The sequence below is a fragment of the Littorina saxatilis genome, unplaced genomic scaffold (assembly GCF_037325665.1).
Source record: "Littorina saxatilis isolate snail1 unplaced genomic scaffold, US_GU_Lsax_2.0 scaffold_864, whole genome shotgun sequence".
Lineage (NCBI taxonomy): Eukaryota > Metazoa > Mollusca > Gastropoda > Littorinimorpha > Littorinidae > Littorina > Littorina saxatilis.
Genome location: NW_027128940.1, coordinates 1 through 59,000, shown reverse-complemented (window position 1 = coordinate 59,000; position 59,000 = coordinate 1). Strand labels below are relative to the sequence as shown.

At 43.1% G+C, this 59,000-nt stretch overlaps 5 protein-coding genes and 1 long non-coding RNA gene across 7 annotated transcripts; 2 read left to right on the top strand and 4 right to left on the bottom strand.

Moving 5' to 3' along the window:
• Positions 1-545: 545 nt before the first annotated feature.
• Positions 546-3,426, bottom strand: LOC138957238 (ABC transporter F family member 4-like). Its single transcript, XM_070328384.1, has 3 exons — positions 3,283-3,426; positions 2,137-2,336; positions 546-1,344 (listed from the first exon to the last, which is right to left on the bottom strand). The coding sequence occupies exons 1-3, from the start codon at positions 3,348-3,350 to the stop codon at positions 602-604; spliced, it is 1,011 nt and encodes a 336-aa protein (XP_070184485.1). The 5' UTR covers positions 3,351-3,426; the 3' UTR covers positions 546-601.
• Positions 3,427-3,691: 265 nt separating this feature from the next.
• Positions 3,692-7,835, bottom strand: LOC138957241 (uncharacterized). 2 transcript variants are annotated; one of them, XM_070328389.1, is made up of 3 exons: positions 7,693-7,835; positions 6,804-6,982; positions 3,692-4,644 (listed from the first exon to the last, which is right to left on the bottom strand). In XM_070328389.1, the coding sequence occupies exons 1-3, from the start codon at positions 7,758-7,760 to the stop codon at positions 4,427-4,429; spliced, it is 465 nt and encodes a 154-aa protein (XP_070184490.1). In that variant the 5' UTR covers positions 7,761-7,835; the 3' UTR covers positions 3,692-4,426. The 2 variants fall into 2 exon arrangements, with proteins under 2 accessions (XP_070184490.1, XP_070184489.1); XM_070328388.1 differs by having other exon boundaries at positions 6,804-6,985; positions 7,693-7,834.
• Positions 3,784-4,419, bottom strand: LOC138957235 (disheveled-associated activator of morphogenesis 1-like). Its single transcript, XM_070328383.1, has one exon. The coding sequence runs from the start codon at positions 4,417-4,419 to the stop codon at positions 3,784-3,786; it is 636 nt and encodes a 211-aa protein (XP_070184484.1).
• A 12,018-nt stretch (positions 7,836-19,853) lies between the features above and the next one.
• Positions 19,854-27,413, top strand: LOC138957239 (uncharacterized). Its single transcript, XM_070328385.1, has 3 exons — positions 19,854-19,967; positions 25,026-25,873; positions 26,391-27,413. Exons 2-3 carry the CDS (start codon positions 25,061-25,063, stop codon positions 27,366-27,368), a joined length of 1,791 nt encoding a protein of 596 aa, XP_070184486.1. The 5' UTR covers positions 19,854-19,967; positions 25,026-25,060; the 3' UTR covers positions 27,369-27,413.
• A 16,130-nt stretch (positions 27,414-43,543) lies between these two features.
• LOC138957240 (acid-sensing ion channel 3-like) lies at positions 43,544-50,438 on the top strand. The gene is made up of 6 exons (XM_070328386.1): positions 43,544-44,278; positions 44,850-44,931; positions 45,607-45,725; positions 47,452-47,550; positions 48,522-48,743; positions 49,945-50,438. Exons 1-6 carry the CDS (start codon positions 43,544-43,546, stop codon positions 50,305-50,307), a joined length of 1,620 nt encoding a protein of 539 aa, XP_070184487.1. The 3' UTR covers positions 50,308-50,438.
• Positions 46,122-47,248, bottom strand: LOC138957237 (uncharacterized). Its single transcript, XR_011452971.1, has 2 exons — positions 46,844-47,248; positions 46,122-46,563 (listed from the first exon to the last, which is right to left on the bottom strand). It is a non-coding gene; the product is annotated as an uncharacterized lncRNA (long non-coding RNA).
• Positions 50,439-59,000: the final 8,562 nt, after the last annotated feature.

Sequence of the window (59,000 nt, the reverse complement as noted above, 5' to 3'; positions counted from 1 at the left end):
ATCACGTGACTTTCAGCGATATCAGCGAAACGCTACAGGAACTACACCCTGTGGTATTCCCTGTATACAGGGAATCATCCTACAGGAACTCCACCTACAGGGAATCCCAATCTTTTGGTCGACATAGACCCCATCAGCGTCACTGGCTCTTTAGATGGTGAATAAAAACGAGCGACTTTCAGTACCGACGAAATTAAGCAAATTTAGAAAGTTCCAAAGTAATAATAAGTTATGTAAATCAATTGATTTTGATAGCCAAAATGTGTATTGGTATGTATAGGTATGGTTCCCCTCTTGATATTTTATGCATTTTTGAGAGGGAATTGTTATATATATAGTTGTTGAAAGAAGAAACATTAGTACAACATTTGTTAAACAAAACAGAAAAGAAAAATACACCAATGAAGAAGGTTGCTCCCTGCAAAAAAAAAAAAAAAAAAAAAAAGTTTGAGTCATGAAAGTAAGGGTTGAAGTTGCCTGCATGCTACTGAGGTAAAAAAATAAAATAAATAAATAACTAAATAAAAAAAATCCAACAACAACCGAAACAAAAGTAGTAACTCACAATGCTCCACAGGCACCAAATACTGGCCGCACACCACTATCCCATCATCATGGGTGGTCTTCCCATACCCGGGGGCCCTCCAAAACCCGGGGGGCCTCCCATGGGCATACCTCCGGGGCCAAGGGGGCCTCCCGGGGGCGGCGTACTTTCTTTTATATCTTCCTTCCTCTCGACTTCGATAATCTGGATGGTGGGCCTGGGTTTCTCCTTGGCCTTCTTAACCTCGTGCATGGCCTCTAGGACGTCTGGGGGCAGCTGCAGGGTCTGCTGGCGATGGTGCTTCTTCCTCGGCCTCTTCCTGCGCTTCGGCATGGGCAGGAACACCTTGGACTTCTTCTTTTTTCTGGGCCTGGCCGAGTCTGTGTACTCCACGATCTCCATCTCTTCTTCTTCGTCTTCATCGTCGTCGTCGTCATCGTCGTCATCTTCCTGGACGATTTTCACCCCCTTTCGTTTCCTTCTGGCGCTGCGGCGATCAAGCGGCGGCTCGCTTTCGCCCCTACCTTTGGAAGATTCGCGGGTACCCCTTTTTCTGACTGAGAGAGCAACCTTCAACCCACTGTTTTTGTCGTCCTCGTCGGGTTCAGCAGGCTCATGTATTTCAGTTATGATTCGACGGATCTTGTGCTTCTTCGTCTCAAGCTTATCCCCCTGGTTTTTGTCCGAATACTGTTTGAGAATGTCGGTCAGCTTTCCAATCTCGGTGTCTGTGTTGGCATGTCCGCCCTGCAATTCCATGTCGCCTTTCTCCACGGCGTCCATAGCATCCTCCAGTTGCTCTGTGGAAGAAATACCAGCTTGTTATCGCAGCGTGGAAAGCTGGCTTTCTTCTATTCTATTCTATTCTGAAAACTCCGTCCGGCCAGCTTCGCGAAGTATACTTCGCGTAGTTGACTTCGCCAAGTTAAAGACAGGTTTAAAGCGGTCCTTAATTATTAAGCCCGAAGTCGACCTCGCGAAGTCTCTTTACCCAAAACTCGTGCTAAAGCTTCGTGCCAGGAACTACGCGAAGCATACTTTGCGTAGTCGACTTCGCCCAGTTAAGGACAGGCTTTAAAATAAGTGGATTGACATGTGTAAGATGTATTGAATCTCAACCGTTATGCTTAATGAGACGAATCTCGGTCGCTTCGCTCATTCGTCTAGGTCGCTTCGCTCCCTTTACAACAGAGAAATCCTCAATGTTTAGTTTTTCGGAACCGAACATGACCCCACTGTGACGAGGGTCAACCAAACTGGGGTCATGTCGGGAAATCATCTAACCCCAGAAGGGTGGAAAGTGTCAAAGCTCTAGCTTCAAAAACATCCGAGATAATCTCAACGTGAAGTTTTTTTGTCTACGGACGGTCGGCCTAACACTGCTCATTCCTAAGACTCTTCTGATTACTCAAGGGGAGTCAATTATGTAAGCTAGACACGCGTTTATGATGCACGAATGTGCTTACTTAATGCACACCCCCCCCCCCCCCCGAAAAAAGAGACCTTGTTTTGCTTGACTCCCTACCTTCCCTGCTTCCTCTTAGCATCATTTTAGCCCATACGAAAACGAAAAGTTCAAAGCGTTTCCATACCCAATTGTCTGATGGTCTGTAGAGCTTCGAGTTCGACCTTTTTTTGACTCGGACTGGGTTCGGAAACGGTCATTTTCTCCACGCCAGAGTCAGAGTCAGAGTCAGAGTCACGACGCAGTCTTCTGCCCCCCGAGAAGGCAATCATGTGGATAAACTCCTCTTCGGCATTCCTGTTATCGTGAAGTCGATGCTGGATGCGTCTGCGAACATGAGAATAAAAGGCTTCATTTTGTATTTTATCGTTTTGTTTAATTTTTTGTTTTTTGTTTTTTTGTTTTGTTTTATGTTTTGACGGTAGTGAAATGAGTAGCTAAAACAAAAGCTTTAATTTAAAAGAAACTCACAGAAATAAACTCAGCTAAAAAAAAAAGCTTTTCGACATGTTTCATACCCCAACAAATAACTTAATTCCGTTTTTCTATGCCGTTTAAGGCATTCAACTTGTCTCTGTTGCACACTTTTTGGATCAAAGGGGTCACGGTACCCCAAAAATCGAAATGAAAAGAACGGAAGGTACCAATGAAAAATTGGACGAAAACTCTGAATAGTCTGAACTTGACAACTACTACATACGGGGAAAAAATCCAATCTATTATTTATCCGGAACGGACTGTTTCATATGGCTATCTCGTGTAAAACTTCTATGTGGTACGCCATCCCAACTGCTGCATGTGTCGGCCCCATGAATGGTTAAAAAAAGAGGAAGGTGTGCCACCACAAGAAGAACTGTATATTAGCCAAGCCCAGGTGGTTTGCTTTGAAACATTCAGGATCGTATGCGTAAATGCAAAAGGTACTTCAATTTCAGAACATTGAAAGCAGTTATTCACATCTTTAATAATATGCTTACCCCCAGAAAGATTTTCACAGGTTTTTGGACTTGCATCCCCTCAAAAAAAGTATGCACACACACAGACAAATAATTGTCACTAAGTTCGTGCTTCACTAGTTTACAACAAATTATTTTGTATTTTTGTGAAGGGTAGAGCGAATAGAACAAGCCTATGGTACTTACTGAGTAGACAAAATTTTAGTAGAGCCTTTTGTTTACTGTTGAATCTTCATATTTGCAGTGTGTAGCTCGGTTATAGCAAATTAGCATGCTCAAAACTCTCTAAAGATTGAATATAAAAGTATGCAACATACCTAGCTTCCCGTTGCTCGACAAAGAAAGAACACATTATCGACGCAAGGATAAGCCGAGAAATAAGCATCTTCACATCGCTACAGATTTCAGGAAGCGCCTACATCTTCGCTTGGCGTCATTTTCGTTGCGTCAACTTCCCTATGACGTCATCCATTGCATGTCGTCATAGCGAGAAGGAACTTGCGGAACATGTATTGGTCTTGGCTGGAGATGACCGAGAAATCGCAGAAATCAAACAAACTTGAGCGCGCGTACACACACACACGTGCGCACACAGACAGACAGGCAGAAGCAAAAAAAAAACACACACACACACATATACGACACGGATTGTTGATTGCATGCTCTCAAGCACATGCTGAAGACAAGGTAAACATCCGCCCTCATAACATTTTCAACATCTTGAAATTGCATCCCGCATAAGTTTTTATTGCACATTTTAAAGTTGTCTAGTATAACCACAGGTTCCTTCTTCAGATACAAAGTCATGCTGCCATGTTTCACACAAAAAAATTGTGCTTTGTGCACTTTATCTCATTTCCTGGTGGAGGAAGTACACCTCCCGGTGGCGGCGACGGCGGAGCACCTCCGGCGGGCAGGGGTGGGGCGGCCGGAGGTGCGGCAGCTACACCACCACCACCACCATAGCTTTCTCCGCCGCCGCCTTCGACTTTTAGCGTTTTCTTTTCAACCTCGATGATCTGGATGGCTGGCTTCCGATTTCTCATCTCCTTCATCTGCACGTCGTGCATTGCTTTGATGACCTTTGGAGGAAACTCCAGAATTTGCTTGTTATGGTGATGCTTCTTCTTCTTCCTTTCTTTCTTCTTCTTCGAGGCAGGCGCTGGCTTTTTCTTAGTTGTCGTCTTCTTAATCTTCGCCTCCGGTCCGTAGTTTTCTATGTACTCCACGACGTTCACCTCCCCCTCGCTGAGGTCGCCCTCGCTGCGGTTGTTCGCGTCATTTTCCTCGTCATCCTCATCCTCGTCGTCGGTATCGTCTTCGTCATCGTAGTTGTCAGTTCCGACGATTCTCAAGCTTTCCCATTTCTTCCTGCTTTGACGCCGAAACGATCGTTGTGCGAAGTTGCGTGCACCGCGGCTGCTTCGTTTCGAAGCCGCTACTCTCAATTCCATGTTCGTGCTACCATGCTTCCTCCGCCCTTTGCGGGGCATCGACATGAGTGATGATCCGTCGGATCTTGTGTTTTTTCGTCTCAATCCTCGACTTGTCGGTCTCATCTTCCGAGTACTGCTTGAGAATGTCGGCCAGCTGTCCAAGCTCACTGTCCCTGTTGACTTGCCCGTCGGGGTGCTCCTTGTCTTTTTTTGCCACGATATCCACTGCGCCTTGGAGCGCCTCTGTTGACGGGAATGATGGCTTTTAACAACACCGACGGGCTAAATATCGTAAGGGATCTTAAGTAATAAGGTTTGTGTGTGTGTTTGTGTGTTTGTGTGTGTGTGTGTGTGTGTGTGTGTGTGTGTGTGTGTGTGTGTGTGTGTGTGTGTGTTAAATCCAGATTCACTTTTAAGCAACTTTTAACATTTATTAATTCCATGCGCCTACGAACCCCCGCGTCTGCTTGTGACGTAATGCAATTATGAATGGAGCGAGAGAGGAGGGAAGGGGGGGGGGGGGGGGGGGGGGGGAGAGAGAGAGAGAGAGAGCGCCGAGAGAGAGAGAGAGAGAGAGAGAGAGAGAGAGAGAGCCGAGAGAGAGAGAGAGCCGAGAGAGAGAGAGAGAGAGAGAGAGAGAGAGAGCGCGCCGAGAGAGAGAGAGAGAGAGAGAGAGCCGAGAGAGAGAGAGCCGAGAGAGAGAGAGGGAGAGAGAGAGAGAGAGAGCCGAGAGAGAGAGAGAGAGAGAGAGGGAGAGAGAGAGACTTGTTTTGACATTATTATATCCTATTCTTAATTATTATGAGTTGACTATTTGCGCCTCCATACGGTTTAAATAATGCTGTGCATGAAAGGGATATTACTGTTTTATGTTCTTATGTGATATGTTGTATGTTGTGGTACATCACACCCGAGTTTCTCGTCTTGAGACAATAACGTTTTCTATGTCTATGTGTGTGTGTGTGTGTGTGTCCCCTGCTTTTTGACATCATTTGCTTCATTTATACAAGGAGTGACTTCCCTGACTTTTTTTCTCCAATGACAAGAAATATGCTGAACTATTTGCCCTAAACGTGCCAGGAACAAATGATTTCTTCAAAACAATATAAAGTGGAACCTCCCATAACGACCCCTCCTAAAAACGACCACCTCCTTTTGCCGACCGATTTTCTGGGCACGGATTCCTGTTACATTGTAACTAACCTCCGAATGGCGATACCCTCCTTTTCCAGACGACCGACCTACCAACTAAGGGTCAATAACGACTTTTACCTTATTACCAGTGCGTGTCAAAGTTGACAATTACACAGCACACCCCCCCCCCCCCACCCCGTCATTAGTCACGCTGACCGTCATGAGCCAGGTGTGGTAGTCAGCAGTGAGTAGTGCGTACAAATCTAGTGGCCTTCCGCTGTCCCCATCTCACCTCTTGCTTTCACCATTGAAGCCGTTGTTGTAACTTTGATATATAAAAGTGTCAATACAGGTGCTGCGGCAGGGCTCCCCACGATCGCCCGTCCTAGAGTGTCCGAGGACCCCCACTTTAAAGGAAGGAACCTATGCACAGAATTTGAACTGAATTTGACCCGGGAATTAAATACACTAGTGTGTCCTTAATTGAAATCGTGTGTGTTATGTTTCAAGGCAATAGTTCATTCCCACCGGGCATGCTTTTTCACCTTTTTGTAACTTCTATCCCCTTCGCTAAAGCTCATCCTTAATTGAGCCCGAAGTCGACTTCGTGAAGACTACGCGAAGTCTGTTTAACGAAAACTCAGTGCTAAAGCTCCGTGCGGCCAGCTTCAATCAATCAATATCAATCAATATGAGGCTTATATCGCGCGTATTCCGTGGGTACAGTTCTAAGCGCAGGGATTTTTTTATTTTGTAATTTTTTTTATGCAATTTATATCGCGCACATATTCAAGGCGCAGGGATTTATTTATGCCGTGTGAGATGGAATTTTTTTTACACATCACGCATTCATGCACATCGGCCAGCAGATCGCAGCCATTTCGGCGCATATCCTACTTTTCACGGCCTATTATTCCAAGTCACACGGGTATTTTGGTGGACATTTTTATCTATGCCTATACAATTTTACCAGGAAAGACCCTTTTGTCAATCGTGGGATCTTTAACGTGCACACCCCAATGTAGTGTACAACGAAGGGACCTCGGTTTATCGTCTCATCCGAAAGACTAGCACTTGAACCCACCACCTAGGTTAGGAACGGGGGGAGAAAATTGCTAACGCCCTGACCCAGGGTCGAACTCGCAACCTCTCGCTTCCGAGCGCAAGTGCGTTACCACTCGGCCACCCAGTCCACAGTATACTTCCCGCAGTCGACTTCGCCCAATTAAGGACAGGATTAAGAGAGTCCAGCCGTGGTGCATACATACCCATTTGTCTGATGTCGTCCAGAGCTTCGAGCTCGATACTCTTCTCAGTTTCATCGGAATCATCGATTTTGATTCTCTGAACCTCCACTTCCCCGGGATTTTCTTTGCCCGGTTGGGTTGTCGTTGTCTGGACGTTCTTCTCTCGGCCATTACTGTAACCTCGATTCCTGTTCTCGATGCTGCTGCAAGTGAAAACATGTGTTGTTTCGATAACAAGAAAGCTAGCAACCAAACTACTACTACTACTACTGCTACTACACACATACAAACAAGCGACTAACCGACAGTCTTATCAACACATCAAGTAATTGAAGAAGGAAACCAAAATAAAGAGAGAAGCATGGGGGGCTGTTGATTTTAATTACTTGGGGTACGTCTTGCTGCTTTAACACAGACCGGGTGATGAAGCTCGTGAGTGCAATTAAAACAGCGGCTGAGTTCTATGATCGCCGCGTGTGCGGCTTGTATGATTGCGTCCGTGTAATCAACACATACATGCGCTGCGCCAACGCAAACACGCTCATATGCAGGCGTGCGCACACACGCCACACACACAGACGCACGCACGCACGCACGCACACACACACACACACAAACATACACACACAAATACACGCTGACACACACACATACACGCTGACACACACACACACACACACACACACACACACACACACACACACACACACACACACACACACACACACACACACACACACACACACACACACCCACACATGTATGTATGCGTGTCGAAACTAGAAGATTCGGCTTCACTTTCGGAGATGGAAACTCAGTTCAAAACTGGTTCTCGCTAACTTGCCAACTAAGTGCCAGATCAAAAGCTGGAACACATTTAAAGGAGGCAAAATTGTGGTTGGTTACGTACCTAGCTTCTTGTTGCTCGATAACGAGAAAACACATTATCAATGCAAGAAAAAAACAAGAAAAAAGCATCTTCACATTTCATCTAGCTACAGAGTTCAGGAAGCGCCCGTCATTTTGAAATATGATGTAAAAATGTTCATGACGTCAACAAAAGTCCACACGAGCAGATGGGACTTCGTGGTCTTGGTTTTGTTTCGACGGTGAGGAGATGTGTGTCAGATGTGAGATGACTGAGCCGTCGTCAGTACATTTTGTCGTTGTTGTAGTTGTTGTTTTGTATGTTTGTTCTCTTCGTCACATATACATTTGTAACAACAGCAACAAGTAACATCCTTTCCGTCAACAGTAAGCCACACAGTTATGTCCCTTGAACATAAAACAAGTCGCGTAAGGCGAAAATACAACATTTAGTCAAGTATAGCTGTCGAACTCACAGAATGAAACTGAACGCAATGCAACGCAGCAAGACCGTATACTCGTAGCATCGTCAGTCCACCGCTCACGGCATAGGCAGTGAAATTGACAAGAAGAGCGGGGTAGTAGTTGCGCTGGGAAGGATAGCACGCTTTTCTGTACCTCTCTTCGGTTTAACTTTCTGAGCGTGTTTTTAATCCAAACATATCATATCTATATGTTTTTGGAATCAGGAACCGACAAGGAATAAGATGAAAGTGTTTTTAAATTGATTTCGACAATGTAATTTTGATAATAATTTTTATATATTTAATTTTCAGAGCTTGTTTTTAATCCAAATATAACATATTTATATGTTTTTGGAATCAGAAAATGATGGAAAATAAGATGAACGTAAATTTTGATCGTTTTATAAAAAAAAATTTTTTGTACAATTTTCAGATTTTTAATGACCAAAGTCATTAATTAAATTTTAAGCCACCAAGCTGAAATGCAATACCGAAGTCCGGGCTTCGTCGAACATTACTTGACCAAAATTTCAACCAATTTGGTTGAAAAAATGAGGGCGTGACAGTGTCGCCTCAACTTTCACGAAAAGCCGGATATGACGTCATCAAAGACATTTATAAAAAAAAAATGAAAAAAACGTCTGGGGATATCATACCCAGGAACTCTCATGTCAAATTTCATAAAGATCGGTCCAGTAGTTTGGTCTGAATCGCTCTACACGCACGCACGCACACACACACCCCCATACACACACACACACACACACATACACCACGACCCTCGTCTCGATTCCCCCCTCTATGTTAAAACATTTAGTCATAACTTGACTAAATGTAAAAAGAGAGATTAGGATCGAATTTTAAAGTCAATATTATCGCTTTTCACCAGGATTTTGCGTCGGTTTAGACTCGACTATGAATTACCTTGCAACAGCTTTCTTCAATTTGTGACACTGGTATTACATTTTACCAGAAACACCGTCAACACAACCACGCTAAAGACGAGACAAAGACACTACAGCGTTCTACTACTACTACTGCTACTACACACATACACACACACTCACACACACACACACACACACACACACACACACACACACACACACACACACACACACACACACACACACACATTTGTAATCAAACCCACATTTAGCCTACACAAACACGAATCAAGACTCAGTCCCGACGGAAGTTTTTATGTATTTGTTTTTAATTCGATCAGCTCGATTTAGAGTCACTCTGAAGCTGTTCATCTTTCCCAACAGGCGCGGCAAGGACGACTAGCCGGTGTGTGGATTAAAATAAACAGTTAAGACAGAAACGATCACTGAGGCGAGAGAAAAAAACCTTTTCATCAGTCTGTCAGATGAGACGTACAAGCACTAACGTTATAGGCTAAAAGAAACCCTTTGTTTATACAAAGACTGCTAACCTCGAAGGAAAGTAAGGGGGTCAATCTATTATGCTTAATCTCACTAACCTCAATCTCATTCCAAGTCACATTATTTTGCTTACATGAATTGTTCTGCGAGAATAATTAGCAGAGCACTAGCAACAATAGGCGTACAAAATACAGGGAACTATTCATCCTCATACAAAACGTACGTCTGTATGTCAAAGATCAGATAGAACTGACACTTCGTGACGCAACCCTCTCGGCTCGCGAATGAAAATCAAGGGAAAAACAACAACTAGTGACGTCACAGCTAGAGCAAATAACACCTTTGTGACGCATGACCTAGTTTACGAACATGTGTGACAGTGCATAAGAAAAAGTGACATAGTGGCATTGTTTTCTTGTTTTTGTTTTTTGTTTTAGTTTTGTTTATTTACAAAATGAGTTCTTAATGTCATGAGCTAAAACAAAGGATGCAAAGACACAGGCAAAACATAGATTCATTAATACTTTCTCACTTTAGAAAGTTCAAGTTTTCGGCGTGCAACTCGGAAATGTGTCCAGCGACTTATGTCACCTTTTCCCTAACGCTGGCGGGTCATACGTCACGATAGGACACACGCCCCCCTGCCAACACTTTGTGGAGTGTCAAAACTGCAGAGGCGTAAGACAGAACAACCACTGTGTCGAATCGTAAGTGAGGAGGGATTGACACTTAACCTACGTCGTCTTGATGATTCATGATTATATAATTATATGATTGACGCTCACGCTTCTGAAATCAATGATTCATGACAAACCAACGTAAATGGATCGTCTAAAACCGGACACACAGCGTACAGTCTTCGACGATTTATCCATTCATGAATCTTGAAGTAAGACGTTGAAGAGGTTGGGATTTTAATTTTCTTTTGTGTCTTTTTTTTATATTTAGTCAAGTTTTGACTAAATATTTTAACATCGAGGGGGAATCGAAACGAGGGTCGTGGTGTATGTGCGTGCGTGCGTGTGTGTGTGTGTGTAGAGCGATTCAGACTAAACTACTGGACCGATCTGATTTGAAATACTCTGCTGGAAAATGTGTGTGTGTGTGTTAGTGTGTGTGTGTGTGTGTGTGTGTGTGTGTGTGTCCATCTGTGTGTGTGTGTGTGTGTGTGTGTGTGTGTGTGTGTGTGTCCATCTGTGTGTCCATCTGTGTGTGTGTGTGTGTGTGTGTGTGTGTGTGTGTGTGTGTGTGTGTGTGTGTGATTGAAATTTGATACTCAAAATTCATGTATATATTGATAATTTCACGTCATAATGTGTCAGCAAGACAAAATAATTATTTTCATGGAATACAACGAGCAACGAAAACAAGCAGTGTTTTACTCTATTTTTTTCCCTTCCTTTCTGTCTATGTCTTTATGTATCTGCTTAGAATTCAATCAATCAATCAATCAATGACGCTTATATCGCGCATATTCCGTGGGTACAGTTCTAGGCGCTCTGCAGTGATGCCGTGTGAGATGAAATTTTATACGGCCAGTAGATTGCAGCCATTTCGGCGCATATTTACCTTTCACGGCCTATTATTCCAAGTCACACGGGTATAGGTAGACAATTATTAACTGTGCCTAAGCAATTTTGCCAGGAAAGACCCTTTTGTCAATCGTGGGATCTTTAACGTGCACACCCAATGTAGTGTACACGGGGGGAGGGTTCGGACACCGAAGAGAGTCTGCACACAAAGTTGACTCTGAAATAAATTTCCGCCGAACCTGGGATCGAACTCACGCTGACAGCGGCCAACTGAATACAAATCCAGCGCGCTACCAACTGAGCTATATCCCCGCCCCGTGTTCCTCTTTGTGTTCAGGTGTTTTCGTAGGCCAACCTTGCACTTAACAGGAAGCTATCTATTTCCTTGTTCACATTTTCTCTTCTCTTTTAACACGTATCATGTGCGTTGGGGTGTCACACTTTCTATGGGACAGTAAACGACATATATACAGGCGTCTCAGGTCACCGTCGTTTGGCTTTCAATGGCCGTTTCTTTCATTTCTGTACCACAACACTTTTCCCTCTTTGGTTCGCGTTTAAGGACATCTGTACCGACATGTACCTAAATTACCTGGAGCGCGTTGCAACCGGATGAAAAGCCTGTCAGGATTGGAGTACACAACTTGTTTTGACATGATCACGGAAAGGCGAATTACAGCGCGTGAGAAGCATGAGACGATGTGTTTTGTGTGTATCTAACACCGTTTGTTAGCCATGTTAGGCCTATCTCTCGTCAGTGTTACACATTTTTGTTGTTTTTTGTTTGTTGGGAATCGGTTCAAAAGGTACCCGATTAAGTTAAAAGTTGCAAGAAGATTTTCCATACCTGTAACAAGGAATGTTTATTACTTTTTTTTCCCCACCTGATCAGCAGCATTACGATGTTGTGCTTGTTGAATGACAGAATCACAGACAGGCAAAGGAAATCTTTTTAGAAGCATGAGATATTGCGTTTTGGACATCCAACACCAATTGTTATCTCTTGTTTGTTTAACGAATTATTGCTGATAATCGTTTACTGAGTCGTGAATAAGGTGTTCTGTTTGTCGGGTGATAAAACCACACAGAGACGGAAGACAGCTTATGAAAAGCATGAGACATGTTTGTCTGTGATTTTAAATGTATTATTATTTCTTATTATTTCTTATTATTATTTCTTATCCCAAAAGGTCTCTGCAACAAATCACTTGTTGACACTCCAGTGCTCTATCAGGATTCAGTGGTAGGGGAAGGGCTCCTAATATGGACCGGCTCCTAATATGTCTGACAAACTAACGGCGCTAGAGCGCTCAAAAAAGTTTTATTCGCTGTATTCACCCTCTCTGGTTAACTTGCACATGCCAAAACAGTTGCAGAAACAGAAATCTCAAAACCGTTAGGCTTTTTCTTTTTTTTTCTCACTTTTGGCAGCGTTCACTCTAAATTTGCCGGCTAAAACGGACTCGTTTCTGTCCACAGCCAAAGCTTTTATCACATAAAAATTGCTATATGACAGATAAAACCGTATTTGTTACATTTTAGCAGTGTTGACCCCGAGTTTCTAAAGCTAAAGGCTATTTTCATTCATTCATTAAGAAGCTTGCTGGAAATAACCTATAACTAGCCCTCGAGATTTAAAAAAAATGCAACAAAAAGTCTTCTTTTCGTGGAAGTTGATAATTTCACTTATTTTCACTCTGTTTTTGATAAGCTTCTTTAGTTTCCTGGTGTGCTTCAAATAATGCTCTCATCAACCCGAAACAGATAAATCTAGAGCATATTTTAATTAGGCTGACTTGTACACTAAGTTGTATCATGTTATTTTAAAATATAGGGGGCTTTTTACAGTGATTCGTGAAGGCCGCTTCACTGGTCCATATTAGGCGCCCAGGCTCCTAATATGGACCCTTTGTGATTTTTTCTGTATTTATTTTTTGCTGAATGTCTATCAAAGCTATTTCACTCTAATTAGGCCTAACGGTTAACCTAAGAGAGAAGGACTACCAAACACAAAATGAAACTTCTTCGCAAGAAAACAAGCTAGTTATCAGCATGAAACAAAAAGTGGTCCATATTAGGAGCCCTTCCCCTACTATGTGTCTAATACGAGGATCAAAGATGGGAAGGGGAAAAGTTTATGATGCACATCATGGACGTTGTTGGTTGTGTTTGTAACACCTTTTGATTTCTCTTGTTCCTACAACAACAACAACAACAAGACAAAAATAACAAAAACAAATGAAGTTGCTTATCTTGTACGTTGTATCGAAATTAAGGTTTATATTTAGTGCGTGTCGAACAATATGATCTCATTTACCTGAAAGTGGAGAATGTGTGATTTGTGCCTGTAACATCTCGACTATAGTTATCTCTTATAGCCTCAAATCTTAATCCTTGTAAAATAAAGTTCAATTCAATTCAATTCAATTGTTTGTATAGCAAGTTATATGTTAATGTTCTGATGACTGGATCGGAATTTCACGCCCGTGAGACGCCGTAGGAAAACTTGTCATACCCACAGTGACACATTGTATACGGATGTTTTGTTCAGGTAATACATTACAGATGCTATTTACGTAAGTTCGATTGGATATATTGGATAAGTTTTCACGCCCCCCCGCGGGTTAGGGGGAAGAATTTACCCGATGCTCCCCAGCATGTCGTAAGAGGCGACTAACGGATTCTGTTTCTCCTTTTACCCTTGTTAAATGTTTCTTGTATAGAATATAGTCAATGTTTGTAAAGATTTCAGTCAAGCAGTATGTAAGAAATGTTAAGTCCTTTGTACTGGAAACTTGCCTCTCCCAGTAAGGTAATATATTGTACCACGTTGCAAGCCCCTGGAGCAATTTTTTGATTAATGCTTTTGTGAACAAGAAACAATTAACAAGTGGCTCTATCCCATCTCCCCCCCCCCCCCTTTCACCGTTGCGATATAACCTTCGTGGTTGAAAACGACGTTAAACACCAAATAAAGAAAAAGAAGTTTTCACGCATGTAAGACACTGTGAGAAACAACATCTAAAAGACACAAAACCTTGCCATTAGTGTCTGCTGAAATAATACCTATACCTCGGTAAGCTTACACGAGAAAGTTATTTTTCCAGGGTTATCTTGAGTCTACTATGGCTCCCACTATTTTTGCACGGCAACTCTCCATTGGTGTCTGCCTTTATTAGAATCGAGACACGATTTTCTGTGATGTTTTCTTATTCACCGATAATAACTTATTGCTTTATTCAGTATGCCATTACACAAAGTGGACCTTGGACCTATAGCCCTACAGGTCATTCACACATTTTGCCCAACAGTAAGACAGCTAAGAACGACATAATTATGTGCCAGGCTGGTATCGGGAATTCCCGAAGTTAGTAATGACAACGGTCACTGTTGGCTAAGTTGGGTCACGGGGTGCGATAGTCAGTTGACGGTGGTATAGGGATTTACCGATGTTCTTTAAAACTCGGGTCACCAATATTAGGCAAGACCCGGTGACTTGGGGCACACATAACAAGAAGGAAACTTCCGTGTTTTGGTATATATCTCTTCTGTTCCTTCCTGGGTCATTGTTTGTACTTTCAACGACCTTTCGACTAAGTCAAACACTGACACAGACACACAAACGGATGCTTGAAAATAGAGGGCATGTTGTAGTAGGGGAAGGGCTCCTAATATGGACCACTTTTTGTTTCATGCTGATAACTGGTTTGTTTTCTTGCGAAGAAGTTTCATTTTGTGTTTGGTAGTCCGTCTCTCTTTGGTTAACCGTTGGGCCTAATAAGAGTAAAATAGCTTTGATAGACATTCAGCAAAAATTAAATACAGAAAAAAATCACAAATGGTCCATATTTGGCGCCCAGGCTCCTAATATGGACCAGTAAAGCGGCCTTCACGAATCACTGTAAAAAGCCCCCTATACTTCAAAATAACATGATACAACTTAGTGTGCAAGTCAGACTAATTAAAAGATGCTTTAGATTTATCTGTTTCGGGTTGATGAGAGCATTATTTGGAGCACACCAGGAAACTAAAGAAGCTTTTCAAAAACAGAGTGAAAATAAGTGAAATTATCAACTTCCACGAAAAGAAAACTATTCGTTATATTTTTTTGAAATCTCGAGGGCTAGTTATAGGTTATTTCCAGCAAGCTTCTAAATGAATTAGGCCACACAAAAAAATAGGTGTGGTTACGGTAACATAGCCAAACAAAAATAGGGTAGGAAGGTAGGCAATCACTTTTTTTTCTTTAAACTTTTTTTTCTAATGTGTACAAATTAAATCTACTTGACAGTGAAATAAGTGTGCGACTCGGGCGCTTTCGCTTTCATTGCGTTTTCTGCACTCGTTTTCTTGGTTTTTGTGGGTTTTGTTTTTTTGACAATTGTAATAAAAAGTTATAGGGTCGGCCCCTAAAAATAGGGTAGGTCGGGTTACCGTAACCACACCTATTTTTTTTTTAGGCCTTAATGAAAATAGCCTTTAGCTTTTAATTTCTTCGATTTGTTGAAGGTGGTCCATATTAGGAGACTCATACATACTTTGAGATTTTGCTATTATTGGCTCACGTAAGTGTAGCCTATGCGATCGTAACTTTGTCTGTCTGTGCGTGCGTGCGTATGTGCGTGCGTGCGTGCGTGCGTGTGTATGTCTGTGGTAGAAACTCTAACATTTGAAGACGTCACATTACATTGACGTCACATTATGACGTAAGAGGGTTAGACGTCACGCGAAGGAAGTACTGAAAGTCTCGGTCATTATTATTTTGAGCGGGCCGAGACTAGTTGGCAGTCGTGTCCCTGTAAGTAGGCTACATGCAGACAGACAGATCTAGATCTAGTGTCTCGCTTTCTTGCACAGTTTCACCTATGCTCTTTCTGTGTGTGTGTGTGTGTGTGGTGTGTGTGTGTGTGTGTGTGTGTGTGTGTGTGTGTGTGTGTGTGTGTGTGTGTGTGTGTGTGTGTGTGTTACTGTTTGTCGATTTCTTACGTGAGCCTTGATGGCTTCGCCTCTTGTTTTTTGTTTGCAGTAGAAACTCGGGGTCAACACTGCTAAAATGTAACAAATACGGTCTTATTTGTCATATATAGCAAATTTTGTGTGGTAAAAGCTTTGGCTGTGGACAGAAACGAGTCTGTTTTAGGCGGCAAATTTGGAGTGAACGCTGCCAAAAGTGAAAAAAAAGAGAAACAGCCTAACGGTTTTGAGGTTTGTGTTTCTGCAACTGTTTTGACATGTGCGAGTTATCCAGTGAGGGTGAATACAGCGAATGAAATTGTTTTTAGCGCTCTAGCGCCTTTAGTTTGTCAGAACAGGAGGTGGTCCATAATAGGAGCCGGTCCATATTAGGAGCCCTTCCCCTATTGAAGCATCTCATGGGCCCAAAGTACTTTTTACGCAGATGTTCATCCCATTCTTTTCCTCAGGTAATCTAGTGATTTCCTCAGGTAATATATATAGTGTTTTTAGTAGGCCGAGCAGGGTCCATCAGTGTCAAGGGATGTTTGTTTTGTGCGAGGACAAACGTATAATGTTGTCATACGACAGAGAACCTCATACATTCAGAATCACTGTTGTTTGATAGAATAATACTTTTTTCCTTGCTCTGAATGATTAAGATCACTGTTGTAGGATATCATTATACTTTTATCCTTGCTCTGAATGATTAAGATCACTGTTCTAGGATATCATTATACTTTTTTCCTTGCTCTGAATGATTAAGATCACTGTTGTAGGATATCATTATACTTTTTTCCTTGCTCTGAATGTATAAAGTTCACTCTCGTATGATTACATTGTTCTTTTGCCTTGTTCTAAATATATCAAGTTGACTGTTGTATTATAAATTATACTTTTTCCGTGCAAGTAGTTGCCAGCATTTGGTTTGTTTCTTAAGACCACGTGTAATTACAAGTTTAACCAACCCTTAACTTTCTGGGAGAGAGAGAGAGAGAGAGAGAGAGAGAGAGAGAGAGAGAGAGAGAGAGAGAGAGAGAGAGAGAGAGAGAGAGAGAGAGAGAGAGAGAGAGAGAGAAACAACCCGTTGAGGCTACTTTTTGTGGGACTATTAGTAAGCACACTCATTTAGGTCTAAAAGCCAAAGTTTTGAAAGATCAGGTTCCAGTTCATGCCAGTCTGAGCTCTCCGATCATTAAACGATGATTACATTGTTTATAATTCACATTTGAAAATCATAATCGTTTCAAGAGGAAGAAAAGAAGCTTATATTATGAAAACGCGCCGGTGATGGCACGCATTTGTACGGAAGCGTTTGTTTCCTAGGGAAAGACACGTACACTTTTTGCCACAGTTAACATCATGGCGATGATCCTACTTTTGCAAGATATGTTGGAGCAAACACAAACAGACAGACAGACAGACAGACAGCCAGCCATACAGACAGACATGCAGGTAGACAGGCAGACAGTCAGGCAGACAGACAGACATACAAGCAGACAGGTAGGTAGACAGGACAGACAGACAGACATGCAGACATGTAGGTAGACAGGACAGACAGACAGACAGACAGACAGGAAGGCAGACAGACAGGCAGACAGGACAGACAGACAGCCAGCCATACAGACAGATATGCAGACAGACAGGCAGACAGACAGACAGGACAGACAGACAGACAGACAGACAGGCAGGCAGGAAGGCAGCCAGGCAGTAAGACAGGCACCCGTCAGACGTATCTGTTTGTGGCAAAACAACCCAGGGCCGGACTACCGGGGGGGTTATGGGGGTTGCGCAACCCCCCCCTAGCCTAAACATGTACCTTACTTATTTAATTTTTTTTTATTATTGCTTATTTTATGCCGTTTCATGCAAGGAGCGACCATTTTCCTATCTCAGAATATGACCTACCCATCAGCTTCAGGGGGCTTCGCCCCCTGACCCCCACAACCAGGAGGGGGGGGTGGGTTCTAGGGTTTCCGGACCACCCCCCCCCCCAGCCAAAAAATTAAAATATTGAATGAGGTATGCATTTCTTTATTTTACATTGAGTTTCAATTTTTGGGGTATTAATCAGTGACAAAATCTGCTGCCTGAAACTGGTAATGATCATCCTCAGAATGCACCAGATTGCACCATTTTGCATCCTTTTTTTCAAAATTTTCCGGGGGGGCATGCCCCCGGACCCCCCTAGCAAGCTAGGCGCTTCGCGCCGTCGGCTCGGCGCTTCGCGCCTTCACACCCATATCTTCACAATATACTTTTGAAAAAAACCAGTCATAAAATGAACTGATCCGCCCCTGCCGCCAGAGGGGACATCCCCCTGGGCCACAACAACCCCCCCCCCCCTCCTCTTCGCCTAGTCCGGCTCTGCAACCGAACTATTTTGAAGATAGTGTCTCGTTTACTCAGGCGGATCGGAACTCTCCGGTCATTTCACATCAAGAAAAACAAAAATTCACATTGCCCGCGGCTTGTTCGTGTAATTTGGCATGTATTGAAAATCATGATAGTTTCCGAACGGATAATAGAAGTTCGTGAAAGCAGGATGTGTGAGGTGTACATTCATATAGAAGCTTTTGTTCCAACAGGAAGACACGTTCACATTTGGCACAGTTTAATTCCTGACGACCTTCCGTTAGCAAAACATGTTACAGTAAACACAGACAGACAGACAGACAGACAGACAGCTGACAGTTTGTGGCCGAAGAAACAAATTGATTGAAAATAGTGTTTGGTTAAACTGAGACTAATTGGAACTTCTTCTTCTTCTTCTTCGTACGACGGTTGTGTCAGACTCGGAATCTGGAGGATGCCATGAACATGGACGTTCTTTCCAGGTCCTCCAGTGCTCCCCACATTTTGGTCCTCAGATCTGTTTGGTCAGGCCATGTCTGGATCCGCAGTTGGTCGAGGAGGGGACATGCTTGGAGACAAATCACACGGCTCGCCTCTTGATGAAAATTGATATTTTGAAATACATTGTATAACAGTGTCATTGGAATAGAAATAGACAACGAAAACGTGCTTGTTGCAGCACAGCATACATTTCTACAGGAGTATTTGTGACCCTCCACCACGAAATGAGTCACATGTCACCTTTGCATGATTTTCATATTTTTACATTTTCCTAAAGAGTTTTTTATGCTCTATCTAGTGGTGAAAACCGTTTTAGAAAAGAACGAAAACTGGTTGAGTTATAAGCCTGTGACTAAGGTGACCCTCACACTGTTACCATGCACTCCCCGGACTTATATTAAACCTAGCGCAGAACCGCGCGAGGTGACATGCGACTCATTTCGTGGTGGAGGGTCACATTTGTTTTTGTATTTTAGTAAGACCGCGTTTTCCCTACTTTCGAACGACATGTTACAGTGGACAAACAGACAGACCAACCGACAGAAAGACAGGCATGTATGTTTCTGACCGAAGAGAACCGACCATTAGAAATTATTGTTTCGGATCTCTCCGGTTGTTCAACTGCAGGTGATGGAAGAAATCACGTAGCCTCTTCATGAAAATTGACATTTAAAAAAAATAAAAATTATGAGTTTCAAAATTGTGAGCAACAAACAGCACGTTTTCACAATTTTTACGAAAGTTTCCGATTGTACCAACAGGAAGACACGTGCGCCTTTTGGCACAACGACATTCAACAGTACATTGCATTGACTTGCATGGCGCTTTCGGTACATGCAGACCGAACGTGTATTACTTCCGGACTCACAGAAGCGGAGCGTTACCCGCGTTTTGATTGGTCAGATGTTTAATTGTCACTTTGTCGTCTGCGTACTCCACAGCAAGATCCGAGTTTAACCACTTGACACGAAGGGATGATTAATAATGTGATCGTGATCGTGGAGAGGAAGGAATGTCAGTGGGTGGATCACAAGCATAAAAGGTGATGATGTAGACCTGTTTGAATCTTGTTTCGGAGATAAGACAGGAGAGCTCGGGTTGTGCTGTTAACAATATTACTACTAAGTAAGTATAAATGCCAGTTTCACGATTTTGTGTGTGTGTTTACAACGTTCAATAGAACTGGGAAATAGTACCAATAAGTGAAAAAGAAAATAGTACTTTTGAAAGTCGAGTGAAGGAGAAATTAACTAACAGTAATACAAAGTATGAATTACTTTTTTTAAAGGAAGATCTCTCATTAATTTAAGCCTGTTACCTTTGATTTGCCTAAATTGTGTGTGTGCGTGTGCACCTTTTTATGTGAAAAGCTGAACGTTTCATTGTGCGTTCCTTTGTTAGTGTTTTAAAAAAATGTGTCTGATGGCTGTCTGATCGATACGTCAGATTTTTTCTTGTTTGGATTGTTTGTGATTTAAAAGAACAGTTTTCCTTTTTTTTCTTTTTTCATCGGTTTTGTTGTGTACTTTCCTTTGTATTCTTATTTTTTTTCTGTTGATTTTTGTACGTTAACTTGTTTGTCTGCTTCGTTCTCTTGCTCTGTCAATTTCTTCTTGTTCGTTTTTGCCCATTTACTTGTTCTTTTCCTACGTTGCTTATTTTTTTTATTTCCTTTTTTTGTTTTGTTTGTAAGCACTTTTCGTTTAATCAGTCTTTCGTTTTTCTCTCCGTTTGTTGTTCTTTTGTATGATGCAGACACATGCTCACTGTTTCTGTACCTTTTTTAAATATCGGTTTAAAGTCTTGACAAGACAAGACAAGACAAGACCAAAGAGAACCGACCATTGGTAATCGTATCAGGCTACTGGCCTTTTTGAAGGGGGGTGGGGGGAGGGGCAATATTAAATGACAACGTTACTTGGTAAATAAGTAGAGCTTGAAAAAAAGCTTGACATGTTACGTGAGGTACTCAGCACCAGATACTATTGTTCTTCTTCTTCTTCAGCGTTCCAGAATTGTCTGGTTACGTGTGAGCTCGTTTTGCCCATTTGGGTTCCCCACACTATACTCTGAGAGCATAGTCAGCTTCACTCCGCTTTCGTTGAGTAGGCATGCTGGGTATTTTCGTGTTTCCATAACCCACCGAACTCTGACATGGATTACAGGATCTTTTCCGTGCGCACTTGGTCTTGTGCTTGCGTGTACACACGAAGGGGGTTAAGTCACTAGCAGGTCTGCACATAAGTTGACCTGGGAGATCGGAAAAATCTCCACTCTTAACCCACCAGGCGGCAGCGACCGGGATTCGAACTCACGACCTCCCGATTAGGAGGCCGACGTCTTACCACCACGCCACTGCGCCCGTCAGGTACCATTCACATACTCTTGTTGGTATCTTGATGTGTGCTCATTAGCAGCATCCTAACAGTGTCAACAGCCTTTGACACAGTCATACGTGGCAAACTTGCTGCTCATTTTTGGGGGCTTAAATTCAGAACAGATTTTAAAGCTTGACGAAACAATTAAACCAATAAAGAAAAAACTGAAAACAAGAGAGAATGTCAAAAAAGGATGAAAGGCTGTGCCAGTGCACATCAAACATGAGAAGAACGCTGACAGGCAAGTCGCTGCCCATTTCTCAGTGTCGTTTTTTTTCTTGGCAATTTATATTTAAACAAGATTTTAACAACTGCATGTATCACGCGAAAAAGCCCAAATTAATAAGACGACCACAAAGCACAAACCTCTTGTAACTGGGGCTGAGGAGTACGCTCCCTGGTTATTGTTGTGTTCGATTGACTAGCTGTAGCCTACTACTCCCACTATTTCTATTCGCAAGATCTGTGCGCACTGAAACTTTAGAATTTTTCTTTTTACAATACAACAACGATGACAGTATCAACAGTTTGTCTCTTCATAGTTCTATTTTTTTCTTCCTACAAAACGTAACTTATTTTTCTTCACAACTTTTCTTTTTTCGTTTCTGACACAGAGAAACACCCTTCGACTCAGTACAATTATAATCCCCTTACCTAAAAAGGCATCGGTGCGTTTGTTCACAGTAATCGTTAACATGACCTAAAATTGTTCCGTTTTTAGAAACTTCGCTAATTGTTGTTTGAAAAGATTTTTATCTTCAGGAAGTCTGTACATTTACTACTGTATTAAGACTAGCCTACTTCCTTTACGGGACCTTATTTTTTCAGATGTTTTTTAAGTCGTACAATGAAGGTTTCGTTGAAAGACAAGTAGCCTTACCCTTCTTTTGAGGTTTCTTTCCCCAACACATGTAAAGGAGTCAATCAATCAATCAATATGAGGCTTATATCGCGCGTATTCCGTGGGTACAGCTATAAGCGCAGGGATTTATTTTATTTTATTTTTATTTTTTATGCAATTTATATCGCGCACATATTCAAGGCGCAGGGATTTATTTATGCCGTGTGAGATGGAATTTTTTTACACAATACATCACGCATTCACATCGGCCAGCAGATCGCAGCCATTTCGGCACATATCCTACTTTTCACGGCCTATTATTCCAAGTCACACGGGTATTTTGGTGGACATTTTTATCTGTGCCAATACAATTTTGCCAGGAAAGACCCTTTCGTCAATCGTGGGATCTTTAACGTGCACACCCCAATGTAGTGTACACGAAGGGACCTCGGTGTTTCGTCTCATCCGAAAGACTAGCACTTGAACCCACCACCTAGGTTAGGAAAGGGGGGGAGAAAATTGCTAACGCCCTGACCCAGGGTCGAACTCGCAACCTCTCGCTTCCGAGCGCAAGTGCGTTACCACTCGGCCACCCAGTCTCCACTACACAAATACAGTCATGTTTGTGTTCCAATTGTTTCTTTCCAGGACGTAGCGTTGTTCCTCATTCTCTACTCGTATATCCGGGAAGTCCCGAATTCTTTCTCCATGATTTTGTTTTACGACCATTTTTGTGTGTTACGGGAACGTCATGCTTTTCTATTGAAAGCGACACACTGCGCAAAACCCTTTGACGGCTTCATTTTGTCCGGAGAAAGAAAGACATAAAGGAGAAACAGAAAATAAAACCACACCCACAGTTGATCTACCCAACTCTCTTTTAAAAAGCTGTTTCCTTGTATTTGAAAAGTGTTTTCGTTTGCCTGTTCGTGTACGTCTCCCCCCCCCCCCCCTCTCTCTCTCTCTCTCTCTCTCTCTCTCTCTCTCTCTCTCTCTCTCTCTCTCTCTCTCTCAGAAGGCTTCTGAAACCATCTGCGTCTGCCAGTATTGGCGTTAACCGGCAATAACCGGTATGTTGAAATGAAAAAAATACCGGAACAAAAATGGCTTCCGGTATGACGTACCGGTTGATTTTTTTAAATACCGAGTTGTTTCGCTGGTATAATAACAAAACCAGTACTCTGAGTTGGACTCTTACTGGTTCCAATGACCAGCCTACCGTTTTTTTTCTGTTTGCATCATAAAAGTTTGCGTACCGGTTTGAAAGATTACTAGCGCCATCACTGGTCTCTCTCTCTCTCTCTCTCTCTCTCTCTCTCTCTCTCTCTCTCTCTCTCTCTCTCTCTCTCTCTCTCTCTCTCTCTCTCTCTCTCTCTCTCTCTCTCTCTCTCTCTCTCTCTGTGAGTACGTGGGGGCGTGCGATCGTGGTCTTCTTTTGTATGTCAAATCTCAAACCTTTTAGAGACGACTTCTATCTATAGCTTATACATCAGTTCAAGCGCCTTGTTGTTTTAGGGCGTTTTCTTCCATCTGCAGTGAGTGAAGAAACGAATGATCCTGTTTCTAAACCTTATCGGCTTCGTGTTTGTAAATGTGGGAATTACGCCAAAGTTGTTCTGTTCCGTGGGCAGTATGAAGCACATTTGACCTACTAAGATAACTTGAGTCTCGTGATTTTATCAACATATCAGTACCCACTTTATGTGTCAAGGTAATAATTATGTAGTCCATTGTATTTTATTATTTGCTGTCTGACTAAGATACGTAATTAGAGTCACATGATTTAATTAACATATAACTCTCGATTTGACGTTTCAAGATTATACTTCGATTACAGTTTATTCTATGTTTTGTGTGAGTTTGTGTCGAACAGTTATATTGCCACGAACCGATCTGCGTGGCCAGATAATCCGGAAATACCTGCAGTGCTCGATGAGCGGAAACACTTTGATCTATCAGATTGTACTGATACGAACAAGTCATGAAAAAAGCAAACGGAAAAAATCTATGTCTAACCCTTGCCCGTATAAAATATGGTTCAATGTTTCCTTAGGGTTTATTGTATCCAGGAAGTGTGTTAGCATAACCCTTTCTTCTTCCTTTGTGGTTAGTACTGTTACGGGAACAGTCTGTCGTAGGGCCAGCGTGAGTAAATAGCGATATTGAGTCGTATTTTTAAACAGGGACAGTTAGGCAGAGAAGACTAAGACTAAGAGAACTTGGTTGTCCGGCTTTTAAAAAACATATTCCAGATAAAAGACAGAGAAAAGGTGAGAGGTGCAGTTATGTGATTTGGATAAACAGATTGCGATTGTGATCCCTACTACCTTTTGGGTTTGTAAAATTTCTCTCTATTTCACTTGGGCCTAAAAAAAAAAAAAAATAGGTGTGGTTACGGTAACCCGACCTACCCTATTTTTAGGGGCCGACCCTATAACTTTTTATTACATTTGTCAAAAAACACACACAAAAAACGAGTGCAGAAAACGCAATGAAAGCGAAAGCGCTCGAGTCGCACACTTATTTTCCTGTCAAGTAGGTTTTATTTGTACACATTAGAAAAAAAAGTAAAAAAAAAAAAATTGATTGCCTACCTACCTACCCTATTTTTTTTGGCTATGTTACCGTAACCACACCTATTTTTTTTTTGGCCTTGTGTGGACAGAAAGACCAAGAGACGAAAACTCAATGATAGACTGACCGACAGAACAGCAGATTTAATGGTAGACTGTAAAGCAGACAAGATGACCAAGTAGTCGTATGGTAAACAGGACCGATAGACAGTAAAGCAGACAAGATGACCAAGTAGTCGTATGGTAAACAGGACCGATAGACAGTAAAGCAGACAAGATGAACGGACGGAGAGACAGGCGGGACAGCAAAACCAAACACACGAGTCGAGTAAACAAGGGTATTGTGCTTCATCTATCATGCTGACATAATCCTTATTATTTTTTTCTTCAGATCGTTGACCCGCAGGACGTCTTCCTTGCGTCACGATGACTACCCAACAGCACCTCGCCCTCCTGATCGACCTTCATCCTCCCTCCAGCTCTTCTTCCTCTAGCCCCTCTCCGTTCTCCACCAGCACCGACAACCACATCCACCTCTTCAAAAACAAGATCAACGACCTTCTTGTCAAAGATCACCAAGCCTCCTTCGTCAAGGTATACGTTCTGACCTCATCAGAGCACTTCACACGTTTCGATCTGAACGAGGTCGTTCCCAGCGATGAACGAGTTGAGGCAGCTGTCTTCAGAGCCGATGACAAGATTGCCAGTTTCTACGAGGCCAAACAGAAGCTGGACGACATGGAGATCAGGGAGATCAAACTAATCTGTGATGACACCAACAGACCTTTCTGGGACGACATCTGCAAACTGTTGTTCACTCCCGTTCACAAGTGGAGCGTTGTGGCTGCTGGTTCCACTGGGGACGGAGAAGGATCATTTCTGACGAACCTGTCAGGACAAATTCGGAACGGCTCAAACGGAACTGCAGACAATACGACGCATGGATATAGTCAACAGTCTACCTCTTCGAAGAACCAGAAAACCGCTCATCCCCCTTCTGACACTACAAAGGCTCAGGTTCAACGGTTTCTTCACACACTGCCGTCGCTATTGGGTGCTCCTGAGGTGAACAGGTCGAATATCCTGCCTGAGCTTGGGTCGGGCTTTGTGCACGGGTACAGCACGCGAAGGGGCGGAGTGACGACGGTACCCACCCTGTGTTCCATGAACATGGTCTACACCGACCTCAAGCCTGACTCTCGACTCGTTATTGACGAAAACAGAAGACGCCTTGCCTCGGTGGGTCTACCGTTTTATGTTACTGTCCCTTTTCTTATTTTACTATTATCAGTTAGACAGACCGATATGTTTACATATTAATCGACTGATTGATGCCTTTGTGTCTGTAACCATGTTCTGTTTGTTGTGCTTTGCGGTGTAGAAATAAGCTGAGCTTACTTGCTTTGCCTGACATCATACAGCCCAAACAAGCTAATTAACTTTGGCTGATAAACTGAATGCTGACAAATACGATTGGTGCTCTTTGTCGTGAAATCGTTGACCTATGAAGCTTGAGGGACCCTTGCTTTTGCTTTTGATAGAGTGTTTGAACTGTTGTAAGAAATCTGTGTTCTTTTTCCATAGCTCCTGAGTTAGCCATAATGTAAGTAAAACGGGTGCCAAGCTTTACAAGGATGTAGGTCTCAACATTCATACTTCTCGCTCTTAACTTTCCACGTTTATCTCATGAATTAACGCCCCAAGAAAGCATGTCTTAAAACCCCTTGTGCTCACGCTACTCGCTATATTGTTACAGGTTGGAGGGTTCGACTACCAGAACTTCCACATCACCCGAGTGGAGCACGGACACAGAGTGTGGGTGGTGGGGGAGGACCAGCCCCTCAAGTTTGACGCCCTCGTCACCAACCGCCGTGACGTCACCATCGCTGCCGCCGGCGCCGACTGCATCCCGCTGCTCTTCGCCGACCCTGTTGCCATGGTGATCGGGGCTGCCCATGCCGGGTGGAAGGGAACTGTTGAACGGGTGGCGGCGTGCGTGGTGAACACCATGAAGGAGAAGTTCGGGAGCAGACCAGAAGACATCCGGGTGGCGATGGGCCCTGGGGTGAAACCGGGGTGTTTTGTCGTGCCAGTAGAGGACGTGACACTGTTCACAGATATCCACCCGTCATGCGTTTTGGAGACTGCTGACACAGAGTCTCACAAGATCGACGGAATCTTCCAGCAGAGCGTGAGAATAGGACGAGGTGAGAGAAGCGTCCATGAGGCAGTACAACACACGTCAGCCACGGGGGATCAGCGGAAGTGTGAGAAGGTTGAAAGGAACGAAGCTAAAGCACGCGAAGAACAGAAAGGCGGGAACATCTTGGATACTAATACAACATTAACGAAATCTCCGCAAGCTGTTTCAGTATCCACTTCCAGCGAGGGTGTAGATTCCGTGTTGAAGAACTGCAGCACCGTCACTTCTGCCCCTGGTGGGACCGCCGAGACTTCTCAGTCGGATTTTCACGTAAAACTGATCCCAACAGAACAGCTCATGCCGAGGAAACCGCGCAGCCCTAAAGACCCCAAGCGACAGTGGGTCTTTGTTGACCTGCAACTGACCAACTATCACGTGCTGCTTCAGGCGGGGGTGAAGGCCGAACACATCGACATGAGCACCTCTCACTGTACCAGGTGTAACACTGACTTGTACTTTTCCAACGAAAGGGATGGCTTTCCCTTTGGGAACCAAATCGGCTTTTTCTATATGCCTTCTTCTGTTCAGTAACAGAATGATCACAGGATATAGGGAAGAGAAGGGGAGTGGGGTGTGTGTGTGTGTGTGGGGGGGAGGGCCGGGGGGGGGGGGGGGGGGGCGGGGGATGACGTGTCGTAAGAATAATTTGATAGGCATTGTGTGATTTCAATATTTTTATAGTGTTCTATTTAAATAATGTGTTCTAACCAGATGAAAACAGCTCACATCATTTACTGGACCTATTTACACTAATATACGTTTTAAAATAAAATAAAACCAACAATCGTTACATTCCTCATACGTCGTTGATGAAAAAGTACCCATCGTTCTATGAGACTATGTAAATGTCTATAATTCAGTCACCTTTTTGTGTCACTTCCGTAAAATGTCATGACTTTGTCACTAAGGCATTGTTGCACGTGCGTACTATAAATTGCATGAATTTGTTCACAAACAACAACAGTAAAAATGAAGTTGAATTTTTAAGCGGTAGAATGCTAAAGAAAAATCCTTCATATGATGTAATATCCAGGTTTTGATTCCATATCATTGCATTATAACCGGCTGTCGCAGAAATTGAAGCTGTTTTATTTAAAATTCAGTCAACCTTCTATAACAAAGATTTAGAAAGCTCTGACGCGCAGGTTTTGATTCCATTTCATAGCATTGTAACCGGCTGTCGCAGTAATTGAAGCGAACTTTTATTTAGAATTCAGACAACCTTCTATAACAAAGAAAGCTCAGACACTCAGGGTCATTTTGGTCAGTACTTCAACTTTAATCCCTTTTGTTTTTGAGTGTTTTGTGTGTACTTCATGTCGTGTAGCGTAGCTGTATTGAACGGTTGAAGCGACACTCTTTTTCTCATGAATACAGTTCAGCTCGCCGTCTCAGACTGGCCAAGATTTGACATGAGATAAGACCATCCCTCCACTTGGTCACATACCAAAACTCAATACTCAGACTACTTGCTGTCTGTGGTGAGTTGGAATTTTATGATGAATTATCTTTGCTCGAAATTCATCAAAAAAAGTTCCTTTGTGCACAGCGAGCATTCAGGCAGTTTGTTTTGGTATGCGTTTTTGTTTGGTTGTTGGTTTGTTGATTGGTATGTGACTAAGGGGAGGAATGGTCCTATCCCATCAAAAGCCTGTCCAGTTCTGAGATGGTGAACTGAATTTATCTGTTTACACGGGAAGGAGAGTGTCTTTAATGCAATATGGGCAGTCCGTGGGGTTGTTCGGTTGAAGGAGAGTGTCTTTAATGCAATATGGGCAGTCCGTGAGGTTGTTCGGTTGAAGGAGAGTGTCTTTAATGCAATATGGGCAGTCCGTGAGGTTGTTCGGTTGAAGGAGAGTGTCTTTAATGCAATATGGGCAGTCCGTGAGGTTGTTCGGTTGAAGGAGAGTGTCTTTAATGCAATATGGGCAGTCCGTGGGGTTGTTTTTACACTCCATGCTGTTGTGAGAGGGAACATGTTGACTGTGTAATGTGTCGGTTTGTTGGGATTTCATATGGCTTGTCCAACTCGCAGTGTATTCAGGAAGACAAAGCAGATAAATCAATATGGAAATCAGGTTTTATTCGGATCAACATGTGCAATCGCGGCAGGGGATAAAAGAGGATTTTCCTTGTACCAGTGTTACAATAGTAGTGCGTGCGTGCGTGCGTGTGTGTGTGTGTGTGTGTGTGTGTGTGTGTGTGTGTGTATGTGTGTGTGTGTGTGTTTGCGTGATGTTAACCTAACCTTGTTTTGTTCCTTGATTTGCACATTTACTCATGTTTATCTGGGTGATATCAAACAGATCTTCAAAATGATTTTTATTCAAGACCTGATTTAATAGCGCATTGTTGATCACATGCATAGTGTCTTTTGCTATTAATTTGGTCGCGCAGAGATCGTATGTAAGCCACTTTGTAATCAAAGTCATTGATTGAAGTAGATTTACTAACGTTGTCAGTGAAGCCTTGTCGCTACTGTATCGACTGCCTTTAAATTGCACCCGACGTATCAGTTCGTCGACTTATTTGTGACTTTCCCACGTTAATGCTTACACGACCTGCACGGTTTTTTTCATACTATGATGGGTTTGAAGATATCAAATTCAACTGGTTTTTTCTTCAAATTTGTACTTCATATGAGGTGTAGTACACCTGAAATGGCGAACGGACGTTTAGAATAAACATTTGATGATTGCACTGACATTGAACTTCAGTGTGTGAGTGTAGGGGGCGGGGGGGGGATATGTGTGTGTGTGTGTGTTTTAGAGAGAGATAGAGAGAGGGAGAGAGAGAGAGAGAGAGAGAGAGTGTGTGTGTGTGTGCGTGTGTATGTGTGTGTTGTAGAGAGAGAGAGAGAGAGTGTGTGTGTGTGTGTGTGTGTGTGTGTGTGTGTGTGTGTGTGTGTTTGAGAGAGTGTGCGTGTGTGTGTGTGTGTGTTTGAGAGAGTGTGCGTGTGTGTGTGCGTGTTTTAGAGAGAGAGAGAGAGAGAGAGTGTGTGTGTGGGTGTGTGTGCATGCGTGTTTGTGTGCGTACGCGCACGCGCACGCGTTTGTACTGTGTCTGTGAATATTGCGGTACAATCATGCAGGTTAACGTGCTCAGTAATAATCGGGAAGAACACTTTTCGCAGTGACCAACAACAACAAAAGCCAACCGTAACGCAGTTTGGTTTGAAATGAGATACAAATACACGACCACCTCTTTTGCACGCTCACCAATCTCAAAGAAAACAAAAGAGGAGCTTTCACACAGCGAATCAATCACTTCTCAACGAGAACAGACCTTGCGAACGAATCCAGATTATGTTTTTCATCCGCATGTTGATCAACCACTTACTAGTTTCCGTGGAAGTTTATTATCGAGATTAAAGGCACAGTAAGCCTCCCGTAAACCATCATAGATACGGTCAGGCTTTTACACACAGTACAAACACCCTTTCATTTAAACACTCACCGATTGAGAACATCCTAGGTGCCCTCCGTAAAGAGCGAACAATTTTCAAAGAATTTATTTTTGCGTGGTTTATCTTACCCCTGAGCCATCGTGAACCCGTGTGATCCAGTTTCTCTTTTTCACAATGTAGTCGTCAGTTAGTCATTTGAATGCGACTCGATGTGAGCTTATCTACAATAGCACGTTTTTATGCACGAAACAAACGGCTGTGGTTCACAAGAACTCTAGCGATGGCTTTTGACTGTTGAGAGGAACGGCGATATGCATAAACCGTCGTCTGCTACGACCCTTGCGTGACCCTGCTTCCGGGCTTTTCTTTTTTCAAACTTTCACAACTTCGAATTGTACTGATCTTTTCTTGATGAAAAAAGAATTCTTTTATGATTAAAGAATGTTTGTGTAACAAGCTGTCAATGTATTATTTAGATTTTAAAAGTTAGGTCTAGCGCAAGCTCCCATGGGGTCGCCTTCACGCGGCGGGAGTGTTTCCACAGAGCTACCCCACCCCTTTACTTCTCTTCTTTTGTCTTATTTCTGCCTTACCAGTCCTTTCACCTATATTTCCTTCCAAGAAAACTCTCCCTACTATTCCCTGCAGTTTTCCAATTCTTTTCTTGTTGTCTTATTTCTACCTGACTGGATCCATCACCTTTATTTCACTTACCAAAAGTCTTCTTTTCCACATCCTTATTTCTCTGCACCCCGCATGTCGTAAGAGGCGACTAACGGATTCTGTTTCTCCTTTTACCCTTGTTAAGTGGTTCTTGTATAGAATATAGTCAATGTTTGTAAAGATTTTAGTCAAGCAGTATGTAAGAAATGTTTAGTCCTTTGTACTGGAAACTTGCATTCTCCCAGTAAGGTCATATATTGTACTACGTTGCAAGCCCCTGGAGCAATTTTTTGATTAGTGCTTTTGTGAACAAGAAACACTTAACAAGTGGCTCTATCCCATCTCCCCCCTTTCCCCTATCCCATCTCCCCCCTTTCCCTCGTCGCGATATAACCTTCGTGGTTGAAAACGACGTTAAACACCAAATAAAGAAAGAAAGTCTAGCGCAAAAACGCACCACGGTCCAAAAACATTCTGATAATCATCGATTCACGGCTATCGCCAGTTTACATCGATAGAATGAGACCCGAAGGGAAGTAACTCATTTTTGACCTGAGTTCAGGATGGGTCCAAAAAGTGTTCGAGACAATCTGCAAAATTAATTCTTTAAAAATTGCTCGCTCTTTACTCGTACTGGTGAGCGTTCAAATGGAAGGGTGTTTGTACTGTGTGTAAAAGCCTGACAGTATCTGTGATGGTTTACGGGAGGCTTACTGTCCGGGCGTGATTTCCGGTATTGAATATTCATAACAGCCGTCCAGCACCAAAACGAGGCGCCATTGTTGTAGAGGAGCAAGTCCACGAAAATAAATTCTTTAAAAAATTCTCACGCTCGACAGAAAGCAGCCAGGATGTTCCCGTTCGGTGAGCGTTCAAATGGAAGTATGCTTGTACTGTTTGTAGACGTCCGGGGAGCTCTGTGATGGTTTACGGGGGGCTTACTGTGCCTTTAATCCGAGGCAACTTACAAAGTGAATAAATCATCTCGTACCGAATGCTCAAGGAAATGCTCAATAGAAGTTCAACAAATCTGCATAACAGTATGCCATTGTACTTGGCATTGAAACAACACACACTCTACCTTACGGTGCCTTCAGAAGTTCTGATGGAACACACAGGAGGAAGAAGCAGCAGCAGAAATTAATTTGCCAGGGCAACCTCCTACCCAATGTTGTGTAAGCAAGCTTTTCCTGAATCTTCGTAGCTAAAGATAAGGAGCACTTGTCCTTAGAAGATCAATGAAACTTCACATGCCTAAAGGAATAAGTCAAGTCTTCGAGCAGTGCAAGAGTCAATTCAGTTTACATTTTGTGTGTTTGAAATTCTGCGCTTGTCATTGACGATTAAGTCAGAACTAGAAAACTTGATTTTTCTTGTTTGGGTGATCTTGCAATTCTGATGGATGTGTTCAGGACTAGTTCAAAAGGAACACCATACTTTCTAACGTTTGTGTGGTGCGGTGTTGACGTGTCGTATTTGCACTTATTGCGTTGTGAACTAACGGTTAGCGGAACGTCACATCACTGCCACGCTGTACTTATACTGTAGAAATTGAGATCCACATTTCGAAAACAACAACAACAACAACAACAACAACAAAACACTTGCATTCAAGTATTATGAAATGGGCCCTGCAGAGCCAGAACCGGCAAAGGGAAAAAGGTCGCAGGGTCAAGGTCAAGGTAAAAACAGATCAAGGCCAGTGTCACCAAGGAACAAGGTTAAGCCTAGGAACAAACTCGGGCAAGTCGATCAAGACATACAATTGAATCGTCCGAGCGAAAGACCAAACGCTTCGGTGCACCAAGCTACCTCTTTCGAACATTTTGCTGACAATGTAACAGCCATAGGACTGTGCCAGATTGCGGATCGTCGAGCTAGCACTATCCGGAGAGTGATTTGGTTTGTCGTTTTCCTTGCAGCCTTGACCTTTACGACGTATCACGTGTCACAACGTGTGCACGCTTACTTCACAAAGCCTGTCAGGGTGAAGGTCAACCTCAAGGTATGTATCTGGTATCGCCTGAATGTAATACGTATGCTCGTGTTTAATTGTGTATGTCATATGGAATAACTGCTGTTTGTATTATTTGCTTGTATAACTTGGTTTATTTATTTAATTGTGTACGTCTTCTTAGACGCGATGTATGTTGAACTAGATGATTACCCGCTTCGCCGGATACCAATACCCGGCTTCGCCGGGAAGAAGTAGAGGAATACCCGGCTTCGCGGGGATGAAAGCGTTGTGGACAGTGACCTTCTAAAAAATAGTAACGGGAATATCCAGCTTCGCCGGGATGAAAGCGTTGTGGACAGTGACCTTCTAAAAATAGTAACGGGAATATGGATTGACGCCACACGAAGGAAGGGAGATAAACGCAAAACACTGGAGAAGATAAGGAAGAGTTACTGGGAATGGATCTGGGAAGATGAACAGAAAAACCAAAATCGGTTCAGCGCTGCGCGCTGAGAGCACGTGTTGAAAATTCTCATCGACCAGGTTGTGTCCGGGACCTACCTGCATAAATTTGAAGCAGATCCATCGAGAACTTTGGCCGTGCATCGCGAACACACACACACACACACACACACACACACACACACACACACACACACACACACACACACACACACACACACACACACACACACTGACAGACAGACACAAGTCGTATATATATATATATAGAAGTTCTCATCACTGTCGCATTGCTGAGTAAATTACATGCAACGAAATCATGTTTACTATTTGAAGAGGCGATGGTTCTCGAAACCTGTGACAAGCATGCACGCACGCACGCACGCACGTACGCACGCACGCACGCACTTACTTACACACACACAGACACACACACGCGCACGCACGCACGCACGTACGCATGTATGCACGCACGTACGGACGTGCACGAGCGAGCGTGCAGGTGAAGGCAGGCACACGCGCACATGATAAAAGAAAGTAAGAATGTATATATATGTTTTTACACTTTTTTCTTTTACAAACGATTGCACACATCCGATCTTTTAATTACTATTCTCAGACTTCACTGTGACTTTTGTCCTATTTATCACAGCGTCCCTCTTGGCAGCTGCGAAACCAAGAGGTGAGAATTCGACAATGAAGCCTTTCGCAGCACATAGTCAAATGTCTACCTCCCCCAGATTATTGTTATTATTGCATAATGACACGGAAGTGGGTTGTATACTCTTTTCTTTTTCTTCACAGGTAGACCATGAAATAACGTTCCCGACAGTGACGGTGTGCAGTGTCAGCTCAAACAGCCTGGAACAAGCGAATTCAACGCTCAACGTGAGTGTTGAGTGAAAGAAAAATGGACTAGACTTAAACGTGTGTTTTTGTGATTTTTCTTTTTGGTCAGCCACAGCACGTTTGAACAGTCAGATCAGCTAGATTACACAACTGTGGCTTTCAGACCAAACCAGACCAGTTCAGGGAGTGATGAAACGAGATCAAACCAGAAAAGAGTATAGACTAGAATAGACGATCGAGACGAGACGAGACGAGACGAGACTACACAATAGAAAGGTTAACAGTAGCCAGAACAGGAATTTTGCATTTAGACACCTTGCCAAATTCCTGGCCATATATAGTAAACAGGTTTTTACCTTGAGGGGTTTTAGGACTCCCCTCCACCCCCGTCCCCTTAATTAGAGGTAGTGAAGAAAGCAGGTGTGATACGATCAGCCATCAAAGCCTTCTCGCATTTTTACTGACCTATATTCAGGGGACAGAACTCAGATAAAATAATAAGGTTATCGTACTTGCTTTGGATCCTGGATGACTCAGGCATTATATACACAGTGTATACTGGACCGTATGATTGGCGTATCCCCTTTTTCGTTAAATGTTTTGCTAATACCGTGTACGTGTGTCACTTCCGAGGTACACACCAGATTTCAGCTCAATCGGCGGATAAACACCTGAGATTTGAGTGCGGACAGAAGGACAACCTGGCAAACAGACAAAGTAAATCCTATAGTCAGACATGAGACCAGCAAAGGTTCAAAAAGTAGGAAAGTGAGCCGGGGTCCAGGGGCAACGCCCCGGTAGGGGGTTCAGGGGGGCTTCGGAAAATGAATGTTAGAATTATAAAGGCCATTTTGGGGCCTCTCCTGATAGCAAAAAATGAGATCATGCCTTTTTAAAAAGCTATAAAACCCACAAGAATAATATGTTTTAGCATTGCCATTTTAAACAAAAGTGTGATTTATAACAATCACACACACACACACAAAACTTTCCCCTTATTTTTTCAGTTGCTAATGAAAGATGAAACACCCGACTACGTTCTCATCAACTAATTTCGGTGGTGCACTCGCCCTATCGCAAAAAGAAAAAAATGACAAAAGTTCGTTTGCATTTATTTTATAGAATTCTCGCGACCTGGCGAAAAAAATGTCGATGCACCTCTAGCCCTATGTATCTGCTAGTGGTACCGGTCAGTATCGTCCACAACCAACCACTCAAATCGACGTACTTTGCCGTAACCTGACCCTGGGGTCCGGAGCCAAATCGCCGACCGGATTTTTGAGTGGGCGTGGTTTGCAGCGAGAGTTATCTTTTCCTAGCTTGCCCCATGCATAGATGCTACACCAAGTCCGTATTTCACCAAGCAGTGGCCGTTGTCGCACCACGTGCACACGGCCTGACTGGGAATGGATATCTTGGTGATACTGTCGCCAATGAGCTGGCGCCTTTCTTTCTTGTTGATAGTGACAGTCACTTCTTCTGACAGCCAGTTGGCTTTCCACTTGTTTTTCACACTTTGGTGGTCGATCGTAAGAGCTTCCACAGCCCACAAAACAATACGGAATCCAGACGCCATGATGCTACCTTTTTCACCTTCGGCGTTTGGAGATCGGCAGCCAATCAAAACAACCCACAAACCGCCATCGGTGAATAATTAAGCCCCGGCAATTACTATGGGTTCACGCGAGTGCTGGGGTGCGAATGCACTGACTTCAGACGCAGACAGCTTCAGCTGAACGGTTCATACCACCACATATGGGTTCACGCGAGTGCTGGGGTGCGAATGCACTGACTTCAGACGCAGACAGCTTCAGCTGAACGGTTCATACCACCACCCCCCTCCCCCCTTTTTTCTCAACGAATTTGCATCGATCTCAAGAATGGTCTGTGAGCTAAGGAAAATATCGGAATTCCGATAAAAATCGGACCAGTCCCATATCTGAATTAGTACCCCATTTACAGGGCAGAAAAAATGGAAGAAGTGTTTCACATCACTCAGAAGCAGTTCTACTGTATTCTTTTAGCGAAGCTTATTCTACCAACACAGACACAGACACTGACGCGTGCAACGAAGTGAGACAAGACATGACAGGACAAGACAGAAAAAAACAGGACAGGACAGGACAGGGCAGGACAGGACAGGAAAAGACAGGACAGGACAGGACAGGACAGGACAGGAAAAGACAGGACAGGAAAAGACTCGACAGGAAAAGACAGGACAGGACAGGAAAAGACAGGACATGACATGACATGACAGGACATTACAGGACAGGACAGGACAAGACAGAACAGGAAAAGACAGGAAAGGACAGGACAGGAAAAGACAGGACAGGACAGGAAAAGACAGGACAGGACAGGACAGGAAAAGACAGGAAAGGACAGGACAGAAAAAGACAGGACAGGACAGGAAAAGACAGGACAGGACAGGACAATACAGGAAAAGACAGGACAGGACAGGACAGGAAAGGACAGAACAGGACAGGAAAAGACAGGACAGGACAGGAAAAGACAGGACATGACATGACATGACAGGACATTACAGGACAGGACAGGACAGGACAGGAAAAGACAGGACATGACATGACAGGACAGGACAGGAAAAGACAGGACAGGACAGGACATGACAGGACAGGACAGGAAAAGACAGGACAGGACAGGACAGGAAAGACAGGAAAGGACAGGATAGGAAAAGACAGGATAGGAAAAGACAGGATAGGAAAAGACAGGACAGGACAAGGCAGGACAGGAAAAGACAGGAAAGGACAGGACAGGAAAAGACAGGACAGGACAGGACAGAACAGGACAGTACAGGAAAAGACAGAACAGGACAGGACAGGAAAAGACAGGACAGGAAAATACAGGACAGGAGAGGACAGAAAAAGACAAGACAGAAAAAGACAGGACAGGAAAAGACAGGACAGGAAAAGACAGGAAAAGACAGGACAGGACAGGACAGAACAGGACAGGACAGGACAGGACAGGACAGGAAAAGACAGGAAAGGAAAAGACAGGACAGGAAAAGACAGGACAGAACAGGAAAAGACAGGAAAGGAAAAGACAGGACAGGAAAAGACAGGACAGGAAAAGACAGGACAGGACAGAACAGAACAGGACAGGACAGGACAGGACAGGAAAAGACAGGACAGGAAAAGACAGGACAGGAAAAGACAGGACAGGAAAAGACAGGACAGGAAAAGACAGGACAGGAAAAGACAGGACAGGAAAAGACAGGACAGGACAGGACAGGAAAGGAAAAGACAGGACAGGACAGGACAGGAAAAGACAGGACAGGACAGGACAGGACAGGAAAAGACAGGACAGGACAGGACAGGAAAAGACAGGACAGGAAAAGACAGGACAGGAAAAGACAGGACAGGACAGGACAGGAAAAGACAGGACAGGACAGGACAGGACAGGACAGGACAAGAGTTAACAAATTCAAACAAGAGCAGACCACAGACACAATAACAATAACAACACTTTATTGCTAATGGTTTAGTGTGGGGAATTGGGGTGAAAGTTTCCAAAGCCCTACCGCAAACAATATTGAATGCAAAGCAAATTGCATATATATACACACAACCCCCCCCCCCCCCCCCCCAATCCCAAAACAATCGACAAGACCGCCAAGCAAGTTTTAAACATGTTTCAAATCCCTTCACACTGTATGATACGGTGCTCTCTACTTTTTCTTGAGAAAGGGAACAGTTGGCATACTGACAGAAAGAAATTTGGTCCGCCAAACACCGCGGCCTTGGGTTTCGTGACAAAACTACCATTACTCCTTATTGTCTGTATTATTCATACTAGGAGCTACACAAATTCATTGATTTTAATCGAAACAGTGGGAAGAAGGGGGTATGAAAGAAAACGGGTTCTTTTGGCTAATGAAAAAAAGAGAAAATCTATTGTGTCCTTACATTTCTAGGAAAAGGAAAGGTACACAAGTTCAGTTTCTTTGTCCGGAGACCAGGTAGGTATTTTCAGTGCAAGATCCCTTAAAGGTCCTTGTCTACATTTTTATACCGAAATCGCCATTTGACCATTAAAATGCAGAGTTTATTATCTACAAATATCAACAATACACCACCCCCTTTCGATCAGGAAAGACGAAGCCAGTGTAGCCGTTTGAAAATTCATTGTAGTATTCCAGCGTAGTACTCATAGTAGGATATCCTTATTTGGAAAATGCCAAGGGCAAAACTCCTCTCAAATCCCGTGCATTTCGTGCGTTTAAAAAAAAGCGTGGACAGCGCTCCGGTGTCAAACTGTTGCTGCACTTGTTTGGGCGTGGCTATAAGCATAGTGACATGAATTTGATTGGAAAGGATTTTTAGGCAAAGCACATGTTCTCAGCAAACAGAAAACAAAATATTGAAGGCGTGAGTCACGCTACCCAAAAATAAAATCTTTTTTGTACATATATGTATATATATTACACTATATATATATTTTTTTTTTTCTATAACTTTTTTCCACATGGCTCATTCATTCTCTGACATAACTTTTTAGCGAAATCTAACCATAAGATTATTGAAAAAAAAGCAAAAATGTAGACGACCACCTTTAACAAGAAAATAAGAAAGTAAGCCAATAATAGTCAAAGCTCGATCAGTCAACAAAGCAAGCCCGCGATTGAAAACTGTACTGTCAGGATACAGGCAAAAAAGCAATGCTCACTTCCACTGTGTTAAATTAAAAAGATCACTTGACCTTCTAATGCGTACCGTCTGCACCTTGGCCCCTTTTTCCACTATTAACATTCATACAAATAGAGATGCACGCACGCACGCACGCACGCACGCACACACGCACGCATACACACACATATATACTCACACACACACGCACGTACATAGTACGCACGCAGGTATACACACACACACACACGCGCGCACACACACACACACACACACTCACACACACACACACTCACACACGCACACACACACACACTCACACACACACACACACACACAATCACACACGCACACAATCACACACAAGCACACACACACACACACACACACTGTGCACACACACACACACACACACACACACACACACACACACACACACACACTCACACACACACACACTCACACACGCACACACACACACACACACACTCACACACACACACACACAATCACACACGCACACACACACACACAATCACACACACACACACACACACACACACACACACACTGTGCACACACACACACACGCACACACACACACACACACACACACACACACAATCACACATATTCAAGCATCAACACTAACACTAACACGCGTTCAAGAGTAGGTTGAAGACTCAGTTCTTCCCGTAGCTGGCTGTGACTTTCATGTTCGACGCGATGTGTTGTGCCCCAAATGACATCCTTGTGTGAGAGGTGTTTTGTGTGGGCTTAATATCATTTTGTTTGGACCGAGCGATTGATGTGTACATTGTTGTTAAGTTGTTTGTTGTATGTTTATTAGGGTCTGCTAGTGTGTGATAGGGTTTATGTCCGTCTGTAGATGTTATTTTGTTCTTCTGTTAGTCCTGTGTTGACAGCTCTTCGACAAGCGCTTAGAACTGTAGACCCACGGGATGCGCGCGATATAAGCTTCTTTTTGATTGAACACTAACACCACGCAAACATCCTGACACGCTGGGCACTCACCAGTAATGAAAGGCAAACATCGTTGGGAATTACTGAGGTGAAAAACAAACCCGATGGAATACAACTATATCAAATATCATTTCCTTTGATGAAGAGGCCGGGTCAGTTTTCTTTTATTATTTCTGAACCCTTTTATAATGTTGACCGCCTAGTGACATGTTGTTGTGTGTTCAGTGCTTACTCATAATTAATGTTGCTGATCAAATGACGTTCGTTTATTGTTTTTATTTATTTTATTTATTGTATGCGATAGCAACACCGACACAACCTAGCGATAACCTTTGCAAAGGTTGTTTCGCTATTGAAATGTCTCATCACCAAGACAAACTTCGATCTTGAACGGTCACGTTACGGTGAGGGTTTTGCGATCGAGATGAAAAATATGCAACCGTCACATCAATTGAATTAGCCCGCTTTGAAAAACAAAACACTTGTGATGCTTTCTAGTTGAAATGTACTGACATTATGCATTATTCCACAAAGGCAAATGACGTAGCGGGAAAGCATATCTGAATTCTCTGAATGGCCACACACACTAATGTCGGTGAAAAAACCACCCTTAATACATTGTTTCTCAAAATCAATACCAGTCAATTGCAAATGTAAATTTTCATATGAAAATAAATCTTAGTTTTTCCCTTTTACGTATGACAAAAAACCCGAACCAAACAAAACAACTCCATGAGGCCAGCAGCTTCAAACAAACTGTAAACGGTTTTGTACTGTCTCACAAGAAGGTCATCCAAGGGCAAGTTATTCTTGATTTGTCAACTCTTGGTCAACGGGTTTCCAGCGTTCTTAGCTTGTATTGTCATTCCAGCGCTGTGCTTTTTACCAAATAAATACCATTTCAGCCATTCGTTGTGTGTTTGAATGAGAATCTGAAACAATGGACTTTTTTTTAAGTACTGGGGGCATTTTATATGTCACAATTGAACAAGAGGCGAAGCCTTCAAGGCTCACGTAAGAAATCGACAAACACAAACTCAATCACTCCGTCACACATACACACACACAGTAAGCATAGGTTTGTTTGTTTGTTTGTTTGCTTAACGCCCAGCCGACCACAAAGGGCCATATCAGGGCGGTGCTGCTTTGACATATAACGTGCGCCACACACAAGACAGAAGTCGCAGCACAGGCTTCATGTCTCACCCAGTCACATTATTCTGACACCGGACCAACCAGTTCTAACACTAACCCCATAATGCCAGACGCCAGGCGGAGCAGCCACTAGATTGCCAATTTTAAAGTCTTAGGCATGACCCGGCCGGGGGTAAGCATAGGTGACACGTGCAAGAGTGCGAGACACTAGATCTAGATCATTCTGTCTGTCTGTAGCCTACTTACGGGGACACGACTGCCAGATGGCCAGATCGACACTGCGCTTTCGACAGCGCTTCCTCGCGCAGACACTGGAAACACGCTGTGCAGATTAACCTGTAGGAAATCTCCTTTGGTATCTTCTTTATCTATTTTTCTGGAGCTACGAAACCGAACAATGTGAAATCATGAGTCGTCTTCTCCGAATCGGCGAACTGCAGCTCGGTGATAACTGTATCTATACCACAATCCTTCACGCGATCTGACCTAATCTTGACCCCTGACCTGGTCTACATACCACACACGACACAAACCAGTCAGCTTTTTTTACCCCCCCCAAAACCCACCACCACCCGTTTTCTTTGGATACACACTTTAACTACATACGTGCCGAATAATGTTGATCATTGCTTCAATATTTTGAAGCTGTTGCTTGAATAATAACCAGGTAAAATTAGTATTTCGGTGTTCAGTTAAATGTTAAAGTTTCTGCCACAGACATACATACATACGCACGCACGCACGCACGCACGCACGCACGCACAGACAGACAAAAGTTAGCATCGCATAGGCTACACTTACGTGAGCCAAAAAGCGTTTCCGATTGAAAACGACGTCGATAGCTTTAACAAAACAAAAAACAAAAAATTACTTAGCAAAACACATGCTGGTAGAATCTTCCCCAAAACGTGTGCACCTGCACTAAGAACAAATGCAGCATGTCTTTCACCAAAGAAGTAATATAAGAATTATGAGAAGAAAAAAACTGGTGTAGAAATGTGTCGTGACAGTGTCGGCAACTGAATTCTTTTGACAACACTAGTTTATTATGAAACTCCGATATGACTACTACATAAACTGACATTTTGAGGTGGGAAAGCTATCACTGGTTTCCTTATGGGCACGCCTTGTAGATGTGATGAATACAATGTAAACACTGGTCCATGCCGTATCGTAGTCGATCATCTTTAACAAACAAACAGGTTCTTAATGGAAGGTAGAAGGAAACCGCCACGCACGGGCAGTTCAGTAACGCTTTGTTTGATATTCCCTTCCTGACATGGTGTTGGAACGTTGTCACTTTCCTTGTGAATTCGCAGGTGTGAGGGGGGGGGGGGGGGGGCGTGGGCAGGATGGGGGGGGGGGAGGAGGGAGGGGGCCTTTGTGTCTGATTCTGAGGAGAAATAACCTTGTTTTCGTGCCCATATAAACCTTCATACACTTTTCAATTCGCGTTTGCGTGGATTCATTCGTATACTTTCCTCGTAGATTCGTAAATCAGGCTTTGTGTCTGATTCTGAGTAGAAATAAACTTCATGTTTCCGTGCCCATATAAAGCTTCATACACTTTTCAATTCACGTTTGCGTGGATTCATTCGTATACTTTCATAAGTGTTTTCTAGATTGTTTTCGTGCTGATTTAGAATTATTACGAATAAAATGTCATACAGTAATTTCACGGTCAGCAGCAAGAGCGATCTTCCCTTCTCCGGGTTTACTGTCATGGAACCGTACCTTGTCAATATTGTACAGAAGGAAAGCAAACTTCGGCAACATTATCCTCTGAGTCTTAGACTTGGTCTGCAATGTTGTTTACCTTCACAACATCGATTTGATCGATCGGTTTTCATTAACGCGCCAGCTTCTACCATAGCACCACAAAGGAGAGAACAAATTGGCATAACCTTCAGAGAAATCCAGCGTCAGTCAGGCTTGGCCAATCAGAGCAAACATTCTGCGGCTCGTTTTGCATATTTGACGAGATTGGTATTCGGTCTGCAATAACCCAGGACAGGCGAGAAGAAGGCGAGCAAACTCCGTCAATAGCTCGCCATAGAAGAAAATGAGGAGCTTTGAGGAGTATAGAATCGCGCTATTCTGCCTTTGAGGTGACTTTGCTGTAAATGGACGGCCGGCGGAAATTAGTTTTATCCCGTTCGTTAAACAATAACAGATTTCCATTTTCTGCTATTGATATTGTATTTACCTTACCTAAAGGCGCTCTTTACTCTGCGCACACTTTCCATTGAAGATGAGGAGTTTCGAAGCTGTACATGTGATTGGTGGAAAGGAGTGTTAATCTTCATCAGAGTTGTGTACAGCGAATTCTGTACGGGCGTGTCAGACAGGCTTCAGTGTTTATCAAGTTTTCCCACTTGACTCAAAGTGCGTATTAAAGTAAAACAAATTAGAGAAAAACAAGAACAACTCGACTAAATGTAAAACAGAAGTGAAAACAAATTGGACATAAAAAACAAGGAAAGTACAAAAGTAAGAGAGGAAAAAGGACAACAAAAGGGGGGGAAAAGGAGACAGAAAGTGCAGCAACGACGAGAATACAAGGGTGAACACTGCACACGTTGTAACAAAGATGAAGAAGAGCACCAAAGTCAGCTCCATCTGGACAACCACCTCAAGGGATGCCACAAAACCAGGGATACCCTTCAACAAAAACAACATCCGGAATGTCCAACCATGGCCCTCCGCCACCAGCCTCAGAGAGAAACCCTCCACGAACACTGCCTCCGAAAAGGACAAACTCTCTCTGGCCGACTTGGAGGAAGAACTGGAAAAGGACACAAAGGACGTGTCACTGGTGGACCAGGAAGAGCGCAAGCAGAAGAAGACATCGAAAGCGTCATGGGCCGACGTCGTGAAGAACCTGAACCTCAGTGACAAGGCTTTCTCGGAGACCGTGTCCATGCAAGGCCTGGGTCCCATCTTTGACCCAAGGTCCAGCCTGAAGAGGAAATGTGTGTGGTTCACCATCGTCTTCGTGGCCATCCTCTTCACCACCTTCAACATCTACACCCAGATCGTCATGTACGTCGACCGGCCCATCACGGTGCGCGTGGACTTCAAGAAGGCCAGCGACCTGCAGTTCCCCAGCATCACCATCTGCAACAACAACTTCGCTGCCTACAACGCCACGGCGGGCTTTGTCAACGGCGTGCAGACTCTCAAGATCGTGAAGCCTTTGTTGTTCACCACTGCGGACAACAGCTCAGCCGATTTCTCGGCGTACAACTTCACAAAGTACCACATTGTGGGCTGGGAGGTGTTCTTTGCCCTGCTGTCGCAGGATATGAACGACATGCTGTTGATGGTATGTTCCTTTGAACGTGACTTGGTACCAACATTTTTCAGCTTTTTGTAATTTACTGACGTGTTTGTGATGAGTGCACCGTGGAAATTATATGCCTTTTACAAACAATAATCTCTGTTCCGTTCTTCCTCTTTCCATTTGTACTGCCTTGAGCTGACACTAAAAAGGCAGACGTCTGCTTGACAACTAAGTAACTACGTAGCGAAGTAACTAAGTAACTAACTAAGTAACTACGTAGCGAAGTAACTAAGTAACTAACTAAGTAACTAACTAACTAGCTAACTAACTTAGTCCCTGACTGACTGACTACCTGACTGACTGACTGACTGGCTGAGTAACTTACAGACGGGATGACTAACTGACGGACTGACTGACTGACTGACTGACTGACTAACTAAATCACTGACAGACGGTCTGACTAAATGACGGGCGGACTGACTAACTAACTGGCAGACTGACCGACTGACTGTTTCTCTCAATTTACCTTTCATGCAGATAGTTGGTGCGTCTTTGTCTCTTTTAAGTTGTGGCATAAGCTTGTCGGCTAATAATTAGTTACTGTTGGTTGCAGTGCAAGTGGGAGCAAAGTCCATGCAGTCTAGCCAACTTCACTCCAGTCTTCACAGACATGGGACTTTGCTACTCTTTTAATGGTGAGTAATTAGTCTCTTTGGTGAACTGTTCTTGTTTCACCGTGAAATAATTGTAATTCTGTGGTTCATTTTGAACCCTCATGTATAGCTTTAAAAAAAAATAAAAAAAATAAAGAGAGATAGAGAGATAGAGAGAGAGAGAGAGACAGACAGACAGACAGACAGACAGACAGACAGACAGACAGACAGACAGACAGACACAGAGACCGATCCAGAGTGGGATAGAGCGTTTTCACTGAGTCAACTTCTTCCTTTTTTGTTAAATAGAATTATGGGAACAACAACAACAACAACACACACACACACACACACACACGCACACACACACCCACACACACACCCACACACACACACACACACACATACGCACACACACGCACATACACGCAAACAAACACACAAACTACTAGACATAGCAAAGGTGAATGAAATAGCCGTAACGATAGAGTAACTGTAATGAAGAAAAAAAAATTGTCCATCATATGAGTACATGTCCAGGCCAGGTATTAAGGATAAGCGGAAAGAAGCCCCCCCCCCCCCCCCAAAAAAAAAAAAAAAAAAAAAAAAACGGGCAAAAAAAAAAGAAGAAGGGTTGCAGCAGCCTGCATGCAACTGAGGTAAAAAACAAACAAAAAAACTTCTTCCTTTTCCTTGTCGGGGATGGCGTGTCCACAGTGAATGGAAGCCTGGCGGCTCGAGAGGCGGGGAGGTCGTTCGGACTGAAGCTGACTCTGGACGCCAAGCAGGACGACTACCTGAGGAGCATGGACCATTACTACGGAGCGGGATTCAGGGTAAGCACGTAAACCTTTCTAAGCAGTAAAGATGTATTACTGTCCTGGATTTGAAAAGAAGTAGTAGTAGAAGAAGAAGAAAGAAGAAAGAAGAACAAGAACAAGAACAAGAACAACAACAACAACAACAACAACAACAACAACAACAACAACAACGAGATGATGAAGAAGATGATGAAGAAGAAGGAAGAAGAAGAAGAAGAAGAAAAAGAAGAAGATGAAGAAGAAGGTGTTATGGAGTGGTATAGCCCGGTTTTTAGACAATCATAAATGCCTCTACACAACTCTATAAATTTAGTATTTGTTTACAGACTTGAATGTAATCTGAATAGTTGTCCGCTACAGTAGCTTACAAGGCACAAGCGCACACTCACTCACACACGCAAAAACCTGGTGTTAAATGGATCTTGACACTGCCAAGACTAATTATTATTGTTTACAAAGCTTTTTACATCACAAAATCATTTCCGGGCTTCGACCAGTACCCTAGGCCGACAACACCGCAAGAAACTCTACAGTCCAAGACGCAGACACCTTTTGGCTCAAACAAAGCAGCTTAACAGGTAAGACGAATAGGTATTCTACTGTACGTTACCCTACTGCCATCTTTCGGCCCTCAAGATGTTGGTATGGCTGTAAGTCCTTCAGACGACTGACAAGGATGCACCAGTCCTCACGACACCGCAACCATTGCTTGACGTAGTCCTTGATCCTTCCAGTTCGTCTCGGCGGCTAACTGTAGAACCCTGCCAGCTCTCCATGCCATGGTCATGTCCACCAAGCCGCAGTTGACTGGTTCAGTTCAGCCTCCGGCGATGAAAACCCCCCAGTTGGAACACTGTAAAGTTTATAGTCCATAAGTCAACTTGTCTTTAGTTTCTTTCACTCGCACAATAAAAATACTCACTCGTCCAACATATTAAGCTGCACGAGCCAATATAATTATTTACACGTTAATTCCTGTTTTCTAAAGCCAAGAAAACGTTACGTAAAACCCTCACATGTTTAAGCAGTGTAGCACAATAGCTTAGGCCTACACAATAACGTTAAACACAGAACCAGTCACTCTTCTCACATACGACAACATGACATGAAAATATAACCGGTTTCAAACATACCTCAAAAGAGTGTAAAGCCAACATTTAGTACAGTCGCCGGCCTGGCATGAATATGAAAATGGAAGATATCATGTAAGCTGATAGGGAAAGTTCGTCAGTCTTCATCCTTCTTCAGTCAGATACCTAAAACAGGAGCCCGTCTGCTAAAGTGTTACGAAAAACATGAGTCGAGCTTGGCTCCTTGACGGCGACTGATTTTACAAAGTCGTTCTTGCTATGACATTGCCAGTGAGCTGTCGTCTGCATTACTTGCACGTGAAAAACCTTGTCAGTTACACAAAGGTTCAACTGCGGTCAACGTGACGGTATGCAGCCTATAGCCCTTTCCAATGTCTGACCATCGCTATAGTCTATTCTATTTACAACAATACACATTAGGCCAAAAATACGAGTAAACCGCTTCGTAACAGAAGGAAGAAGAAGAAGAAGAAGAAGAAGAAGAAGAAGAAGAAGAAGAAGAAGAAGAAGAAAAAAAAAAAAGGAGAACAAGAACAAGAACAAGAAAAACAAAACTTAAGAAGAAGAAAAGGAAGAAGTAAAATTTAAGCGCAGTGTTGTTTAAAAAAATTCAATTTTATGCTGTTTCTGATATGTATTTTTGTTATCAGGTGGTGGTCCATGCCCATGGGGTGCCGCCCATCATGTCGGAGAGAGGCGTGGCCGTATCGCCAGGGCTGCACAATTTCCTGGCCATTGACGTCAAACAGGTACGCCGGTTCCTGCATGTACTGTGAAGGCGGCCCTTCATTGAGCATCAAGTCTTTTTACCGAACCCTCACTGCTAAAGCTTCGTGCGGCTAGCTTCGCGAAGTCTTTTTACCGAACCCTCACTGCTAAAGCTTTGTGCAGCTAGCTTCGCGAAGTCTTTGTACCGAAATATCAGTGCTAAAGCTTTGTGCAGCTAGCTTCGCGAAGTCTTTGTACCGAAATATCAGTGCTAAAGCTTTGTGCAGCTAGCTTCGTGAAGTCTTTGTACCGAAATATCAGTGCTAAAGCTTTGTGCAGCTAGCTTCGTGAAGTCTTTGTACCGAACCCTCACTGCTAAAGCTTTGTGCAGCTAGCTTCGCGAAGTCTTTGTACCGAAATATCAGTGCTAAAGCTTTGTGCAGCTAGCTTCGCGAAGTCTTTGTACCGAACCCTCACTGCTAAAGCTTCGTGCGGCTAGCTTCGCGAAGTCTTTTTACCGAACCCTCACTGCTAAAGCTTCGTGCGGCTAGCTTCGCGAAGAATAGTTTGCGCAGTCGACTTTGCCCAGTTAAGGACAGGCTTAAGGTCTTGTATGCTAATTTTATGCAAGTGAAGTGAGAAAGGCTGTATCCCTCTCCCCCGACGTTCATTTCACCCCCTCCCCCCTGTGTGGACCCATAATTTTAAAGAAGACAACTGCGAAGGCTCTAACAAAAAAAGTAAGCAATATTTCATTGTGTGTTAAACGGAGAATGGCTCAAACATCATCGACTCGTCTGAAATAGAAGTTTCCCGGAAATAACTCTGTCAGGATTATCGAGCGTTGTCAGTGGAAGAGTTACGCCCCGTTTAAGAATAGTGAGTCAAACAATAGCACGTGGTCAAAACCAGAAATCGCAGCGTATAACAGACTTTGATGTGTATGCAAAATTGTGTCCGCTAGACCTTGGACTATCAAGAGTTGACCTTGTCATTTTTTGCGCCGTTATAGCTGAAGAACGCCGAGCCGTCCATCAGTCAGTGCGGCTCCAAAGAGTTGAAGTACTACCGGACGACTTACTCCACTGAAGCTTGTCGACTCGAATGCCGCACTGACGTCATCAGTGACACGTGTGGGTGTCGTGACCTCTACATGCCGAACACTGACGTCAGAATCTGCGACCCGCCTGAGTTTCATACCTGCCTCTACCCCACGCTAGATGAATACCTGAAGGTATGTTGTTATTGTTATTGTTGTTAAATGATGTTGTTGTTGTTGTTGTGATTAACCCCCCAGTGACTTTTAATATTGAATGAGAAGATTATATTATCTGCCGAAAGGATGGTTAGATGGCATGCAGTTTATGAAGGGAACAGGTTATTTGTTAGGAGACGCCGTCTTTTTTCTCCCAAAGCATCACAAGAAAGCTTATCACGCAACCTATCCCAGTTTAAATGCGCCATTAAAATCAATAACAACGTCATCTTTGACCTATAGTTCTTGTTACAATACTTCTGAATGCGAGGTGTGCGAGGTAAGCAAGTGCGAGCAACCAGTTGAGATAGGTGCAGTCAAGTTTTTACTGACCACTCTCTTAATTTCAGAGTGTGAGGGAACACAGCAATAAACACAAGGACACACTCTCAGCCTCTGTTCTCTTATCCCTTTCTCTCTTTTAAGTGGCAAACTTTCTTAAGACTTCAAACAAACAAAATGCAGTGTGAAGGAACACTGCAATCAACACAAGCACACATTCTCAGCCTCTTTTCTCTGATCCCTAGCTTTTTCTCTTTAAAGTGGCAAACTTTCTCAAGACGTTTTAAAATAAGTTCAGGTCGGTGCAGTGTCCCTTCACTAGAAGGGTCAAGGAGGGGCGCAAGGGATGTTCATAAGAGTCGCGATGTTTTCTCTTACTTCCTTACCTCTTTTATTTTCAACGTGAGAGCTTATTCTAGCACCTATTGAAATGAATATAACCATTCATCAACGTGGAACCTATGTCAGTACACCATAAGACATTAAAATCAATATAAAAAAATCTTCGTCATGAAATGTTTCTTCCTCATAAATATGAATTACATCTTGAGAAAAAAAAGGAAGCAATAAGCCGGCCAACCTACCAACTTACCAACAGTCTACCAACCATCTCACCCGCCCACAAACCCAAACCTAACAAGCAACCAACCAGTCATCAAATCAACTAATAAAATAAAATCAAAATACACAAAAACACAGCACACGCACGCACGCACACACACACACACGCGCACACACACACACTCACACACATACATACACACACTACACAATGCGCACACACACACACACAACCACCCCCCCCCTCTCACCCCACCTCACCCCCCCCCCCACACACAACCTGCACATCAACAACGATAACTACATATGTCTGCCACTTGAACTCTTCTCCCATCAGAGTGGAAACCACTGCGAAGACCTATGCCCGGAGCCGTGCCAGGAGAACCTGTACCGCGTCACACCGTCCTCCAACCCCCTCTCAGACCGCTTCTTGGACGAGTTCTCCACCGTCATGGGCCAGGATCCCCAGTACTGGCGCAGCAACCTCGTGCACCTGGAGATCTACCTCACCTCCATGACCTACGAGAAGGTGGAGAAGCAGCTGGGCTACACGCTGCTGCAGCTCTTCTGTGACGTGGGGGGAGCCTTCGGTCTGCTGCTGGGGGCCAGCATCCTCACCCTGCTGGAGATCGTCGACTTCTTCCTCTGCAGGATCTCTGCTGGTGGGAACGGTGTGGTGAACAGTGCGGGAAAGAGATAGTATGTAGAGACAGAGATCTCTGCTGGTGGGAACGGTGTGGTGAACGGTGCGGGAAAGAGATAGTATGTAGAGACAGAGATCTCTGCTGGTGGGAACGGTGTGGTGAACGGTGCGGGAAAGAGATAGTATGTAGAGACAGATTGTTGACTTTATTTTCTCTGTATGATCTCTGCTGGTTGGAATGGTGTGGTGAACGGTGCGTGAAAGAGATAGTATGTAGAGACAGAGATCTCTGCTGGTGGGAACGGTGTGGTGAACGGTGCGGGAAAGAGATAGTATGTAGAGACAGAGATTGTTGACTTTATTTTCTCTGTGTGATCTCTGCTGGTGGTAATGGTGTGGTGAACGGTGCGGGAAAGAGATAGTATGTAGAGACAGAGATCTCTGCTGGTGGGAACGGTGTGGTGAACGGTGCGGGAAAGAGATAGTATGTAGAGACAGAGATTGTTGACTTTATTTTCTCTGTGTGATCTCTGCTGGTTGGAATGGTGTGGTGAACGGTGCGTGAAAGAGATAGTATGTAGAGACAGAGATCTCTGCTGGTGGGAACGGTGTGGTGAACGGTGCGGGAAAGAGATAGTATGTAGAGACAGAGATTGTTGACTTTATTTTCTCTGTGTGATCTCTGCTGGTGGTAATGGTGTGGTGAACGGTGCGGGAAAGAGAAAGGATGTGGAGACAGATCTCTGCTGGTGGGAACGGTGTGGTGAACGGTGCGGGAAAGAGATAGTATGTAGAGACAGAGATTGTTGACTTTATTTTCTCTGTGTGATCTCTGCTGGTTGGAATGGTGTGGTGAACGGTGCGTGAAAGAGATAGGATGTGGAGACAGAGATCGTGGACTTATGTCTCTGCATGAGCTCTGCTGGTGGTGACAATGGTTCGTTGAATGGTGCAAGAAAACGAAAGAATGTAGAGACAGATATCGTAAACTTTTTTCTGTGCAGGATCTCCTTTGGTTATGATAAAAGGGGGAACGGTGCAATACAGAACTAGAACACAGAGACAGAGATCGTGTACACACACGCACCGATGACCCTCGGAAGCGCCATGCCGAGAACCTGTAGAGCGAAATCGAACTTTGTCAGCGATAAAGGCTACTATACAAACACGGAATTAACCTCACTGTGGAGAAAGTGATGCAAGAAGACAGCATTCCCAGAGAGGACAATGAGCTTGTAAAAAAGAGAGGCATTGCGCAAGACCATGCGCGAGGATTCAGAGAGCGAAAGGTGAAGCTGATTTTCCTCCTTTATGATCCAGCTAGTGGTCTTAGTATGACGGCTTACTAGTGCCAAAACTTAGGGTTACCATTTTCACGTGACAATTAGTAATTAACGGTGTTATTACTAATTTTCATGTTTGCCTCGTTTTCGGTCACAGTAGTCGGACTTTAAGAGTCCGCACTGAGAGGCTTCAACATTCGGCAAACGATCACTCTCACACTATTTCTGAAATATCTTTTAATAGAAGGCCTTATCGAGCAAGTTATCCGACGGGAAGATGCATGTCACAGTTTTCTGCAATAGCGCTTTCCTTAACGTTGTTTTGGGTATCTTAGAAAAGAATAATCGACCCCGAAAACTTTCGATTCGAAGCTGTTCGTAGCATACGGACTTTTGATCGGCTGTGGTCTCACACTTTGTTTGTTTGTTTGTTTGTTTGTTTATTTGTTGCTTAACGTCCAGCCGACTACGCAGAGCCATATCAGGACGAGGAAGGGGGGGATGAAGGGGGCCACTTGTCAAGCGATTCCTGTTTACAAATGCACTAACCCATTACTTGTGTCCCAGCAGGCTTTAGTAAAACTAAATTAATACCTACTGGAAGATTACCAGTTTCCAGTATGTTAAAATAGGCTTAACCTATCTACTGCTGGACTTACATCAGAACACTAACAGATTAAACTATACATGAATCGCGAGACAAGCGGCAAGAGAAGAGATTTTTGGAAAAAATACAGGTGAATGAGCAAGAAGGCAGAAAAAAGAAAAGAATTCATGAAGAAAAAGAGAGCATGACAGGAAAGAGGAACCAAAAATCTACCTAACAGCAAACTAGAAAGCTCCTGCGGTTCCAAAAACAGGAGGGGCCTTTAATTTCATAACCGCAGTGCCCCACTGCGGGAGTCTCACACTTTCACAAATATCTTTCAATATAATTCCTTATTCGACAAGTTGTCGGACAGACAGCCGTACCTTATATTTGTTTCCACTACCACACTCATAAATTTGCTTTGTAGTGTATTAGTGAAGGACAATTGATCCGAAAATGTTCGAACTGAGAGAGGAAAAATGGCCGCCGGCCGGACATGTGCTAAAGGTCCGACCACTAGCAGGCGGATCTCTTCGGTCGAGAGCGGCACACACTTTCACAAATATCTTTCGATAGAATTCGTTATTCAACAAGTTGTCGGACAGACAGTTGTATGTCACGGTTATGTACACATGCGCTCAGCTCTTATTGTTAATTAGAATATTAAACTAGACTTACGCTAGGAAGTTGAAGTTTAATTGAAATTATTGAGTCTATTGACAGGAACGGATTGTTTGTTTGTTTGTTTGTTTATTTGTTGCTTAACGTCCAGCCGACTACACAGAGCCATATCAGGACGAGGAAGGGGGGGATGAAGGGGGCCACTTGTCAAGCGATTCCTGTTTACAAATGCACTAACCCATTACTTGTGTCCCAGCAGGCTTTAGTAAAACTAAATTAATACCTACTGGAAGATTACCAGTTTCCAGTATGTTAAAATAGGCTTAACCTATCTACTGCTGGACTTACATCAGAACACTAACAGATTAAACTATACATGAATCGCGAGACAAGCGGCAAGAGAAGAGATTTTTGGAAAAAATACAGGTGAATGAGCAAGAAGGCAGAAAAAAGAAAAGAATTCATGAAGAAAAAGAGAGCATGACAGGAAAGAGGAACCAAAAATCTACCTAACAGCAAACTAGAAAGCTCCTGCGGTTCCAAAAACAGGAGGGGCCTTTAATTTCATAACCGCAGTGCCCCACTGCGGGAGACAGAACGGAGGAGTTACGTGAGTATTGCGCGCGCATGAGCAAGAAGTCAATGTTAAGAGCTGTGTGTGGTCACTAGACTGACGACTTATAGGGAGGGTCAGTTTATTGAATCATTATAAATCTACTGACAAGGGAGGGACGTAACTACTCCGTTCCTCAATCAATCAATCAATCAATCAATGAGGCTTATATCGCGCATATTCCGTGGGTACAGTTCTAGGCGCTCTGCAGTGATGCCGTGTGAGATGAAATTTTATACGGCCAGTAGATTGCAGCCATTTCGGCGCATATTTACCTTTCACGGCCTATTATTCCAAGTCACACGGGTATAGGTAGACAATTATTAACTGTGCCTAAGCAATTTTGCCAGGAAAGACCCTTTTGTCAATCGTGGGATCTTTAACGTGCACACCCAATGTAGTGTACACGGGGGGAGGTTCGGACACCGAAGAGAGTCTGCACACAAAGTTGACTCTGTGAAATAAATTTCCGCCGGAACACCGCCTGGGATCGAACTCACGCTGATAGCGGCCAACTGAATACAAATCCAGCGCGCTACCAACTGAGCTATATCCCCGCCCCGTTCCTGTCAATAGACTCTTAATAATTTCAATTAAACTTCAACTTCCTAGCGTAAGTCTAGTTTAATTTTCTAATTATTAGTCATCTATTGACTACGTCACTACGTAGTCACGGGAGACTTCAAAAACAGTCTATGTGAACTCACACTCAATCAGACAAGGTAAAGAGTTCTAACTTTTATTCTCAAAGTAACCATCAAGAATTATCTGACCAAAAATTAATGTGAAACATGTACAGAAACATCTTTTTTGTAGAACTTTACAAACACTCTGTCACTTGCCCAACTACCAGCTTTGAGTATAGTTTTCAAGGGCACACCTATCTTTTCTGCTGCACTACAACTCGCACTTCGTGTGGAATGTGCTGTGTATTTCTCTGTGTCCGAGGCTATGCCGGCACTCCGTAACACAGCTTTGATCCATCTGGAAAAAGTCGAAAGGTACTCAAAAGGTTTTAAAAATACACATAGAACAACCCAAGAGATGTTTCAGTACAGGTGTCTCTGTTTATACCTTCGTCAGTACAACACTAACTTTGAATGAAACAAATAAATACATATTACCAACAAGTATCTTTCAATTTGGGTTAATCCCCAGAGCCAGGTAATATTTTGGATATGAAAAGTCAGACCTTTTAATGATCACGCCGCCAAATATTAAGAAGTGAATGGACTGTATTCTCTTGATTCTTTACATTAAATGTACAATTGAATGAATGGCACAACATTTTAAAATATCATGTTTTTTCTTTAATTGGCTGTGCCTGTTCAAAAGTTTCATCGATTTAAAACTGTGTATCGTCTGGTTTCCATGATACGCGAGTAATGGACTTTGAAGTGTTCGCAATTTACTGAACTTAAACCCTTAGTCTATACAGGTTTTCTAAATTCTGTCCATGCAAACCAAGCAATCGTTTCAGAAGGCCTTTTTTTTTTTTTTTTTTTCATCGAACGCAGAAGAAGAAGAAGAAGAAGGCCTTTTTTTGAATTACATGAAAAATTGTGGCTTAGGTTTTTTTTATAAACAAAAAAATATACAACTCGAGTAACACGGTTTCCGCTGGTACCAAGTTTTGGAGAATGACACATGTGGCTATTCGGGTGTCGTCGAAGCCCGCACCCCCCCCCCCCCTCAAAAAAAAAGAAAAAGAAAAAAAGAAAAGAATGTACGAATGAAAAAATAATCACGAAAAAAATAAAGCTTACTTTTCAAAGAATGGCTAATCTTGCTGTGTTCTGTTTATGAGAGAGAGAGAGAGAGAGAGAGAGAGAGAGAGAGAGAGAGAGAGAGAGAGAGAGAGAGAGAGAGAGAGAGAGAGAGAGAGAGAGAGAGAGAGAGAGAGAGAGAGAGAGAGAGATATGCTCACACATGCATTCACTCACTCATAGACTTCCCGTATGACTGGCTAAACATTGCTTCAAGGATTAAGTTCAACGGCTACGATTCATACAACACATCACATAACACGTCCATCACAATGTTGTAAAGACCTCCTCCTTATTGTGTAAACAATCATTAAGTCCACCATGGACCAGTCTGGGCTTTTACATCGAATTGAAGCATCCACTTGGACACATATCAAAGATCCACAGCCTACCTGCTTCCTGCACAGAGTCGGAATATTTGCTGAAATAAATTCTCAACTAATATGTGAACCCACTTCGCAAAGGAAGCAGTAAGCCTGTGGATGCCAAGCAAGTGTCCGAGTAAAATGATGGTCTTGTCCCGTGTGAAAGCTTGGAACCCCGGTCTGGACATTCGCAATTATCATCCGCGGATGATCACGTTGAAGACATTCACCGCACAGTCTTGGGTGGCAGACTGTCATGAAGTGGATTGTAGTGCAAATAAAGGAGTTACTTTTATGTATACGTGTTCTGCCCTATCTAATTACACTGCTGACTCTTCACTCCTCACACTAACCACTTCAAACACAGAATTTGGGAGGATACAGACTTATTAATTCCTCACAAATTATAACACAATTCTTCACCTCAAAACATCAATACCAATCAACTTCTCGTCCACACCGTTCATACAATCTCATCACAATCACTTCATACATGTGATTAATGATATAAAGAAACTATTTCAATAATAAATTACTGCACAAGGTAAAGTGTTGACACACTCACGAGTTCGTATCACGGCTCACTGCATGTCGTCATTTACACATCCTTGTGCCGCTGAATCCACGTAGACGATGAATTTCCAGAAACTCTCCTTATAGATGCCAACATGCACCTTTCACGTTTCTCCCCGAGAAACACTTTCGCCATTTACGACCGGTGACGATGGAGACTCCTCCGTCCAGCCATCTGCGCCGATGTGGTCTCTTTCGCCACCATCCTTCTGCGCTCTCCCGTGTGAGGTCCGCCCCTCGAACACGCCATGGATACTCCTCATGGAAACTCCTAAAGAATTAACCCAAGTCTTAATACAACATTCTCTTAAACCATCTCCTCTTTCTAATCTAAAGTCATGTAACATCTCTCTCGTTCATTCTACATTCACATTCCGTCCACAGTCAATATCCAAACTATACTTAATCCATGAATCACTTAATCCACTAATGACACTACCATACATAGTATCACTGTCTTAAACATAACATAAATGCGTAACAACATTTATGGTCAAGAATTTCCCAACAAAAACCATAATACAATCACAACAAGAATTCTCTTAAAACGTCACACTAGAATTTAGTGCGCTTTGTATACCCTAACATTTACAATCCAGCTGGTATTGAAGCTTCAAGAATATACAACATAATAAATCATTTACCTTAAAGGCATAGAAAGCTGATGACTATTCACGCTAATTGCTTTACCCACAGCTGGAGACATGCTAAATTAAGTTCCCTGCAAGATATTGTGGTCTAGGACCCCTTAAATGTTGAGATATTTGAATTTTTATTTTGATCTAGATCGTCCTATTTATAGATTTGCCAACAGAGGGAACGTTGACGCAAGGGAAATAACTCCGCGTCTTTGTTGACATCCTCACTTTTTCAGAGGCTAGAACAAGCTGTAATGCATGTATATGGTCCGCGCATGGTGACATATCGTCATTATATGGTCTTATGGTGCGTTTGACATCGATTATGGGCAAACTACACTTTGTAAACACGGGAGCGCGTACATATGCCTTTAAGAGACCTGTCTCTTGAAAGAGTGTTTGTCCCCGACAAACCTGACACACGCTAGACACCTTGCTCGGTCGAGCCTCTACAACGTTGTGACGTTATTAAACCAAGACCAGCTACATTTCTCATACGCATAAACACAACTCATGTCAAACTAGGGTTTTCTCGTGCAACACACGAAACCCGTGATATCGCTTCAAACGTGTCCTAGCATATCCCAATTCAATCTTTAGGGAGGTTAAAATCACGACGTGCTTCACATCACAAATATCCTACTCACATCTTTGTGACACAGACGTGTATTTAATCAAAATAATTATGCTAAATACCATTGGCAACATTTACAGTTCAGCGCAGCCTGATATCGCCAGACCAGACGCTGACCAATTTGGTTATCTTTACGGGAGTGGAATAGCGCGATGATTACGGTACCAAGGTGTGTAAGTGCCGAGTTCCAGCATACGATTTTTCTTAGACTAAACTACCCGTCATACAAAAAACAACAACTAGGCAGATGCGTTTGAGTACAGATCTTTGTAAAAACCCATTATATGACTGGAAAGCGGAAAGAACAATTAGTTTTCTTCCAACAAACATCATTTCTGTTCATCGATTTAGTCTAACAATGACACTATTGCATGCTGAATGGTGTAGGTGCCATTTTTCTCAGACGCCATCAGAGCGGTTTTAAATCCGTTACAAAAATGATACATTTTAGTAACTTCAAAACGCATTGTCTTCAAACTTTCAGAGATTTGTGCTAACACATGTCGTAAAACACTAACGAAGTTATCAGAGAAATTTAGTATGCTGTAATGAGACATGCCAAGTGGAGTATTCAAATTGTAGGTAGGTTTTTACAGAATCAACAAAACAAAATGATTGTGGTATTCTTCAAGAACAATACTACTTACGCGACATACTCAAAGTGCACGTACATTCGTAAACAGACATGGCTGTTATGAGGATTTCAACACGAGAGTAATCTTTACGGAGTGGACTCTGTCGGGTCGCGGACAGCAAATGTCAGCAAACGCATTTGAAAACTCAGGCTGACACACTTGACGGAGAACGGCATCTGGATTATTTATTCGCGTTTAAACAAATTGCATCACACAATCTTTTCGTTCAAAACTGTTGAAGATTACAGAAGTCACACTGAATACAATCTGTGATATTCCTCAGTCTCGAATCCGTGGAAGGTAGAAGAAAATATCCCAGTAAAATCCCACTGAAATTACACAACCATTGGAGAGCTCCTCGTAATCGCAATCACCCAAAACGAACACAATTCAGATGTTTGCATACATTCCGCCATGCACTCCTTCCAAGCCATTTTTCCAAGTCTGTCCTAAAATGTGTAGTCGTCAGCGATTTACACTGCAAAAATTACATATGTCATGTCACGGGGTCCCAAACAGAAATACATTTGCATCGGTAGTCATGGTAGTGCTGACTTTGCATAACGCGAGCCCACAACTTACTAGAACAGAAAAAAGGTCAATAACTCTAATATGAACTTCTACTCTTGATTGTTCCTCTTGATAGGGTTATATAAATCATATTCTTTATAGGTTTAAGTTTGCCTGTGGACACTAATTTCTTCAGTATCCACTGATCAAAACTGAAACTTCACAGATACTTTTGACTTGTTTCAAGGCTGATCCAGCGAATTAAAAAAAAAAAGATGTATGAATCAGGAAGAAACATGGATTCGCTACGTACAAATGGAAGAACCTCAATCCGGCCTTTACGTCCCAAAATATTCAAGCAATTGGCACCCGTTAGAAAGGTCATGGCTTCTGATATCTGGGAAAGAGAGGGTGTTCTAATGATTGACTCTTCCCACAAGGGACAGAACTGCGCCTGAGAATTGTGCCAGCTCAAGCAAGCGATCGAGGAAAAACGCCGAGGAAAGCTTTGCAGTAGGAGGAC

What these genes read in the sequence shown, in the direction of transcription:
- LOC138957239 (XM_070328385.1), top strand. Translation starts at nt 25,061, where the DNA reads ATGACTACCCAACAGCACCTCGCCCTCCTGATCGACCTTCATCCTCCC. An exon ending in ACAGAAGACGCCTTGCCTCG is followed by an intron (nt 25,874 to 26,390) that starts GTGGGTCTACCG and finishes ATATTGTTACAG; the next exon opens with GTTGGAGGGTTCGACTACCA.
- LOC138957240 (XM_070328386.1), top strand. Translation starts at nt 43,544, where the DNA reads ATGAAGAAGAGCACCAAAGTCAGCTCCATCTGGACAACCACCTCAAGG. An exon ending in TGAACGACATGCTGTTGATG is followed by an intron (nt 44,279 to 44,849) that starts GTATGTTCCTTT and finishes TGTTGGTTGCAG; the next exon opens with TGCAAGTGGGAGCAAAGTCC. An exon ending in TGGCCATTGACGTCAAACAG is followed by an intron (nt 47,551 to 48,521) that starts GTACGCCGGTTC and finishes GCGCCGTTATAG; the next exon opens with CTGAAGAACGCCGAGCCGTC.
- LOC138957241 (XM_070328388.1), bottom strand. Translation starts at nt 7,760, where the DNA reads ATGCTTTTTTCTTGTTTTTTTCTTGCATTGATAATGTGTTTTCTCGTT. An exon ending in ATCGAGCAACAAGAAGCTAG is followed by an intron (nt 6,986 to 7,692) that starts GTACGTAACCAA and finishes TTTCACTTGCAG; the next exon opens with CAGCATCGAGAACAGGAATC. An exon ending in GGACGACATCAGACAAATGG is followed by an intron (nt 4,645 to 6,803) that starts GTATGTATGCAC and finishes TCCCGTCAACAG; the next exon opens with AGGCGCTCCAAGGCGCAGTG.
- LOC138957238 (XM_070328384.1), bottom strand. Translation starts at nt 3,350, where the DNA reads ATGCTTATTTCTCGGCTTATCCTTGCGTCGATAATGTGTTCTTTCTTT. An exon ending in GTCGAGCAACGGGAAGCTAG is followed by an intron (nt 2,337 to 3,282) that starts GTATGTTGCATA and finishes TCATGTTCGCAG; the next exon opens with ACGCATCCAGCATCGACTTC. An exon ending in ACAGACCATCAGACAATTGG is followed by an intron (nt 1,345 to 2,136) that starts GTATGGAAACGC and finishes TTTCTTCCACAG; the next exon opens with AGCAACTGGAGGATGCTATG.
- LOC138957235 (XM_070328383.1), bottom strand. Translation starts at nt 4,419, where the DNA reads ATGGAATTGAGAGTAGCGGCTTCGAAACGAAGCAGCCGCGGTGCACGC.